The 72,089-nt window shown below is 35.0% G+C and overlaps 2 protein-coding genes across 2 annotated transcripts; one reads left to right on the top strand and one right to left on the bottom strand.

The window, feature by feature from the left end:
* The first annotated feature begins 9,393 nt into the window (after positions 1-9,393).
* Positions 9,394-10,311, top strand: LOC128558274 (uncharacterized). The gene is made up of 2 exons (XM_053547184.1): positions 9,394-9,491; positions 9,972-10,311. Exons 1-2 carry the CDS (start codon positions 9,394-9,396, stop codon positions 10,309-10,311), a joined length of 438 nt encoding a protein of 145 aa, XP_053403159.1.
* Positions 10,312-22,864: 12,553 nt separating this feature from the next.
* LOC128558273 (uncharacterized) lies at positions 22,865-50,819 on the bottom strand. Its single transcript, XM_053547183.1, has 5 exons — positions 50,703-50,819; positions 28,229-28,666; positions 27,103-27,260; positions 26,409-26,546; positions 22,865-25,538 (listed from the first exon to the last, which is right to left on the bottom strand). The coding sequence occupies exons 1-5, from the start codon at positions 50,817-50,819 to the stop codon at positions 24,893-24,895; spliced, it is 1,497 nt and encodes a 498-aa protein (XP_053403158.1). The 3' UTR covers positions 22,865-24,892.
* Positions 50,820-72,089: the final 21,270 nt, after the last annotated feature.

Here is a 72,089-nt window from a genome sequence, read left to right as displayed (position 1 = left end):
GTCTGAATGTCATATTATTAGAAATGGTTTGAAAGTGCCATGAAAACAATACAAATATATACCATTGGGATTGATTATAAGCCAACTCACCTTTTTTCTTGTGTGTATTTATGCTGATGCTGTCAAAAAACTCATTTCTCTTCGTAATGACTGTAGGTAAAATATTTTCGGAGCTACGCGCGACAAAACATTAAAACAAGAGGGCCAAGATGACCCTAGGTCGCTCACCTAAGAAACACACCATAACAGTGTAAAACATGTTTGACTTAGTGATTTCATGGAAACAAATATTCTGACCAATTTTCATTAAGATTGGACCAAAAAATTGGTCTCTTGCTATAAAACAAGCATTTTCTTAGATATGACCTAGTTTTTGACCTCAGATGTCCCATATTCAATTTCGACCTAGATTTCATTAAGGCAATCATCCTGACTAAATTTCATAAAAATCAATTGAAAAAAAAACAGTCTCTATCGCATACACAAGATTTTTCTTTAATTTGACCTAGTGACCTAGTTTTTGACCTCAGTTAACCCATATTCAAACTCGACCTAGATTCCATCAAGGCAATCACTCTGACCAAATTTCATGAAGATCAATTGAAAACTACATCCTCTATTGCATACACAATGTTTTTCTTCGATTTGACCTAGTGACCTAGTTTTTGACCCCAGATGACCCATTTTCGAACTCGGCCTAGATTTTATCAAGCTAATCATTCTGGCTAAATATCATGAAGATCCGTTGAAAAATACAGCCTCTTTTGCATACACAAGGTTTTTCTTTGATTTGACCTAGTGACCTAGTTTTTGACCCCATATGACCCATTTTCGAAATTGGTCTAAATTTTATCAAGGTAATCATTATGACCAAAATTCATGACGATCAATTGAAAAATACAGCCTCTATCGCATACACAAGGTTTTTCCTTGATTTGACCTAGTGACCTAGTTTTTGACCCCAGATGACCCATTTTCAAACTCGGCCTAGATTTTATCAAGGTAATCATTCTGACCAATATTCATGAAGCTCAATTGAAAAATACAGCCTCTATCGCATACACAAGGTTTTTATTTGATTTGACCTAGTGACCTAGTTTTTGACCCGAGATGACCCATTTTCGAACTCGGCCTAGATTTTATCAAGGTTATCATTCTGACCAATATTCATAAGAATAATTGAAAAATACAGCCTCTATCGCATACACAAGGTTTTTCTTTGATTTGACCTAGTGACCTAGTTTTTGACCCGAGATGACCCATTTTCGAACTCGGCCCAGATTTCATCAAGGTTATCATTCTGACCAATATTCATGAAGATTAATTGAAAAATACCGCTTCTATCGCATACACAAGGTTTTTCTTTGATTTGACCTAGTGACCTAGTTTGTGAACCGAGATGACCCATTTTCGAACTTGGCCAAGATTTCATCAAGGCAATCATTCTGACCAATATTCATGAAGGTCAATTGAAAAATACAGCCTCTATCGCATACACAAGGTTTTTCCTTGATTTGACCTAGTGACCTAGTTTTTGACCCGAGATGACCCATTTTCGAACTCGGCCTAGATTTCATCAAGGTTATCATTCTGACCAATATTCATGAAGATTAATTGAAAAATACAGCCTCTATCGCATACAAAAGGTTTTTCTTTGATTTGACCTAGTGACCTAGTTTTTGACCTGAGATGACCCATTTTCGAATTCGGCCTAGATTTCATCAAGGTTATCATTCTGACCAATATTCATGAAGATTAATTGAAAAATACAGCCTCTATCGCATACACAAGCTAAATGTTGACAGACGACAGACGACGGACGACAGACGCCGGACATCGAGCGATCAGAAAAACTCACCTGAGCATTGCTCAGGTGAGCTAAAAATACAGCCTCTATCGCATACACAAGGTTTTTCTTTGATTTGACCTAGTGACCTAGTTTTTGACCCGAGATGACCCATTTTCGAACTCGGCCTAGATTTCATCAAGGCAATCATTCTGACCAATACTCATGAAGATAAATTGAAAAATACAGCCTCTATCGCATACACAAGGTTTTTCTTTGATTTGACCTAGTGACCTAGTTTTTGACCCGAGATGACCCATTTTCGAACTCGGCCTAGATTTCATCAAGGTTATCATTCTGACCAATACTCATGAAGATTAATTGAAAAATACAGCCTCTATCGCATACACAAGCTAAATGTTGACAGACGACAGACGACGGACGACGGACGCCGGACATCGAGCGATCAGAAAAACTCACCTGAACATTGCTCAGGTGAGCTAATGACAATTATTTCCTAGGTCAGGGAGCATAACTCCTACAATACTGAATGAATCCGGACGCGAAACCCCAGGTGCACAACTGCACATGCTGACCAACATTCCTGTAAACTTTGGTGACTCTAGGTCAAATACTTTTGGAGCTACGTGCGACACAACATTAAAATGACCAATTTATAACTAAGTCAGGGGCATAACTCCTACACGACTGAATGAATCCGGACGCGAAACCCCAGGTGCACAACTGCACACGCTGACCTACATTCCTGTAAACTTTCGTGACTCTAGGTCAAATACTTTTGGAGCTACGCGCGACACAACATTAAAATGACCAATTTATTCACTAAGTCAGGGGCCATAACTCCTACACGACTGAATGAATCCGGACGCGAAACCCCAGGTGCACAACTACACATGCTGACAAACATTCTTGTAAAGTTATGTGACTCCACGTCAAATACTTTTGGAGCTAGGCGTGACACAACACTAAAATGACCAATTTTTACAAAGTCCTGAGCACAACTACACATGCTGACTAACATTCCTGTAAAGTTTTGTGACTCTACGTCAAATACTTTTGGAGCTAGGCGCGACACAACATTCTCGGAAGGACGGACAAGGGCAAATCTATATGCCCCCTCCCCCCCCCCCCCCCCCCCAAAGTGGGGGCATAAAAAACACTTCAAGGTATAGCTGGTGTACCGAAGTACGTGAAGAAATTACGCACAGGGGATTTGCTTGTTAAGTTGAAAAAGCAGCACATCCTTACAACATCCTTTTTCAACCGGCCATGTAAGTGTACTGCACACCGAACTCTGTCCTGATCTTGCTGGAGTTTCGGAGTCGGAAATTATGCAAGGCCTTACTGAACAACATGTCACTGCTGCTAGACGCATCAAAATTAAAACGATTAGGAAAAGAAATCAACACAAACATTATCATTCTTACTTTCGGCATACCTTTCCTTCCTTCAGTCAAATAAGTTGTATATCTCATCACAAAATTTACAACATATATTCCTAATCCTCTTTAATGCTACTATTGCTTTAAGTTATGGCACAACGAGAAAAACTGCAAAGGTGATTACACTTGCCCAAAGTGCGGCAAGGACGGCCATTCTCATAAATGACACCCGCAGCCGTCCGTTGCGTTGTGTGAATTGCAGCGAGCCACATTCAGCCAACTCTCGTGATTGCAAGACATGGAAAATCGAAAAGGAGGTTCTCCATGTCAAATTCATACAGGGCGTTGGATTTCCAGAAGCAAGACAAATTACCAATGCCAAATATACATCTCCAACACACGCACAAACTTATTTATCAATAACTAAATCTGTATCTAACAGAACAACACAGTGCATTGATGCTTTCACTCAAACAGATTCAGTGACTGTTCAACAAAATCCAACCCCAACTTAGGTACCGAGTAAACAACCATCAAATGTACAGAAACATCTTAAAGTTAAAGCTCCGGCTGCAATACAAAACATGCCTAATTACAAGCCACTACCACAACGTACTAACAATGGAGCAAGCAATTCATGTAACAATTCAATAAGTAATTCATCATCGGCAAAGGTGAATAAAACACCTAAACAAAAACTGAACTGAATACCGGTGGAGTGGGGAAGGGATCTAATGATCCCATTAACGGCTACAACCGGTTTGAACATCTAGCAATAGATGTAGATATGGAGGAGGAGGAGGATGGACGTTCGTCTAAACCTCCAACCATACCCCCTAAACATTCGACGGATAAAAGGATTACTAAGATCCTTCTCCTGAGAAGGCTGATTAAAATGACAACCATATTTCAAGATTAAACATTTTTATTGCGAATAAAATAATCCAATGGAACTGTCGTGGACTTAAAGCTAATTATAATGAAATTCCCCTTCTTCTGTCAAAATATAATCCCTCTTTGATAAATCTTAGTGAAGTTTTTTGAAAGAAAATGACAACTCATCTTTTAAACATTATTCAATGTATAACTTTATAAATAAAAGTTCAGAAAGGGCTTCTGGCGGAGCATCAATTTAAATACATAATGCATGTCCACATAGACAAATTGTTCCATGAACAGGCGCAATCAAACCGAGCCTGCAACATTTTCGTTTCTGTCGTGTTGAGCGACCTGTGGAGATTCCACTTTTTCTATTGGATACTAGTATTCAGTCAGTTGCATTACATGTTACTATGTATCGACCTATTACATATTGTCAAATTATTGAAACCTTTATTGAGAAAAATTATCTCTGCTTACTAAATGATAATTCCAAAACATACGTTCATCCTGCAACAGGACACTACTCTTCTCTCGATTTATCAATTTGCAAACCAAGCCTTTTTCTTGACTTTGAATGGAGGGCGCTCGATGACTTACATGGAAGTGATCATTTTCCGATTTTCTTATCAAGTATCTTTCAACAAACGTCATCCCTCTTATTTTAAATTTAATAAAGCTGATTGGCAACAATATCAGTCTTTATGTAAGAATTTGACTTTGGAGAATTTCACAATTTTTTATGATCCTGTTGGTCGGTTTTCTGTTATTCTATCAGGTATTGCAGACAAGTCCATTCCGAAAACTTCAAGAAATGGTAAAAATAAGCCATGGTATGATGTCATGTTAGACCGCTGTTCGAAAACGTAGAGCGGCCATTAAAAATCAATATACGTCCGACAAAAGACACTTTACACTCAGTTAAGGTTCTGAGAGCAAAAATAAACAAAGACAAATATCAAACAGGGAATGCCACGTACCAAAAACGCAGCCTCCCAAAAACGAAACCCACAGCACGCAGACGCGCACACCACAAACACACATTCATACACGCGCACACACACAAAGCCAACACACCAGAACAAAACGAACAAACAAAGGAACACAGTGGGGCACCGTGGAACGGTCAGTGGCAAAAACACCACTGGGGAGCTTAAACCGGTTTATGGTGCGCACCCAACCTCACTCTTACCCCCACCATGTTCCAAAGACACGGGACAGTGTAAATAAAAGTAATCCCCTCCAGGTGAATCTCTAACACACGTAATGGAAACAAAAAGGCATGGCATGTAAAACATAAAAATGCTCGTGTATAAATATATAAAAAGCAAACCTTTAAAACCAAATACGCATGTACTCAATACCTTTTCAGAAGACAGAGCAACAAGAGAAACACCCTTAAGGGCCCGACGAAACAGGCCAGAAGACAGATATCAAAACAGTTCAGTCCTGGTAGGATTTAAAAACTGCTTATCATAGAGTCCTCCCCCTCTTCCGTCAAACACAATCAAAAGGGAAGCGTAGTGTCCAACTGTAAACGGGTTGAACATTAAACATGCGGTATGTCTCAAAACAGTTGGGTCATAACCTCTTTTAATAAAACGTTTTATAATTTTACCAAATACATTTGGAAAATTACCATGACCCAAGATCTTACTAAGTTTGAAAACCACTTCCCTATAAAAAACGGGTTTAGAAATACCTTCTCGCAAAAGCTCGCAGAGCTATAAAACAAGCAAAGAAAAGGTCCTGGCATTCATACGTTTCTAAACTTAATTCTTGGTCGTCGGTTAAAAAAGTCTGGGAAATGATTCGTAAAATAAGTGGAAAAGGAAAAACTTCCAAAGTTTCTCATTTAAAAAGATCAGACCAGTCTATTGCATCTACCAAAGAGGACATTGCCAATACTCTTGGTGAAAATTTTCAAAAAAACTCTTCATCAAACAATAATGATCAACGTTTTCAAAACAATAAATCTGCTAAAGAAAGTAAACCTTTAAGGTTTGACTGAACTAATGATGAAGATTATAATAAACCTTTTTCGCTGACAGAATTACTTGACTCTCTAGACAAATGTCATGATACTGCAGCTGGTCCAGATCAAATTCATTATCAACTTTTAAAACACTTACCACAAGAATCATTAGACCTCCTGGAAATTTACAATATTACATGGAAAACAGGTATTTTTCCAGACTCCTGGAGAGAAGCTATAGTTATTCCCATACCAAAACCCGGGATAGATAAAATAGAGAAAAGTGGAAACTTCACAGGTCGCTCAACACGACAAAAACGAAAATGTTGCAGGCTCGGTTTGATTGAGCCTGTTCATGGACGGTAGTGGAAATGCATGCTACACGAACCCCAGTAATTATAGACCGATTGCACTTACTAGTTGTTTATGTAAAACTCTAGAACGTATGATTAATTCTAGACTAGTTTGGTATCTTGAATCTCAAGGCCTAATTACGAACTTTCAAATCGGTTTTCGCAAGCAGCACAGGACAACTGATCATCTTGTCCGACTAGAAAATTTTATTCGTGATGCATTTGTTACAAAAGAGCATCTTGTGTCTGTAGCTTATGCCACTACATGGAAATATGGTATCATGAATGACCTTGACGACATAGGTTTAAAAGGTCGTCTTCCAACATTTATATAACAATTTTTATCTGGTCGTAATTTTAAAGTACGTGTTGGATCAACCCTTTCTGACTCTTTTGAGCAAGAACAGAGCATTCCGCAAGGCTCTATTTTATCCGTTACACTTTTTAGCTTTAACATTAATAATATTGTTAAATGCTTGTTACCAGGTACAGATTGTTGACTGTAAGTCGATGATTTTTTGATATGTTATCGTTCGAAAAATATGTGTACAATTAAACGCCAATTATAGCAGTGTTTGAATAAAGTTCAGACTTGGGCCATGAAAAATGGTTTTACAAATCGAAAACTCAGTGTGTCCACTTTTGTCAATTAGGGAAACAACACTGTGACCCTGAGCTTTTTCTAAATGGAACAAAAATCCCCGTTGTTGACGAAACAAAATTTCTTGGTGTTATCTTTGATAAAAAGCTTTCTTTTATACCACATATAAAATACTTGAAAGCTAAATGTATTTGTATTTATTTATTTGGGTTTTACGGCGCACCAACACAGTATAGGTTATATGGCGCCAAACAGGACTACAAATTTTGGTTCCACATCTCATTTACATCGAAATAAAAACATGAGGTGTGGAATCAAAATTTGCATACCTGTTGGAATCACAGAGTTACTGCAAAACCAAGTGTTAAGACCCTATTAGTCGCCTCTTACGATCATGCAAGGGTAAGGGAGTGGTTCCAATTCTTTTCATATACAGATCGTCCCAGAACCACATGGGGCGCTAAATGCATGAAGTCATTGAATCTTTTAAAGGTAATTTCAAATACTGATTGGGGAGCCGATCGCAAGGTTTTATTAAGACTTTATAGGGCTTTAATCAGATCTAAGCTAGATTACGGTTGTGCTGTTTATGATTCAGCAAGAAAATCTTATTTACATATGTTTGATACCATCCATAATCAAGGTCTTCCTATTGCTCTCGGTGCATTCCAAACATCGCCAGTTGAAAGCTTGTATGCTGAAGCAAACGAGCCCTTTCTTTACACACGCCGAGATAAACTTTCATTGCAATATGCTTTAAGAGTGGCTGCAAACAAATCTAATCCTGCTCATAAAATCATTTTTAAACCCAAGTACTTCGATTCATATGAAAAAAAACTCAAAACAAATCATACCGTTTTGATTTTGCATAAATTCTTCTATGAAAGAAACTGACTTTGAATTCGATGGTATAAAAGCAAATTCAATTCCAGATACACCGCCATGTACCCTATGTACCCTTAATTCCCCTACAGTTCTTTTTGATATGAAAACTGCCTTTAGAAAGTCTGAAACAAACCCTGAAATTTTCAAGTCCAAATATAATGAAATCGAGTCAACTTACCGAGTCTGCAATTTTCAATTTTTGCGTTGTTCTCGGTGCTTCCGAGGGATCTACTTTCCAGATTTTATTTACTTCACAACAGCGGATGTTAAGTGCTGTGTGGCGGCCGTAAAAAGTCGCCCCGACTTCATCTCAGTGTTGTTATATTTTCTGGTCCTTCGGGATCATTGATTTCAGCTCATTTAGTTTTGAAGATTGAATACTGCTTAAGCCGGTGCTAGGGGGCGTGGGCAGTGTTGCTTTTTCCATTACTGCCCATGAACAGACTCAATCAAACCGAGTCTGCAATTTTCACTATTTGCGTTGTTCTCGGTGCTTCCGAGGGATCTACTTTCCAGATTTTATTTACAAGGACTATTTTGCAATTTACACAGATGGTTCAAAAGATGAATCAAAGGTTGGGTGTGCTGCTGTCAGCCACCTTCATCAATCAAAATTACGTTTGCCAAATAATGCAACAATATTTTCAGCCGAGGCAAAAGCCTATCGATTTAGCCCTAAATTTTATATCAAAAAATTATCATAAATTGAAAGTTTACAACAGTTTTTAACATAATATTACTGTATCATGATTGTTTGCCACTTATATTAATGAAACTCTTTATCTGGTTTCATGTCCGTCTGCAAAACAAAGTCGAGTGACCACTTCCGATCAACATTTTTTCAACTATGGAACGCCGTTCCCGTCATAAGTAAAAGGGAAATTTTATCCCCCCCCCCCCCACACCCCCGACGAAATAAGTTTTGTGTAGCTTAACTTGTAGCATCAATAGAATAAAACGTTTTTTTTATATTTTGTTGGAACCATCGGTTAAACGGAGACGTCTTCTGTATGACCGGTCTAATCTTCAAAGAGCCCTTGATTTTGTTTTTTCTTTTGGATTTAACGCCGTTTTTCAACAGTATTTCAGTCATGTAACGGCGGGCAGTTAACCTAACCAGTGTTCCTGGATTCTGTACCAGTACAAACCTGTTCTCCGCAAGTAAATGCCAACTTCCCCACATGAATCAGAGGTGGATGACGAATGATTTCAGACACAATGTCTTTTATCAAATCGTCACGGAGAACATACGCCCCACCCGAGGATCGAACTCACGACCCCGCGATCCGTACACCGACGCTCTCCCTATTGAGCTAAGCGGGCGGGTTCAAAGAGCCCTTGAAGCAACTCAGAAAGGTGTCTCGGCATATAGACCTGCTAAGTTGTATTCTGTACCACCTACTACACTTAGAGACCGCATTAGTGGACGGGTTGATGTAGAATCCAAAGTTGGACACGAAACTGTTTTTACAAGGTTGGAGGAGGAGAAGTTGTATAACCACATTACTTATATGGCTTGGATTGGATTTGGTTACAACAAGACATCTATACAGTACATGGCAACGGATTATGCCGAGTCACTTGGTAAAGGCAGAAAAGTCTCTGAGTGGTAAGTGGTTTTAAGGATTTACAAAACGATGGCCTGATCTCAAGACAGTGAAACCTCAGATATTATCAATTTCAAGAGCAAAATCTGCATCGAGGGAAACACTTGACAAAACTTGATGCAGTGTTGTCCTCACACAATATTAAAGACAAACCTCAGGAAATATTTAACATTGATGAAACTGGTGTAAACACTGACATTCGCCTCCGAAAATTGTATGTAAAAAGGATACTGTTGCTCAGAATGTAACCTTTGTAAGGTCATCAACAGTCACAGTGATAGCAGCTGGGAATGCAGTAGATCAGAGTATCCCACCTTATAACATATTTCCAGGACAGAGGTGGAATAATGATTTCATGAGTGGTTCCTGTCCAGGTTCAACTGGTGAAATGTCGAAGTCCGGATGATCGAACGCTGACAAAACATTTAATTTCATTTGTGACAACCAGTGATACAGATTGTCACACCTTAATTCTATCACAGCTCTCATATTTCTATTATATTGACAGATTGGGACAAACAACTCAACATTATTTTATTTGTGTTGCCACCCCACTCCAGTCATTTCACCCAAACTCTAGACGTTGCAATTTCTGGACCCTTTAAGAAAATGTATTCCCAAGAATGTCAGAAATACATGAAACTAAATCCTGGAATTAACATTACAAAGTACAGTATTGCTGAACTCACATCAAAGCCATATCTAAAAGCATTGACACCAGAGAATCTTATATCTGCTTTCAGACGTACAGGTATATTCCCATTCAACAACTTTGTAATAAGCGATTCACAAGTGGCTCCTTCAACAATTTATACAGATTAGGAGTGCGACTACAGACACGCCCCCTGTTGAATCATCTGAAAAAAATGCAGCTGATTTTTTTTCAAAAATTCAATTTAGGAATCCAGTATATAGTTGGAAGTTTAATTTGTTGATCATCTATACGAACTTTTAAATTAGAAACTTGTGATGTGATCAGTGACAAAATTTTGTTCAACAGAAGAACTCAATGTGTAAGCTTTGGTGCTATTTAGTTCGTTTTGTAAAAAATATTATGATGATAATATTGTTGTCCCCAAATGAAATTCTTTGATATCCTTTTACAGATGTCTTAAAGTAAACTTTGGTGACTTCATTTGTTTGATGAATTTTTTATACGAGAATCGGCAATGTTAAAAATATGTCGCTTCCAAGACGTCAATGCATTCGGATCAGCATTCTCACGACGACACCATTTAACAGAAAAAGTGTCGATGGATTCTGCAATCTGACCACGGCAAGGATCAAAGTCAATAGTTGAAGGAATTCTGTATGAGTCCTTTAAAGAATAAATTACGGATACGCTTGTCTTTAATAATCTCAAAATTACCAGTGATGACATAACCGGCATCTGAATAGCGAAATCTTGAGTTTAGAAGGGGTATTTGTTTGAACATCTAGGTCGGAAACAATTTTATTGTAACTGAATATAACATTTCTTACAGGTGTTTTATATTTATAACAGGTAATAGGAAACTTCCGAGTTTCTGAAGTATTTAGGCACAAACTCAATGACACGTCTATTATGAAATATACTGGGTAATCGATGAAGTCATTACCTTTATTCATGACATAAAGAACAGAAAACGTCAGTCATGATCACATTGAGTGTCAATATGTGGACGGAGAACGTGTTGTGTGTAACTTTGAATAAGATATGATACAGTGTAAAACGGATCTGTTTGGATAACGTAATGGTCCGCTTCCTCGTCTATTAAACATATTCTAATCGACTGTGTGGACTTTGCTACACAACGCAGTACATATTATGACGTTCAATCTTTGAAAGAGTTATTTGAAAACGTTTCAGTCGGAAATATTTTATCGTTTTTAAAGCAGATAGGAATATATAAAAAAAACTAACATTTCATATTTTTATTTATATCTTGCAATATTACTATGTTTGCAGCTGATATTTTAACACATACGTATATACATTTTTACATAACTGATTTTAGATATGCTTTACATTTTTACATGGATGTTTTTAGATATGTTTTACATTATTCATAGTGTTCTTTACATTTTTACATGGATGTTCTTAGGTATGCTTTACATTTTTAAATCAATGTTTATGGTTTACAGTTGGCGTTTGCAATATGACTTCTTCTCGGCGATATATGACCATTTTGTGTCGATTCGCCGTAAAACCCAACTCACTCACTCACTAGTTTTTAAGTGACTAAATAGATTGTCTGTTTGTTTGTTTGGGTTTAACGCCGTTTTTCAACAGTATTTCAATCATATAACGGCGGGCAGTTAACCTAACCAGTGTCCCTGGATTCTGTACCAGTATAAAACCTGTTCTCCGCAAGTAACTGCCAACTTCCCCACATGAATCAGAGGTGGAGGACAAATGATTTCAGACACAATGTCTTTTATCAAATCGTCACGGAGAACATACGCCCCGCCCGGGGATCGAACTCACGACCCCGCGTTCCGTAGACCAACGCTCTAAGGTGTGAGACGAGAAAGCATAGAATGTCTACCAGAGTTTGAAAGAATAATATCGAGGTCTGCAACAGATATATTGACTTTAGATTTGCGCTTAATATTACCATTGCGTCTAATTCCATGAGACCTAGATTTACGTTTCCTAATATTTAAAACAAAAAAGATATTAAATCAGGGTTTTTAGAGATATTACCTTCTTGATAAATACTATCATTTAATCCTGACGGAAACGGCGACTAAATCTTTTATCCATTTGAACTCTGCTAGATGTCTGGCTTTAATTTTAAAACTAGATGTGGAATTTATATCAGATACGATTTGCTCTACAAGCTGAATTGTTACCTGATCAAATGTATGGACAGATTTACGAACGTTGGTATAAAAATGTAGTTAACTTGTTCCGACTACACATTTTGTATGAATGCTCGGAATTTTTAAAGATCGCCAAGTTTGCCCAACATCAGAATTAAGTACCACATTAAAAATTCTGCCTTAAAGGCATTTGAGGAAATTGTAGACTTATGCGATAAATGATTGCAACAACCGCACCTCTTAGAATTGCACTTAATATAACAGTACCCTTTACCTCCCTGCGGAAAATTTGTTTTTTTTTTCATATTTCTCCAATATAGTAGAAATTAAAGGTGATAGAAAAATACGTAGATTAGCTGCAGAATTTAAATTAGTACGTGGAATATAAAATGACTGACAGTGTGCAGAATATGGCTTTCATAGAGAAAGGGTATACTTTTTGTTTTAGGCAGATGTACAGAAGATGCAGTGTAAACGAAAAGGTGAAAGAATTAAGTTCTGAACTATTATATTTACTCATGAAATGTAGTTATATAATACCATTCTGTGAAAAGTGGCGTTCCGGTAGAAAAGTTATCAGATTCAATTCGTCAAGTGAATTGTTAGAGACAGTTAAAAACAACCTGATAAAAAGGCTTGATGTCCAAGAATACAATAGGATGGGATAACTTGCACGGACCCGAATGTCAGTAAACACAGATCCTTCGACACGGTATAAAATACTCTCATCTTTACAGAGGCCGAGAGTTAAGAACGAATAATAATTTCTGAAGGATGAAAATATAACAACATTGATTGAATGTACGTGGGGACTTTTTACGGCCTCAACACGGCACAAACAACAGTTATTATAATCTTCATCATTATTTGAACTAAAATTTAAAGGCTTATTTTCTTTAGTTGATTTAAAATTTTGAAAACGTTGATCATAATAGCTTGATGAGGAGGTTTTTTTTTTTTTTTTTAACAACTGTCACCAAGAGTGTTAGCAATAATCTTCTTTTGTAAATGCAATGGACTGATCCGATTTGGTAAAATGACAAAATTTTGAGTTTGTTTCTTTACCACTAATTTCGTGAATCAAATACCATTTTTTTCCTGATGATCTAGAATTAAGTTTAGAAACGTATGATTGCCAACCAAGACATTTTCTTTGCTCGTTTCTTTTGCGCGATTTTGCTCTCATTTTTTTTTACTGATTGTTGATTTCTTTAGTTGGCCTTATATTGAATTTTTAATGGCAGCTCTACGTTTTCGAACAGCGGTCTTACAATCATTATTATACCACGGTTTATATTTGTTTAGCACTGCTTGAAGTTTTCAGAATTGAATTGTCAGCAATATCGGATAAAATAACAGGAAACCGATCAACAGGATCACAAAAACTTGTGAAAATTCTCCAGAGTCAAATCATTTTGACATGACGTTTGAAATTGCTTCCAGTTAGCTTTGTCAGGGTTTCACTTTGCGGGGATAACTTTTATTTACACTGACCTGTGACTTTGGATTATAGTGGGGGTAAGAGTGAGGTTAGGTACACCGTAGACCGGTTTAAGCTCCCCAGTGGTGGTTTTGCTACTGACCGTTCCAAGGCGGTGCCCCACTGTGTTCCTCTGTTCGTCTTGTTCTAGTGTGTTTGCTTTGTGTGTGTGTGTGTGTGTGTGTGTGTGTTGGTTGTGTGCGCGTCCGCGTGCCGGGTTAACGTTTGGGGAGGTTGCGTTTCTGGGGCGTGGCTTTCCCTTGTGGATATTTATCCTTGATTTTTTTTATCAAATTCAAAATATGAAGGGTGGTCTGAACGCATATGGGAAGCACTTCAAATATGATTTGGAAAATAGTCACTGTCATGCAAGTTATCTAGTACGTTCCATTCAAAATTAAAAAAAAAAAACTATTCGGTTGAAAATTGTCAAATCAAGTGAAGAAAAATTACATGTTGCTGGATGAAGCTAAAATAGGAAAGGTGGAAACTCCACAGGCCGCTCAACACCACAAAAATGAAAATGCTTCAGGCTCGGTTTGATTGAGCCAGTGGAAATGCATGCTATCATCCACGTCCTGTAGCCCCGGGTTGAGCTGAACTCGACATTTACACATGCTACCGTACAAAAACAATTTAGAGTCATCCACAGACGTGCTCATACGGCGGTGCACATGGAACATTAAAAGCGGCGTATGGTCCCCAGTTAAAATAATGGGTATGCCTTAAACAAGAAAACAATGGACAGAACTAAACAAACTGGAATTTAGAGAGGGGATCTGAGGTTAAGAAGCCTGTATATCACAGAAACTGCCGAAAGACAAAATTAAAAAACTTGCACCATATCCAAGGGGTGATTACTGCAGTATACAATACCCAAAGCTATAAAAGCATGATTTTTGATTTATCATTTAATAAACAGAGGGCATTTCTTCCAATAAATGTTGCAATACTTTGCCCCAAAACTCATGATGACCAATTAAATATGGCTGTGGTAATTGTTTTATATGGTCAGGATCTGCAAGATAAAGTTTAAAATTAGGAGGTATATAAAAAAAAATAAAAAAGGTGGAAACTCCACAGGTCGCTCAACACAACAAAAACGAAAATGTTGCAGGCTCGGTTTGATTGAGCCTGTTCATGGACGGTAGTGAAAATGCATGCTACCGTCCACGCCCTCTAGCCCCTGGTTGAGCAGAACTCAACATTTACACATGCCAAAAGTGCAAAAAACAATTTAGAGACATCCGCAGATGTGTTCATACGGCGGTGCACATGGAACCTTCAATGCTACACTAGCGTGTAATTCCATGAAAAGCGGCGTGTGGTCCCCAGTTAATATAATGGGTTTGCCCTAAACGAGAAAACAATGAGCAGAACTAAACAAACCGGAATTTAGAAAGGGGATCTAAGGTTATGGAGCCTGCATATCACAGGAACTACCAAAAGACAAAATTAAAAAGCAGGCACCATATCCAAGGGGTAATTAAACAATACCCAAAGATATGAAAGCGGGAGTATTGGAACCACCCAGGCCGAAATGTTCATGCTGAGAAACTAAACAGTACCAGTAACACGACATAAAAGTCGTGCTGAACGATCTGAGAAGATCGAAATATAACAGCCCTGATTGAATGATCGAGCCGATGAAATGTAACGTTTAATGCAATTTTAGTATTTAAAAGAATTTGTATATGAGGACATGCATTATTAATAATGATAGATGTTCCACCAAAAACTCTTTTCTGTATTCAAGTTAATAAAGTTTTACAATGAGTAACTTTTAACGATATTCTATCGTTTTTTTTTTAAAATAAGTGAGGGATTATATTTTGAAAAGATGAGAATATCACTATAGCTTTAAATCCGCGGCATTTCCACTGGATATCCTTACTTGACATTTAATAATTATTAGAAGTTATAATTAAAAAGTGTATGACTGGAAAGAAAGCAATAGATAAGTGCTGCACTGACTCGGGAGGTTGGACCCTTTTGATCCTCATCTCTAGTACTAGTTAAACTGGACGGAGGAGATAACGGTTCAAATCAAGATGGAACCGGTTATGGGTTTCTATGGGATTATCTGATCCCTTTCCAAACCAATCAGTTTTCAATTTATTTTTGTTTGTTTGGGTGTTTGACTCACCCCATGCAAAATATGATTTGACGTACTTTATGACTTTGACAACGACATAGTTTGATACTTTGGTACATTTTTAGTACATTTTGTACTAGTGGTGGCAGTGTTCGTCTAGCTGCTGAATTCTGAACAGGTTGCTGCTAGGTTTAAGTGCCGTGTGGCGGCTGTAAAAAGTCTCCCCGTACTTGGATTCAGTGTTGTTGTATTTTCTGGTCCTTTAGGACCGTGGAGTCCAGTTGCAATGAAGTATTCAATAATTGTGTGTTAACGTACTATGAAGTTTGCGGAACGTAATAAAATATGACGGTAGAAGAAAAGTACTTTTGATTCTGCGTAACGTTAATTTGCCTACAACACAGATAATTGTGCAGTGTAGAAATGAAAACATATAGATCTATTTAATATGAAGAATAAGCATATGTAAACGTCTACACCAAGTTAGAGGCCAAATGGTGTTTATTGGCACCCACACCCCGAAAAGGGGATGCATACATGTAAACAAGCTTGCATAACCTCCCCTGGGTGGTATAAGGCACCTCAACACCCAGGACCCTCCTGTCTGGCTTACGGGCCGCCACTCACGGTGAACGGGCGGCTCCATTTACGGGGGAGTCGTACCGTTCTGCATTGAGATACAGCCGGCATTTTCTATCTCCTCGCCGACAAGGGGCTAAATTAAGATCAAAAGTAACCAAGACAACACGTTGTTTCTACCATTCCACCAGTTTTTATAGTTTTCTTTCTTATTTGAAATTAAATGAACGCATGTTAAGTGCCCCAATATTTGATTAACTGTTTAGTTTCAGGCATATTTCTTTGAAAATTGTTAAAAAATATTAAGCAAAGCTATATGTTATCTATACACGCTGTTAAATGGACATAAAATACATTTTACTCATAGTTCCTTGTTCCCCGATTAGTTTGGGAAGAAGCTGAGGTTATTATTTAGAGCATTTTAGCTTTTCTTTCAAACAATACATAATTGCTTTGTGGTTTGGTTTTGCATTATGGACACCGAACATGCAAAACGGCCATCTATAGACAAAATTAATTAGCATTGCAGTATCTTATTCTAAAAAGTTCAAAGGTCTAGAATCATGAAGGAAATTAGTGGAAAACAATATATTTCCAATGATTCCAATGATTGGTTCAGTTGAAAGTCATTTGTAAAAGAAAGCTTCATTATTTTAAAATATGCCATCATACATCAATGAAAATCCGTATCTTATATACTCCTAGCGAAATTGATTAACTACTTTTGTTTTGTGTGGTTTATCAATTGCCATTCTTATGATGGAATTATTTCAGCTGTTGTATCTTATTTCTTGATAAACAACGATGAAAACGTAGAAATCACTTACGTCAATCGACCGTTACTGCTATTTTTATATCAACAATTAAAGGGAATTCCTATAGTGTTTATGCGCATCTTTCTGCGCAGCCGAAACTATCTATGGAAAAAGTGAAGTGAAGTCAACATTTGTTGAAACATGTGACAGACAATCTTAAATATGAGGAATCTTGTATAAAATAACATTTTTCAGTAAGTTTTATCAGTGATCAAATGGTAATACTGGTTTATGTTGTATTGACAGGTATCATGCAACTTGCCATTTATGGTTGTGTTTTGACAGCGCATTTTAGTACAAAGACAGTATTGTTCATATAATGTTAGACAATTAACTTTGTATTGATAAGACAATATCTCCTTTCAGATCATTTAGTATTCAATTATAAAAAGGATTAAGCATTTTTTAACTCCTAGCAGATATAATTAATTTGGTCAGAATCAGGCCATTTTTTCGTCCGAACAGGTGTTGTATTCAAGCGGTCTTAACATACAATTTAGCCTGGTGACCCATACATTTTTGGCTATTTTTATGTTCACAATACAATTATCTATACACAAGGAAAACAGTAGAAAAATCTATGAAACAGTTTTTTTTTCAAAAAAAAAAAAAAAAATCTTTACTAGGAGTATTTTGCATTAAAAAAAGTTCACAAAAGTGAATATGAAACAAGATTTTTTCTCATTTGTACCCATCACTGTAATGATATAGTATTAAAAATATGACTATGATATGAAATAAATATGTAATAATATCTGTAAAAAGAATTAACCTTTTTGTGCTGTCTTGATTCATGTTTTGGTTGGTATTTAGAAAAAAGCAGAAAATTATGAAAATGTTGAAAAATCGCTAGCAGTTTCAGCAACAGTGGGTGTGTTCAAAACAATTTTTCACAAAAACAAGCCTGGTGACCCATTGTTTTTATATGTTAATTGCTTTCGGCACAAATTTTCCTATCATATTATGTGAATTTGAAAAAAAAACTATGAAAGGAAAAAGAACTATAGGAACTCTTTAAGGGATAGTTTGTCATTCTACAATTTAATATCTTTAAATTTATTCGCGCCCGGTGTAAATCATATTTCTAAGGTAAACCTACATAAAATTGACATAAAAGAACAAAATATCTTAGGAATCGAACACTGTATCTTTCAGTTTATCATGACCTTGTGTTACGTCATCACGAACAAATCTGTATTTGTATTCATTGCACTTATACTGCATTTTTTCACCAGTTTTTATGTATCATACTATGATCCTGTTTATGATTTTTACGCCAAACTCTTTGTTTAATTTTGACGTTGTCGTCATCGACGTCGTTTGACGTTGACGTCACTTCCTTTGTTATGTTTATTTTGAACCCTGAAGAAGGCTGATGTAGCCGAAACGTTGGTTAAAAATAAAGTGACTTGTTTTTAAAAAGTTTTTGTAGTTTTGACTACTTTTAATACTTATATTCATATGTATAAAATTTGTGACAAGTTGATATATAAATGACATTTTGTACAGGAAAAGCAAGGAGTTTACTTCATTCGCTTGTTCGCTTGTTCGCTTGTTTCTTTTAGTCGAAATGGCAGAACGTATTTTCTAAATTAGAAGCCTTAAATGGACAACAGATACAATGGTATTTCTCTTTAGCCTTAGTCATCACAAATTACAGCGAACTTACGTCATAAGACACATAATTACGGTCACTGGTTAGATATGCTCTAAATTTCATGTTCCATACGTCAGTCATTTGCTACTTCAGCTGTCATGATATATACGAATATTTTTACAAGTTAGCGCCTTTGTACTATAATCATTATATTACGCAACCAGTGTAATGCTTGTGCTTACGGGAGAAAGCAGATAGAATCCGAAGTTCAACAACCTAGTAAAAAATTCTTTTGTAAGTAAGTCCTTTTCTTTACCTTTTCAAAAATACCACAAGAAGTGTGTTGTACATAAACTATATAGATGCACAGTAAGACGATCATACCCATTCTTTAACATGTTTTGAACATGTTAAAAGCACAATAACTTTCAATACACGTTGGTTGCGGAAATAAACTTTTTTTCAGTGACTCTACTTTTTGATATTATGTACAGTTTATTTCCCACCGTCAGTCATTGGTGAAGTAGACGGTTGTTGTTTCAATAATCTCAGTTGCTGTGTCGTTAAGATCGCTTACTTTCCATCGCCATAGGTTAAAGTGGTTCCATTTCAAAGAAACCAAACGGCAAACTAGCTGACTTGTGAAAGACTATCGTTCCTACCAGTTGTACCAATCTGAAACTGATATAATGCCCGCAGGGCACCATGGATCTTCTTTCGGAAAGATCAACTAAATATGCTGAGATTTAACAAATTTAGTGTCATGCCAATATTCATAAAAGCGTTTCTATACCGTGACACAAGTCTTTACAAATAAACAGTCTTTAATGCTATGAAAGCACACAATTTGTCTTAGTTTGAAACTGCAAAAGTTTGATAAGGAAACTAAATTTTAATCAAACCTTGCATTTCTACTCGAATTTTCATTACGAGACAATTGTGTTTGTTTTGTTACTAACAAATCAAATTATGGCTTTTTATATGCCGGTGTCCTTTTAATTTTTGTTGGTACAAGTTCCAGGAAATATTATTCACATGTATTTGTCATTCTCTGTACCAAAGCATGAAATATTATCTTGTAGGTGTTAGAGAGTAAAATGAAATTCACTTTCATTATACTAATTTAGTTTTAAATGATAATTATAGATTTTCACTTTTGCAAAAATTAATATATATTTTTTTTGATGCAAAAATGCCTAACGTGGACAAGATATTTATTGGTTGTGGTCGGTTAAATGACATATTCGCATCAAGTTGTCTAGACGTATTTGTCTAATGAATTGGTTTTGCAACAGTATGGAGTTTTATCTGTCATAAAACTGATTATAGCAGTTATTGTTCACGCCTCCTGTCTACGTCCATTTAGTTTGGCATTTATTACCGCTTTTTAGGGTTGTTATGGAAATTGATGTTTTGTACACTTTGATTGGTTCGCGCACTAACCGGGAATAGGGGACGAAAATATACGATGTCGACAGTTGTAGTGTAACAAACAGACTGCTGCACCGAGGTAGCTCAGAAATTGACGTCCCCTATTTCGGTTAGAACGCGAACCAATTGAAATGTACAAAACATATATGTAAAAATGAAAACATGTAATTATCATTTAAAACTAAACTGTGTTTTAAAACAATGTATACTGAAAAATGACCTTATTTTTCCCCTATATGATACAGAACACCAAAAATTAGAGTTTTCTTAATAAATTCAGCTTTTATATTAACTATATAATCGTATCAAAATGTATCGGTTTAGAGCGACTTACTAATAAACTTTGATAATGTGGCAGTTGACCTCAATACAATCGACACTGTTTATTTTCCAGTACAGGTAAATCCAATACTATTAGGTTATTTAACATTGTTCTGTACAATACGGAGATATACTTGGACGAGTACCCAGCTGAGAAAACCATATTGGGTTAGGCGAGTCCAATATGGTTTTCTCAGCTGGGTACGAGTCCAAATATATCTCGTATTGTACAGTACAATGTTAAATAACCTTTTTATTCTATATCTATTTTATCTTAGTTTAAATAAAAATTGTTTCACTGAATATTGTATTCTTGCCTTTTTTGTATTTTCCCAGCTTGGTATGAGTGCAAATATATATCATACAGAATAATGTTAGGCCCTAAATAACCTTTTTATTCTATATATATACTATTTGACTTTATACGTAATATACGTAATTCACTGAATGTTGTTTTTCTGCGTATCAGTATTAAATAAATTATATGGTGCAACCTCCCTACAACAGCCATTTGGCGATTTGAGTGGTTATAATACTTGGCTGAGATATTATGCCCACAAATATTGTCAGCACATTTGGTGGAGATCGGATGAAAACTGTTCGACTTAAGAGAGCTGACAAGGCTAATTCCCCGTTTTTCAAGTAATTCAAGGACCATAATCCAAGAGTGCCTAGTACAATTTGGCTGGTTATCGAAGATGGCCGAAGTGTTATGCCCACAAACATTGTCAGCAAGTTTGGTTAAGATCCGGTGAAAACTGAATTAGAGAGCGGACATGCTTTGGATGCCGACCATCCACCGATGCCATGGGTGTTCACATAATACGCCGAGATATTACGCCCACAAACATTATCAGCAAGTTTTGTGAAGATCGGATGAAAACTGTTAGATTTAGAGAGTGGACAAGGCTAAATTTACAGTTTTTCGAGTAACTAAAAGGTCATAATCCAAGTGTGCCTAGGACGATTTGGCTGATTATCCAATTTGGCTGAGATATTATGCCCACAAACATTGTCAGCAAGTTTGGTGAAGATCAGATGAAAAATGTTTGGGTTAGAGTGTGAACAAGGCTAAATTCCCTGTTTTTTTATTAACTCAAGGGCCATAATCAAAGAGTGCCTGGGCCAATTTGGCTGGTTTTCGTACTTGGCCATAAATTGTCAGCAAGTTTGGTGAAGATCCGATGAAAACTGTTTTAGAGAGCGGACATGCTTTGGACACTGACCGCCACCACTGGAGTCTGGTGTTCACATAATATGCCCCGCTCCTTCAGAGAAAGGCGTATAAAATGTTGAAATTGTGAATAAAACCGAACAAAACATTTAGACACAAACTTTTATTCTTAACATAATTATATTTGTTATAACATTTTATTATTAAATCTATATTTATAGTCCTATGTAATCACATGATCAATGATATAAAGTTGTACTGCCTCGAAGGTGGAGCAAAAACACATATTGACCGCCAGTTGTGACGTCATCAAGGTTTGACGTCAAAATAACGCGACATCGTACACAATTTACCAAGAAAAATGACCAAAGGCTGCAGATATTTGTAATTTATGTTTATACTCAGAGTTGGCTGGATTCAATAATAAAACAATTGTTGTCTTTTAAGTTCGGCCGATATATCCTTATCCTTATTACATACTCGTTTCTATTTCCCGTTAAGTTACACTGGTACCGGAAACGTCAATATTTTTCCATACACTGATGCCTGAATTTCATATCTATTTAGTTCAGTATAGTCAATCATATTTAGCCTATTGAACATATTTATGATATTTATGTAATACCTGTATGTGTAGATGCGTATGTAATAAAAAGGTTATTATCTTTGCATCGGGAAATACGCACTTGTTCTTCAGCGGAAGAATATTGCGCTCCTAAAGTCGCGCAATATTTCCGATGAAGAACTCGTGCATATTTCCAGATACAAAGCTAATAACCTATAAATATCGACCAAACCTAAAAGGCAACAATTGTTTTATTATTTAACCCAGCCTAATTATAAGTATAAAAATTAAAAACAAATATATGCAGTCTTTGGTAATTTTTCGTAGTAAATTGTGTATGACGTCGCATTGTCTTGACGTCAAAACACTGTTGTTTACGTATGACGTCACATTTATTCGTACCTAAGCGATTTCGCACGTGACCATTTTCAGTGCGGTCAATATGTACTTTAATTAGGCCCCGCTCACCAGTCAATATGATAATTTATCACAGATCATGTGATTGTGTTTAAACCAATAACAATCAACAAAAAAAATCAATTTAATAATAATTGTATATTAACATTATAAATTTCACGTAAACTCAAAGAGCACTAGAAGTGCCAACAATTTTCGCCTAACAACTTACTATTAGTGGGACAATATACAATCTGCAACAAAGACTTCGCCAAAAATTCTAAGTTAAAAAGGGGCATAATTCTGTCAAAATTCAAAGCAGAGTTATGGGAATTGTGTCTCCTGGTGTATACTTTGATTGTAAATAACTATTTTGAGTTTCAAGTCAAAAGCTTTAATAGTAACAGAGATATTTGACTTTATCAATTGTTTTTAAAAAAAATTCTAAGTTAAAAAGGGGCATAATTCTGTCAAAATTCAAATCATAGTTATGGGGATTGTTTCTCCTGGTGTAGACTTTGATAGTAAATAACTATTTTAAGTTTCAAGTCAATAGCTTTGATAGTAACAGAGATATTTGACTTTATCAAAACCTTTAAGCAACGGCGACGCCGGGGCAAGTGCATTTCATTCAACAAGTTTAATAAATTCAATGTGGAAAGTCACAAATGTAATATTCTTTTTATTATATGTTAGCTTTTCCTGCAAAAACATCAAAAATTCTACTTTCTTTTAATATATATGTAAACAAGTAAATTTGACAAACATCTCCTATACTATAAATGACGTTGACGGCAAAGCATTATTACACTAGTGTATTATCACCTTTATGTAATAGCTTTATTACACTCTTGCTACATCAAACATGTGATATATAGAGGATATTACATGAGTGTCTTTTCATATTGAATTTATTAAACGAGTTGAATAAAATGATAAAATGCGAGGCTCTGCCGAGCATTTTATCAATTTTATTAAACGAGTTTAATAAATTCAATTTGGAAAGTCACAAATGTAACATTCTTTTTATCACATGTTAGTCTTTCCTGTCGAAGCATCACAAATTCTACTTTCTTTTACTATATAAACAAGTCAATTTGACCAACGTTTCCAATACTATAAACGACGTCGACGTCAAAGCTTTATTACACTAGTGTATTATCGTTTTTATTTAATAGAGGATATTTGTTTGTTTCAGTGAAATATCAATTTTATTTCACAAGTGAGCATCAAAAACTGATATTTTCCCGAGTGGCGTAGCCACGAGTGAAAATGACTTTTTTTTGGTGCTCACGAGTGAAATAAAATTGATATTTCACTGAAACAAACAAATTTTCTTTTTATTTCATGTGTAAAACTCTATTTTTGTTGCGTAATTTATATTTTTTTTCAAAAATCGCGGGAAAGATCAACAGAAAGCATAACACAAATGACGTCATTTTAACGACGTCCTAGTCATTATGGTCCCCGGTATTCATAACGCCCGGTATACAATTTGACTTCAATTGCGACGGAGGACCGGAACTAGTTCAGCAAAAACAGTGAAAATAAAAATGATAATCTACTGTTTCAAAACTGTGGATTATCACTTTTATTTCACTGAGAAAACTCTATAATTCACTGGAAAACATAAAATAAATGGCTTTATTACACTCCCGCGACGTCAAACATGTGATAAATGACTTTATTTAATGGCTTTATTTCACTCCCGCGACGTCAAACATGTGATAAATATATTTAATGAAGCACAGATACTTCAATTGCCCAAGTACATTTGAAAAGAACAGAGATTAACCCTTTCATGCTAAATTTCTATAATGAATTTGTCCATCTTTGAATTCGGACAGCACCATTAACTGTTAAAAGGGGTGCTTACCAAATAGATACTGACTGAATAGCGAACAGTGCAGATCATGATCAGACTGCACGGATGTGCAGGCTAATTATGATCTACTCTAGTCACAATGATAGAACCAATCGTGTCGAGCATGATAAGGGTTAAACAGCAACACAGGAATTACCTTCAATAACTTCAAGTTAACAAAGATGATTCAAAATAAAAAGTTAAACATTTATTCATTAACTGTCCATGAACAATTGTGAAATACTATATACAAGGACCTACATCAAGTAAGTCTATCAAACCTATGCAGAATTAAAGTTAATGTTGATAGTGAATTGTCCACCACTTACATTTGCCCCAGAAAATATTGGAGTTCCTAACCCCCCTGAAGATCTAAGTACCTGGTTGGATAATAATTGAATGTCCTGATTTGTCACAATTTGCTTGGAAGTAGTTTCAACAGTTTGCAACTTTTCAGACTGCTCAATAGTGTTGAGTATCTCTTCCATTTCTTGAGGAGGAATTTCTGGAAATTCAGTACTCTCTGTGCTAGACGTAACTGCACTGGACGCGGCTGTGCTAGACGCAACTGTTGATGCTGATGTTAAGACTTCTGACATTGTTTTTTGGATTTTTGTAGGTACAGTACTGTAAGAGTTTAGTGACTGTACATTTTTGTGACCAGTTAACTGAATAATGTCTACATTGTCAAAGTTTGCTTCTTTTAGGCGTTTAACTGTTGTCTTCCTTCCCGAGTGGTTAGTCTTGCGTCCTGGCAATTCCCCCAGTTCAGACATAGTTTTCATCATGTTTCCAAGGCTGTGAACTCCCATAGGCTGGTTTTTGAACCAGACCTGTGCAACTGAGCCTGATGGTCCAGGTTTTTCCCAATGCTGGTGTATCTGCAGATAAAATGGGCTATCTGGCTGGCACATTGTCAATGGTCGCCTGTAATAAAACAAAATATTTGTAGCAAAGTACCTGTAGACATGACACAGCTAATTGGCATAGTACAATAAATTTTCCAGTTGCATTCCAAGATCTAAATAATTTTTCCTTGTACTTAATTCATTTCTACATCATCATTTTTACTATTTGGTACTTAGGCCACACCATATTAATTTATTGGTATTTAGACTTTTTTGGAGGAAAATTTGAGGTGGCGAGAGAAAAAAGTATTCTCTTCTTAAATGTCATAGATGAGAGTGGCGCAAAAATAAAATTACTCAAAATAATTCTTTATCATTTATATCTTCATCTTGCAAACTTATGTAGTCTACTATTGTATGTCTTAACTGAGTAAATGAAGACATTTATTACTTTGTCCTGTTAATTTTAATATTTTCTTAAAAAACATGTTGTTAATCAAGCTACATGCAAAAATGTATGAAAAGAAGCAAAGTTCTTTTGTTTATTTGCTCTTTTCTTTTTTATTTGTACAGGAAATTATTGTACATGCTTTTAAGCAGTCAAATAGAATTCTAACACGACCAGCAAATAACCTATATACACACAGGCAAAAATCAATCAAAGGTTATTTTGCAATAACTCATGCGCATGCAATGTTGTGACATCATCATCAATAACACGAAGTGTAGTTCATGTCGTAAAAAGTAGTTACCATTTTTCTTATACTGCTGATACCAGTATGTCAGTGTTAGAATCGAAATGACAAGTTCCAAACATTTTTGTTCTTATGCGAAACAATATATCGCTACGGCCTTTGTGATATGAAAGAAAAAAAAACTTTTTATTTCATCTGTAAACAAAACATTTCAAGAGAATAAATAAATAACTGCATTTTAATTTTATATTTACCTGTGTGTGTACTCTATCAGCAGATTTACAGGGCAGGTCTCTGGCTTGTTGGGTGTAGCATAAACCCTTGGCTTTATTGGCCTGTCTTCCCCTGGATTTTTTCTTGTCTTTGTGTCTCTTTCCTCATACTGCATGTATCTATAACAAATACACGTTTGTTCAATTTACAACTACATTATGTCTATTCTTATATTTTTCTACAAGAAAAATATTCGTATATATTTGGCAATCTTCATATTAAGGTTTATTTAAACTACTTTTCAATAATTTTACACATATATTTAGCCGAACCTAGTTTCCGCAACAGCTAAAATTCTCACTCTACAAAATGGAGCATGTGGGTTCAGTCCTCAGCTTTAGCTCTTGTTTGACTGTTTGATAATAGATGTAAGACAGTATGTCTATAACTGCTATTCATCTCCTAACATTGGTTCGGGCGAGGAAGTTGTCAGTTACGTGCAGAGACTGATGCTAATACTGGTCGAATTTCAGGTAAACTAGTTGGATTAATTGATCGCATGTATATGGTTAAAATACTACTGTAACTCTGACATGAAATACCCAAAACAACAATGCATATACAATATCAACTGGCTCTGTACACTTAAACTTGGAATAGGTTATTATTTTAAATCACAGGATTCAAACAGTATAAATAATTATAATTTCATTTTAACTCAGGTCAATGATTTACCTGGCACCATCAACTTCCTCAAGTATTGTCACATCGCCCCATCTCAATTTATTGTGTTCGTCACGCCCTCTTAACCCAAAAAAGTTATTTCTCCACCAGATTGCACGCAGCAAAGCCATAGGGGAGGATCGGCCCATTATACCACGTTCCCACAGTACCTGAAAAATATATGAATGAATCTTTTTATTTATCCTAAGAAGACGCAAGTTGAAACAGTCAGTAAATATTTTTTAAGTTATACATGCACTGTGTTATTTACTACTGCACTAAGACAGATATACATATACAGTGTACATACTAACATAATGTAAAATCCAAAAACGATATTTCCACTTTGCATTCATACTCATAGACTATCAACTGTTAATTTTGTTTGTTCAGCCCGTTAATATATCTTTTTACCTCAGTCGGTAGAGCTATCATAACAGTGAAAGGTCACAAGTTTTAGTTTTGTTTAAACTAATTTATTTTAGCTTGGTTGCGAAGTAAGCTTCTAGCTGACTGAGTAACTCTAGTCCGCTTTCTGTAAAAACCAGTGCAGGTGTCTGACACAACCCAGTAGGGCTGGAACCGACACTTCACAGATGAGTGGTTGACACCTTATCCTATACACCACCGCTCCTCTTAAAGTGGTCCCCAACCTGTATTCAAAATGGAAGTGACTGGGGGTCCAGTATTACCGATAAGAACACTGAGTACGGTATTTAAAAACGAAGAGCTAGATGACTACATAATAAAAAAATTATTATGTTTGAAAATGGGAGATGATTTAAAAACTTTGTCCTTGTATTTTTCTCATTGTTTTAAATACATGATAAGTGACAGGAAACTACTGAAGAAAATATCAAGTTTATTGTTTTTATTCACCAGTGCCAAGTAAAACAATCAAAGTTTCCGATTAATTATTTATCGATCATACTTTACCAAGGATTAAAGAATTAAATACTTCTGTTTCCTGTGACTTACCACGGTGACACCCATATATTTAAAACATCGAGAAAAATACGAGAACAAATTTTGAAATCATCTCCCCTTTTTATCGATTTTTCCAATCAATAAGATTTTCTTCCAATTATATCTGTACAGTATATATCTAGATCTATATATAATTTCTATTTGGGAATACCTGTTCTTCTTCTTCTGAAACTTGTTCTGCTCTGTTTGGTTTTCTGCCCTTTCCATCTTTTTTCAGCTGTTTTCCTTTAGCCAGTAAAACACTCCTACTCGACTTGAATTCCTCGCCTCTGCATACACTTGTAGAGTAATTTTTATCCGACAAATATCTGTCTATGCTGTTTTTTATTCCACTAAGGCTGTCCGGTTCATAATCTTCTCCATTTTGTTTCTTGACTGTCAGGTAAAAACTTTTTAGGTAGGTATTCAAACAGTCTGGGCTGATATCTTCCAGTTTTTTACATTCACCCGGAACTGCTTCTTTCAGCCACTTTTGAAATACTCCAATATCTGATGCTGTTTTTCTTACAGTATTTATAGGTTTTTGATTTGATATGAACGTATTGATATTGAAATAAAATAGGTATAGAATAATTGCTTTATAATGGATCTGTGACGGATTATCTTTGAACACCCCTGGACTTACTGGACTCAACTGCCACATTATCAAAGCTTATTAGTATCTACACGTGAAAAACATTGCCAGCAACATTTTCATATATTTACATAAAAAGTAATGGTTGATAGATTTATCTGTTTCTAGGGGCCTACTTAGGACAAAGCTAGAACTTAGCAGTAAGGCGATTCACGAGCATCAGTTTAAGTAGATTCATTCAACTCCTCGGCTATTCTTAGGATCTGAGCAGAATAAAAATCAAATAGCTTTTTCTTAAGATTAAATTAACGAAACTTTTTCAAAATGATACAAGTTATATCAAATAAAATAAATGTGTTTTGGAGAGAACTAAGGATGAATCTAACGGATGAATATTTTAATTTTTTTTCACAACTCGCAAAATACTTGCCTTAATTTACATCGAAAAATGGCAGAGGCTCAAGTACACGTAAATATAAACAAAGAAAAGTGATCATAATTTAAACATGCTAGTACGCAGTTTATCTTTTTATCATCATATCTTTGTAGTCGTCGTAACAAAAGAGTTTCTTAGATTTCATATAGTAATCACGTTTAGACAAATCGGGATATTCTGGTCGCATTATCGCCTTTTAAACACACAAAGTTAACACCAGTATTTAAACTTTACTTAAAATAGAAATCACAAGTTACTGATGAAACTGGTCATGCAAGTGTCTGCGTGACTGATTAAATCTTTTGTTGTAAATTGTTTTTGCAGGGGAATACCCATGTTTGTTATCTTAATCAGAAGGAAAAATACAGTATGTTTTTTGCATGGTATAGACAATGGGATTGTTCCTAATTCACATTAAATTGCGTAGTTAGGAGGTTGTTTACAAATACCTTCAAATTGAAGAACCGAATTTGTAGTTTATCACCCTATCACCGTATAGTAATACAGCAACTGATGTAGATTCGAAAAGCGTCAAATTGGTCCTATTTTACATTTCACGAATTTTATCAAAAAGAGACTAAGTTTATTTTAGACCTGATCAGAGAGCGCTTGAACAACATTGAACAGATTATTTGATTTGAAGTTATCAGATTGCTGTGCCGTTTTATCATAAATAAATATCAAGATATATCGATTGTCTTCTTTGTTAAAAAACAGACTTTGTTGTCGATTTGAAGGATATGAATTTATCAATCTGTGCTTGCAGGCTCACATCAGCAGTAGCGAATAAAATAATGTCTGCAAAAAATCAAATACATGGAAATCATGTTTAGATTCTTGTCAGATAAATTGTTAAAATAAAGACATCTTACAGTTACATAATGAACAGAATTAAAGACAGAGAAGATAATAGTTCGCCATGCTTTACTGCCATTGTTAAATTGAAAATTCAGGTTTATTCATATTGAAGTCAATTTAACATAAGTCTTGCATGCCATTGTTGTAGATTGATTATATCATGTTGTACATTTTACAGCTGACACAAGGTAAAGAATCATGAATAACAAGTGTCGATAAATTTTAAGGAGTCTATAGATATGCATCAGAGACTAGAACCTTTCGAACAAATTTTTCAAAATGAGCCATCACCAATACGAAAATTGAACTTGGCTTCACTTAATACAATATAAGATTCACACAATGTTTCTAAGTAGTAAAGAAAATATTTTCCCTTTATCATTAGCTGTGGCAATTCCCATGTAATTGGGCTGTTTATTCGGATCATCATAATATGCAATGGAACAGCAATCTGATTGAACCATACCTCAGGGAAAACATCAGACAGAAATAAAAATATTTAAAAAAAGATGTTGAAATAAAATGCTAAGCATTAATAAAAACCCAATTAATTCAATATTTAGAGCATAACATTATTTTTTTTAATAATGATATGGTCTTGTAAACTTCATCAGTTGAACATGTAACTGTTCGATATGAACATTTTCTGATAACGCCGAGAATTAGATGTGTTAGTTTAATTGCTAGACAAAATTATAAGTATCAATTTCATTAAGAAATGACCTGTTTCAACATTTTATTTTTACATAACTCAAAAAGCTTTCTGCCTTCTGAAATGAGGCAACTAAGACTTTCGCGTCGTAATAAGTTTGTTTTGTTGGGTTTATAGGTCATATGGCGACTTTTAGTAATAAGAACACTTAATTCCTTATTAGCTCACCTGAGCACGAAGTGCTCAAAGGTGAGCTTTTGTGATCGCCCTGTCGTCGTCGTCGTCAACAATTTGACTGTTAACACTCTAGAGGTCACAATTTTAGCCCAAACTTAATGAAACTTGGTCAGAATGTTACCCTCAGTAAAATCTTTATGAGTTTGATATTGGGTCATCTGGGGTCAAAAACTAGGTCAACAGGTCAAATCAAAGGAAAAGCTTAACACTCTAAAGGTCACAATTTTAGCCCAATCTTAATGAAACTTGGTCAGAATGTTACTCTTAATAAAATCTTGGACGAGTTTGATATTAGGTCAACCAGGGTCAAAAAACTAGGTCACCAGGTCAAGTCAAAGGAAAAGCTTGTTAACACTATAGAGGCCATATTTATGATGTAGCTTCATGAAACTTGGTCAGAATGTTAATCTTGATGATCTATAGGTCAAGTTCAAATCTGGATCAGGTGGAGTCAAAAACTAGGTCACTAGGTCAAATCCAAGGAAAAGCTTGTTAACACTATAGAGGCCACATTTATGACTGTATCTTCATGAAACTTGGTGAGAATGTTAATCTTAATGATGTAAAGATCCAGTTTGAATCTGGGTCATGTAGGATCAAAAACTAGGTCACCAGGTCAAATCAAAGGAGAAGCTAGTTTACACTGTAGAGGCCATTTTTATAACATATCATAATGAAACTTGGTCTGTATGTTGATCTTGATTATCTATAGGTCAAGATAAAATCTGGGTCAGGTGGGGTCAAAAACTAGGTCACTAGGTCAAACAAAAAGAAAACCTTGTTAACACTCTAGAGGCCACATTTATGACTGTATCTTCTTGAAACGTAGTCAGAATGTTAATCTTGATGATCTTTAGGTCAAGTTCGAATCTGGGTCATGTAGGGTCAAAAACTAAGTCACCGGGTCAAATCAAAGGAAAAACTATTAACACTTTAGAGGCCACATTTATGACCATATCTTAATGAAACTTGGTCAGAATGTTAATCTTGATGATCTTTAGGTCAATAGGTCAGGTGAGTGATACAAGGCCTTCATGGCCCTCTTGTTGATATACCGATTATTTCGTTCCTTCACATTCAATTTGATAACTGTACAGACATCCCGCTTATGCTTCCAGGCATTTATCACTGAAAACCTGGCTAGGCTTAGGATCTGTTGACAAACTTGACCTATACATTTCAATGAAATATTGTTTCATCCGATGTAATGTTGTCTAACAAATGCCTTTTGGATTGTAGCAATTCCTTTCATCCGATGTAATGTCGAACAGGTGCATTTTGAATTGCAGCTATTCCTTGAATAAGATAAAATAATATCAGAGGAAATCCATTTTAAATTGTAAGCAGAAAGAAGTACAGATCAAATACGCGAAACACCCAAAAGGTAAGTAGTTTGTAAGCTCTGTTGTCTAAATATAAACCTTTTTATACAAAGATACACAGAACTGACAGCAAGTAATTAGATAATCGACAGTAATACACTTTATATGTTTTATATAAGTATAAAACGTACATTGCCTACATACTGATGATTGTACTTCCATACAGTAAATATCAAATTTGGTGCATCCATGGCCGAGTGGTTAAGGTGGCTGACTTCAAATCATTTGCCCCACACCGATGTGGATTCGAGATTCACTCGGGGCGTTGATTTTTTTATGTGAGGAAGCAGTCCAGCTGGCTTACGGAAGGTCGGTGGTGAAACAATGCAAGGAGGGGCAGCTGGGGTCTTTCTTCACCATCAAAGCTGGAAAGTCGCCATATGAGCTATAATTGTGTCGATGCAACGTTAAACTCAACAGAAAATATCAACGTCATTATCATCGGTTCTAAATATCGGTGTATTAAAATATTAATCACCGTTTGGTATTGTATTGGAACGACGGTAAAAACCTTATTTTAAACCAGTTCTGCCATTCAAGTTACCCACAATTGCATCACTGTACCTGCTATTTTTCAGTTAAAACTCTAATGTTACATAGTGTGAGTCTTATTTAATAACTTAATTTATGTTCAAACATTTCTGTTTAACGAAGACAATAGCGCCAGCCACTGTGGATTTTAGCTTTCCAATTGAATTTTAGTATTATAAATCAAAATTGTTTATATCCGTCGATATAAATGTTCGACATTGTAGAATTCCAATTCAGTCAAAAGAAGAATGTTATACTCAGAAATGAAAATAATTGGCAATGGATTCACTGTAAAAACACATGATTCAGTCAACAGGTTTGACAGCGCGATTTCCTGTTTCCCTGGCCCTAATTAGATCAAGGCTCAGCATTTCACGTTTTTCTTTGATTGCTGTAGACAATTGTTCATCACTTTTCAGAAAGAGAATTTTTTATGGAACACATGTTGCTTAATGAAAATTGGCCCAGTGAATAATTAAACTATGCCTTATTTTACTTCGACTAATTCATAGAGACGATGTGCTCGGTCAATTTTCACTAGATTATTTTAGAAATTGCAATTTCGAGAGATTCGGATAGGAGGTGAAGTATGTTTAAAGTATAAGTTATTTTCATATAGTCACCGTACATTCATCAAAGACGTAAACGGCATATAATGCGCCTGCAGGTCAGTGACTTCCTTCCTCGGATAAGCAATTATTTTCATATTTGAGCTGTGTATAATCTTTACATTATCTGTTTACAGAAAATATATTTATTAAAAATAAATTCTTAACAAGTTTGAGTGAACAAGGCCCTATTGGCCCCAATATCATTGAACTTTGACTTATAAACGCTCATTCTCGTTTTAAGTAAACGCACCCTAATATATTTTTAAGACAAATCTGAAATCAGTATGTTTAATCTAATTTACGCAGTCAATTGTTCATATATACCTTTATGTTGAAAGCTTGCAGAAATAATATTACCATAATTCTGCTTACATTCGTGGTACACAGGTCATAAAAGGCTATTGTTGAGGTACTGATGGAGATGTAGGATAAATAGTATGGTATAAGGTAAAACGAAAAATAGCCTTTTGGTGAAGAAGAGGATCTCATATTAATAAAAGTCCTTATAACAAGCTGTCTTTTATCTGGTTCTATACCGGACATATCGGGAGAAGCATGTGCCCCGGACCTCTTTTTGAAAATATTGAAGAACCTGTCAACAACGGCCATTTATGCACGATGTTATTGCAACCAATTGTTATCCCAAATGTCAAATAATTACCCTGAAAACTTACCATCAATAAACCCGACTGCTTACTTCATAGTTACTTTTTTTACGTAGTAAAATGGTTTCTTATCACTCCAAAAGCTTGAAAACTAGAAACTAACCCGTGATGTTCAAAAACAGTAGGGCAAACACTATCAGATTACGCACGCCTATTATTAAATTATTAAAATTTCGAGATTACTGCAAAGAAAAGTTAAAGATATTAAGTAAGTCTTTGATATTAAAAATAACACTGAATGTCATTTGAAATAAAATCTATATGAAGATTCATATGAAGCATATCAAGCAACTAGGCAATATAATACAAACATGCTTTATCTGAGTCGAGTCTGTTCATGAGAAGTAACGAGATGCATCTCTCCCTTAGCACGTTATCATGTATAACGATTTATGAATTTTTATTCAATTTAGAAATTGTATCAAATTTGTACATTCTGGATAGTAAAAGAATTAAACTGATCACAGAATTTATTACCACAAAAAGACATAGCTCAATCGAGGGAATGAAATATTTTAGTTATGATCGCCAATCTTTGAACAAGGCCTACAATTAGGGTAATCCCCTAATGTCCTAAAGTAATACTGTATTTTATAATAGTCTATTCGCAGTTTATGTCTAGAATAGAATATAGAAACAAATGGACTGCTCCAATATCTTTTAACAATTGTGTACCTTAAACTCAATTTGCCGAGCTCTTTGTCTTAAAAATATTTTGCTTGCATCATTTTCATTCCTATATCGCAAAGTCAGACTGACCACGATCATTTACATTCGTCTAATCGTCAAATTAAATTCTTCTTGCACTGGGGCAAACGCTGCCCAAAGGACGCGTTCCATTAATGGTAATTTAGAAACAAAAATATTTGATTTCAGCTTTCGAATTGTCAATTTACCTAATCAGGACGGAGATGTCCTCGTGTAACGTCATAAGGAGCCTTGGCTTGCTCAGAGAAATTCAAGGATAAAAATTTTAGAGGAGGAAAGGTTGTAACAACAGGGTTACCGCTTTTACAAAACACGGACGGCTTTCACCAAATTTTACTTTGAAAGAAATTAACATAAAAATCAAAACACTTCTAAACTTGAACTAGCGTACCACGTATATCATGGGAATGTTGTTTATACATTTCGGAAAATTGTACATAATGTTTATTGAAATAAATTGTCAAAAGATTTAACAGTGCACGGGTGCATATTTGATAATTGATGTCGCTACACTTTCCTATTTGATGGGTCTGTTGGTAATGTTACCTTCCTTCATTTCTAATGAATGTACACACTTTTATACCCTCTTCGTTAATTTGAATTTAAGGTATTAAGCCCCTAATAGTAATGTTTAATAAATAGCATTTGCTTGGTATATTCTTACAGTTGACCGTGCTTCGCTCTTATACATGTATGCAAATTTTTAAAAACTTTTACCGTGCCGTTTTTTATAAATTTTGTCTAATTTATGGTATTTCCTAAAGCTCAAGTAGAGATAAATTTCAAAGTGGTGGCCTTTATCCAAAACGTTTTCAGAGAATTTATTATTCCATTATTTTTTTATGAAAGAAACATCAAACTATTGGTAAACAATCATAAAACTTAAAATAAAAACTGTCAATATCATTTTTTCTAGGGTGCCTCGAGTAACCGGATTTAATCAGACAGAATTCCAACTCCAATATTGAAAAATTATGGTCGAATCCTGCGGGTCTGTTTTGAATTTTGCTCACTTCATTCAAAAATAACCTTGGGGCAGAAGTAAAACCTACCTACATTTCTTCCACAATATGTAATCTAAAGAATGAAGGAAAAATAGAGAACTTTTACCGCATGTAACTCAGTATTTTTAAAGATGTCTAACTCTACCCCTTCTGTTTTAGAGGTAAATTCATTTTTAACAGCAAGAAATCGCATATCAAATGATTTTTTTTCCATTTTTGTACAATAAATCAATAACAAGTCTTGAAAGAAGTAAAAACTTACTAGAAAAAAAGGAAAACAAGGGAAAAAGAAGTTGGTCCCAGTAGGGCTTGAACCTACGCCCCCCTGAAAATTGCTGTCAAAGTAGGTTTATGGTAGGAATTGAATACTCTTCAAGAAGGAGGTACTCTATTATGGGTCTAATACCTTAATTCCAATATTCGTGTTGGATAATTGAAGCAACATGTCTGCTATATCCTCAACTAAACTTCCTATTTTGTGTTTGATCTACCTTGTTTTATGTAGAATAACATTGGTATAAGATTTGAATCAAAAATAGTTATAAAAATCGTAAGTATATGATAAAAATTAAATTTGAGCATTTTCCATTGGGCAGTCGATGAGTGGGATGTTCAAAGAAATAGAATTGTTGCAAGGACTACATTCTGTACAGTTAGAAAATGGAATTACAAGTTAGTCTAATTATTATTATTCAGAGAACATGGTAAAGTTTATAACTAAGCTTTTGATTGACAGTTCTTCATTTCCTCCTTTAATTTGAATGTTTCGAATCTTTCTTACTCATTAGTGAAATTTAATGTATTTGCTTCCAATAAAACTTCTATTCTATACTCAAGAGGACAAATTAATCAAATGTTAGACGTGATTTAAGATTGATTCTAAGTTCTCCATAAACATGTTTAAGCTCTATAGTGGGGGTTTTGTCATCAACCTTTCCAAGAGGGTGCCCCACTGTGTGATTTTCTTGTTCGTTTTGCCCTTATGTGTTTGCTGTGTCTGTATTTGTGTTTGCCTTAGCGTGTTAGTCATTTGCCCGTCGCATGTTGTGGATTGCACTTTGAGGAGTCTTGGTTTCTCCAACGCGGCTTTTCCTGTTAGATATTGATATTTGTTTTCTGTTTGTTTTGTTTAGACTCTAAATTGCTTTTTGTACTTTTAGCATGTGTAGTTGAGTTCTGCTCAACCCGGGGCTAGAGGGCGTGGACGGTAGCATGCATTTCCACTACCGTCCATGAACAGGCTCAATCAAACCGAGCCTGCAACATTTTCGTTTTTGTCGTGTTGTACAATCTGTGGAGTTTCCACTTTTTCTATTGTATTAAAAGTGAAGCCCAGCATAGGCGTGCCATAAATAAAATATGATTTATATATATCATAACTTCTACAAATGTTTATTATTGTAATCCGTATGATGTTTAAAATAATTCCAGTGACAAACCAGTGTATCATAATAAATATTTGAATGACTATTTCATTGTTCATTTTTGTTTGCTCTATCACAACCTAAATGACTCACACAAGTTAAAAGTTTTATCACTTTTTATATTGTCAAAATATTTAAGAATAAAGAAGAAAATGGACATTTGATTTAAGTACTGTAAATATGAACAGAGACATGCTTTTGCCTTGGTCTTATTGCCTGAAGTCATAAATACGAAAACTAGACTAGAAGACTGTCATGGAAGCGGCAGCAGTATCAAAAGGAGGAACGGGAATGGTGCCGTCTTACACTCATCACAATTTTCATTTCAGTGAAAACAAAGTGAATAAATTGCGTCTACAGGTTGACGAAATGTCTTTTAACTGTTCGTGCTGGAATAGGAATGGTTTTTATGGGAAAACCTTTCATACGTCTATTATAATTGTTTCTCAGCACATTGACATTTTGGTTTTAGTAAAACTTGGTCAAACCGAAACGTACCGATAAAAATTTGACCAGACTACGATTTGTATTTTGTCTCAGATATTTAAGATGCAGAGCAGTGACGGGTAAAGTGGTTTTTATTAAGGGAAAACTTAGCGAGTTTATTTCTTGTGTACTGTCTGACTAATTATGACGTATATTTGAAGTAATATTATTAAGAACTTTTGTAAATCGGAAAAGGGTCATATCGTTGGTTTTGCAATTTTTCATCCCCATGCACTATAACATAATAGAAATAGGAATATATCATAATACAAACTGTTAAATGTAAATAAAAAAAGCAAATTTAGTTCAAAGAGGAAACATTAGTTCTTGTACCGCTACAAGAAGTAATTGTTTCCTGTGCCGCATTTCTATTGAAATAAATGCTTATCCTGCGTTTTGAAAGGGTGACTACACATTAGTTAGGCAATATGTTTTGTTGTTTCCAGACAAGATATTAGAGCATTCTAGACGTTGTAATAATGGAAATAGAATCTAAATCTGCATTGATCTGTAAGTTTTGGAACTGTATAACTGAGAGACTGTAGGAGTTTACAAATTGTTAGAAATATCACAAAAAGAACCGTCCGACATTGAAAAAGTGGAAACTACAAACGTCACTCAACACGACACAAAAATGTTAAAGAATCGGTTTGATTGAGTCTGTTCATAGACACTGGTGGAAATGCATGCTACCGTTCATGGCTTCTAGTCCCGGGTTGTGTTAAACTCAACATTTGCACATGTTACAAGTACAAAATATAATTTAGAGACATCAACAGAAGTGTTCATACGGCAATGTATTTAGAACCTTCATTGATATACTAGAGTGCAACTGAATGAAAAACGGCTTGCCCTAAGGCATAACTAAACAAACACTTTAGAGAAGGGATCTCCTAAGCATAGTAATGAGTGTGTGTTCGTAAGATTCTTGATCATGGCACTTTTCCAGTTGTATCAGGTAAAATATTAAACGTTTTATCACAAGAAGTTTTGCATGTTTGTTGATTAGCCCTCTTACATTTGAATGTTATAATTCCCTGTCTGGTCGTTTTTAACGAAATAGTTGAAAGCTGCCATGATAGATATTTCTTAAAGCCCATTGGGAGCAATCTGCTTCGATATTGGTCTGCTGTCGTGCTTCGTCGGGTCCTTTATGGTGTTTCTGCTACTGCCCCGCCTTCTGTAACAGCGTAGAGTACATGCCTGAATGTTTCGTCAACTAAGTCTTTTAAGAATATCCTTTGAAAGCATAGAACGCAACCAAATAAAATAATAGGAGACTCGTTTTTTTTACTTGACATGTAAAGAAATATGCTTTACTGCTCTAGCGCCTATTATTTTTGAATTCTATTATGGTACTTTTGAATGGACTCTATGATCCCAAAGGACTAGACTATTTTATATGATTATTTACACCTGTATTTTTTGTTTTACCTATCGTGCCTTAAGTAACAAATGCGTTTATAAGAGATTCACCTGTCGGGTCGAGGCAGGAGGGGGTGGTGGTGAGACTTTTATGTATACTGTTCTATAACCGGGTATAAAGTGTAGTGGTTTGTGTTGAATTAACCGGTGTATACAACCAGCGGCATTTTTGCAACTGGCAGTTCCAAGGCGCAATATGAATTTTAAGCTAGTCTATATGCTTTACTTATCTATGTTTTTATCATGTTGTAATGTAATTATTTGAAGATCCTGAAACCGTGGAACGATTCTTTACTGTAATGAATGCACAGTATCTGTATAATGTGGGATTGGAGAGGTATACTCTCATTTTCCTGTTCCAGAGATGAATGGACGGATGTCAAAGAAAAAAAAGAAATGAATGCTTTGTTCCAGTTGTACAAACATTATAACCCGCTCCCGATACTTTTCTAAATGTATTTGCGGAAATTCTAAATTCAGCTTAGTATGTTGTAAATGTAGGGGTAGTACTCCTGTGTCCACATAGTTGTGTTATCGCGAGGCTGAGGACATATTAAGTAAATTACACCGAGTGTTGAAGTCAGTTCAGAATAAACATATAGTTTACAAAAGTTACGTGCAAGATACCGGTCAAACAGACGATCATGAACGTTACATTTAATAAAACAGTTTCATTAAACCTCGGCATGCCTTACTGTTGATTTGGTTTAACCTGATTAAGTTAGAATATGTACATTGCACAAAATCTAATTTTTATAGTAAAGACATTGAATTGTACTGATTTTTTTCTAATTTTTATACTCAAATTACTAATTTAAAGCAGACTTTGGTAATTTTATTCAAGAGTATATTTTAAATGTTATTACATTCGGAAGTAATCATGTTTCAAATTCAACTTGATAAGCATAGTCGAACATAATTCATATCAAAAGTTAGTAGCGATGTGAAAATTGTATGCTTTCATAGCTTTTGGTATTGTATAATCATCCCTTGGATATGGTTCCTGCTTTTTAGTTTTGTCTTTTGGCATTTCCTGCGATATACAGGCTCCATAACCTCAGATCCCCTTTCTAAATTCCGGTTTGTTTAGTTCTATCCATTTTCTCGTTTAGGGCAAACCCATTATTTTAACTGGGGACCATACACTGCTTTTCATGGAATTACACGCTAGTGTATCATTGAAGGTTCCATGTGCATCGCCGTATGAATACATCTGCAGATGTTTCTAAATTGATTTTTGTACTTGTAGCATGTAAATGTTGAGTTCTGCTCAACCCGGGGCTAGAGGGCGTGGACGGTAGCATGCATTTTTACTACCGTCCCTGAACTGGTTCAATCAAACCGAGCCTGCAACATTTTCGTTTTTGTCGTGTTGAGCGACTGTGGAGTTTCCACTATTTCTATTTTTGTAAATAGAAGTATTTTATTACAGTCCCTGTATAGAGATTGAAGGAACAATATTTATCTAAAGTAAATTGTTTTTGTGCTGTTTATTCAAGAGCGTCCTTGAACGTGAATATATGTAACTAATTTAACGACAAAAAAAATCAGAAAAATGTTAAGGAAGTCTAGACAAAATAGAGATGTAGATATCGTAGTAAAACAAGAGAGAGAAATACTTAACCCCTGTAATATATCAATTGAAAATGAATCCCATTTCGTGTTAATATGCTTTTAGGAGAACGTGTCTTCTAAGAGATAGCAGTGTATAAATACAACGTGTTTAAAGACAGGAGGTGTTGCATGATATCAGTTTTTAACACTTATCATGCTGGACACGATTGATTCTGCCTTTGCGACCAGTGTAGATCATGATCAGCCTGCACATCCATGCAGTCTGATCAAGATCTGCACTGTTCGCTATTCAGTCAGTATCTTTTTGTAAGCACCCCTTTTAACAGTTAATGGTACTGTCCAAATTGAAAGATGGACAAGTTCGTTATAGAAATTTAGCAGGGTAAGGGTTAAATCGTTTCAATGACAGTTATTCTGGAAAGGACTAGACTGCTCTCTCTCAAACGGGATTTTATATATAAGAGAATTGTATATTGAATTTTTTTCGTATGTAGGTCAATGTTTGGGTCGCTTGAAACCATGGATAACTCAAGCATTTTGCTCATCCCATTGCGACCTCGAGCGAGCGGTGTTTTACTGTATGTAACTAGATATTGGATTACTGTGTATGCTTTTAGTACAAACATCGTAAACTAAGCATTGGAGTAAAGTATATATTCTCTTTAGTATAATTTTTTGGAATAATTACCTGACTGGTTTTATAGTCATTGTCGGATGTTATTTGCATAGATTTCTAATTTGGGCCGATGCTAAATATTAATAAATAAATTGCCATGAATTGTGCTTACCCATCCCTTAGAATTCTACAGATGCTATGACACGAAAAACATTTCCTAATATGTGAATTTACAAATTATCAACTTTATATACCGTCGTTAGAGTTACTGTTTTCCAAGAACATGATTACTACTGTCGACAATTTCAAAAGGGCACGTATACGTTAAACGAACCAATAATTATCTGAATAGTGAATAATAGATAAAACATAGACAGCAGTGTTAGTCTTTTGAAGCTCATTTCTGTAAGTACTTTATTTCTGTAAAAATATAAACTTAACGTGAAATATATGCGAAAATATTGATCTACAATGGCAGATAACGTAATTATTTAGATTAAAACAGCTGTGAGTCTACATTGCAATCATGACTAAGATCATCTCAAATAGCATATTTCTCGTACAAGAGTATTTTGATTATCCCTGGTGACTGTGGTTACTGTAATTGATAACGTGCAATGCCTCTCCCTGTTTACTTAAGTCTTGCTTTGATGAAAATCTATATTCATACATGACAAACGGATAATTAAGCAAGTCACGGTATTACTTTTGTACTTGCAGCACGGGCATTTCTTCCTGAAAAGCACAAATTCTGTTTTGGTAGTAAATGTGAACACAAATTTCTTTTAGCCATCATTTTATACGGTGTGTATGTTAAGCAGTAAAAAATAAGAAAGCTGTTCTAGAAATGACCCTCGCTTTTCAACAAGTACTGTCCAACAATGTCGTTATAACTTAAATGAAGTAAATTCTAGAATATTTGCTAGTGAAAAACAATACATAATTATGCTAAATGCTTTACTGCAAAATTGGTGAATCAAAGTAAATTTGATTATTTTTAAATGACTGAACACGATGAAGTAAGTCGCATTCATGTCTGGAAATATTTTAATTCTAGGTCTTCAAAAATACATCTTCTTACGACAATAAATGAAGTCCTTCTGCGGATGCTGTGTTCACAGATTATTTTACATTTTGGGCAGCTCAAACCCCAGGATATGAGTTGTTCCGGTAGTGAAAAGATGTCTGACCTTAGGCCTAATACAAGTGATTCGTCAAAGGCCTAAATGTAAATTAGATACGTTTCTCTGAGAAATTCAAAATAGTAAGATAATTTAATAGCTTATGGACTAAAGTCAGAAATGAAAGAAAATATTCTATCAATGAATATAATGATTTTTTTCCTTAGAAAGAAAAAAAAACCGGATTGCTTGGAAAAGTCTCAAGCACTAAATTCGACTCTCTCACGCATAAAGCCAAACCCACAGCCCAACAAAAACAACATAACACTTGGAACAGCATAGAATATTAAACAATTAAAAACAGGCACAGAACAATACACGAATCGGTACTAAATAATGGGCCCTTCGTCTTAAAGCGGTCTTTTCGAAAAGCTACTGGATGCTTTAATGATTTTATGAGTACTCAACACCACGCTTTACTCTAGAATACTTTAAACACTAACCACAAGTTTAAGTAAGTTAGTTCCATGAGGACTCCATGTCTACCTATACTAACTGTATTTTTATGAGTTAATCAGACTGGTATTTAGAAGTAAGCATGAGCTCTGCAGGGGATATATTGCACAATGTTAGGAGCGCAATGTTAGTTTAACAAAAGAACGAGTACAAGCTTCTGTATGTAAAATTTGTTGTCATTTATATTAGGTTTCGTTTTTACTTCTTAATGATGCACTTTTAACTAAACGGATATGAATGAAACAATATTGATGAATATGCATCCAATTGTTATATTGTTATCTTTGATAAAACTTAAATGATTTTTTAGCAATAACTCCAATTTTCATCGGAATTCATAACAATTTGTAAGAAACTCTAGACGAATGAACATGCCTCTGAAAAATCTTTGTGCTAGAATGACTCAAACGGTAATTTTGAAGAAAAAAAGCATCATGACGTGTTCTACTCGTTAATTCACGAGACTAGAATTCTTTAGCGTTGATTCTATGTTTGTGTGATTAGAAGTGGTACTTGATCTCCTTATTTTGCCTTTTCATGCAGCTTATGTAAGAAAACAAGATTCGATTGGAATTTGTGATAAGTATCATTTTCCTAGCTTGCATGTTATGTGTGCTCTCAAAACTGGATTGATTCCGTTTACAGTGCATATATGAAACCTTCAAGTATCCACATCGCTTTAGTTCTTGGTACAAAATGCACTAAATTAATGTTCTAAAATACAAACAAGAGGCGTGGTAATTTTAGTAACTATCTTTTTTACATACAGAGTTTCAGATTTGGTGCAATAATAGTTTGATCTCCCAGATAAAGTGTTACGTTTTTACAGATAACTCATTCAATTAAAATCAATCATTCAACCTTTTACGTGGTTGTCTCATGTTTTAATTGCAGTTGGTTGTTCAAAAAAAAAAATAGTGGTTTACATATTCTGCGTTGTTTTACAAATCAGCTCAGCTGTTTATAAAAGTAAGAAATACCATGGCTTGATGCACGTCTTGGTCATAATGGTAGTCTTGAGCGAATGTATGTGCGATTTATAGTTGTACTTTAAACCTCCTAATCATACTTGCATTTTCAGTCACAGTTAGAAGGATACTCTTTCGTTATCTGTGTTTTCAAGAAAATATCTACTGATTGAAATTGCTTTAAATTACTTGCCTAAAATCAATAAGAGGATTGACAAAAACAAGGAAATGGCAAAGATAATAAGGCACTAAACGAAGTTTATTTCCTTTGAGAGACATCATTTGATTTAAGCCTGAAAACAGAAAACATGACGCCATTACGCGGAATCTTAGGAGATAAAATATCACAAACAAGTTTTAATCCCCCAACTCATACGTTTGTTTTGTTTCTAGGCCTTATAAAACATGCATGGTTGGAGCATAACCTGTAAAATAAAATAAAATCAAGGAAAACCCTAGGGAAACTATGACATTTTACTGAAAATTGTTGATTAACAGACGACTTTCTATTAAAAAGTTTAAACTGAGGAAATGTAACTACGTGTGACAGGTTTTGAAAGAGAAAAGTAACTTCTAACTTGCCTAAATTATATACCTATGCCACGAAGTATGCAACAAATAAATTAAGTAGTACATAGAGGATATTTGTTTGCTTTGAGTGAATATGGAATATATCTCATTGAGAAATGAGAAATTTTCAAATACGCCCTCATGAAAATGTGAACATTTTCTTACTTTGGGGTGAGATATATTCTATATTCACGAAAAACAAACAAATGTTCTTTTTATCCTATGCATAATTACGTTGAGATATGCATTTTGCAACAAATTTTAATCTCAGTGCGGGAAACAGACGCGCGTAAACGAACATGACGTCAGACGTGTTGTGACGTTAGAAAGACGCACACGACAAAGTTCCATTTTATTTTATTTCTTGCTGCATAACGTTATGAAACTCTCATTAAGTAAAATAATTTGAATCGAAAAATATACTAAAAAGAACAAAGTGCGACTATAATTTTCATCCTGTTCTAAGCAAATCGGCAACGCTTAATCATTTATAGTGAGTAATATACAGTGAGTGGTATGGATTATACCTTCCTGATAAAAAGAACAGTATTTCACCAGTTAGCATAAAATAAATTGTATAAACAGCATGCAATGACAGTAATACAAGTATGTTACCTTTCAAATATTTTCAAAAAAAAGAAGATGAAGCAACAAAGCAAGAGATTAACAATTTGAGCCGCGGCATGAGAAAACCAACACAGTGCGTTTGCGATCAGTATGGATCCAGACCAGCCTCCGCATCCGCGCAGTCTGGTCAGGATCCATGCTGTTCGCCAAAAGTTTCTCTAATTTCAAATGGCTTTGAAAGCGAACAGCAGAACAGAACAGAACATATTCTTTTTTTCCAGTAACTTAAACAATACAATGTTTCTCGTTACATAGCATCAGTATAGAGTATATTTATATGTCACTAAGGACGGTGAACAAAATCAGATAGTGAAATAAATACATGTGCTTATAGAGTGTGAACTAAAATAATAACCGTAACATGTGATATTTACTTGAAGTATACAATATATGAATGCAAAGCAAATGGAACATTGTTGTCGGAGCTATGGGTACAGTACTAGCATTGATATTCACCTAGATAAGTAACTAGTGAAATAATTAAGACAAAACAATTGTCTGTCATTGTCGGTGCTATGCTGATAAAATTGCCGAGTATAATACTGTGACAGAATACAAATGCAATAGTATTTCGAGTGATAATGATCAACGATAATAATAGGTACTCACATATAAAATAACTAAGAAAGAAAATATAGAAATGCGATAGGCCTTACCGAAACGAAAATGTAATGATTACCAGGCGCGTGCGACAAACGGAAAACAAGCACGGATACATAATACCTAAACATGCCTTGTAGAAAAAAACAAGGCATGAAGAGTTACGAAGAGTGTAGATAACTAAAAAGTGCTAAAATATGCCGCAGTATGACAAAAGAGGGGCACCTTAAGTGGATTTATGCAGCACTGGTGCGATTGCATGACAAAATAACCATAGCTTCGGCTACAGATATAAATAAAACTATATACATCTGATTCAACAGATCATGATGTTTGTAAACATGAAGGTAATGCCAATAGCATATTATATTAAACTCCTTCTGTATAGCTACAGAAAGACCTTTTCGTAATATGAAAGCATTATAAATAAATTTACTAAGCTTCAATAAAACTGAACGTTGAGTATCATGCATTAGTTGAGTAAATTCGTATACACTAGGTCGACGATAATAATATGGCTTGATATACAATTTCCTAATAGTGTCATATACTGGACATTTAATAATAAAATGGTACTCATCTTCTATATCGCCGCTATTACACAATAAACAATATCTTTGGTTATGATCAATCCTGTTAGAACCATAACGGCCAGATTCGATTCTTAATTGATGCGATGAAAGGCGAAGACGAGAAAATGCAATTCTAAGTTTAGGCGATAAGAAATCTAAATAGTTTTCAAATCCAAATATGGTTTTAAACAACTTATATGAACATCAGCATCTGCTATTATTAATACCATTGTAACAGTTTTTCTGCCTAGTTCGCTATAAATACCATAATTACAAGTAGATGTCTTAACATGAAGAAGCAATTTACAAAATTTCATATGAATTCTTTCAATTGGTTTTGATTTACCAAAATCCCATATCTCACTGGCATAACATAATGTTGACGTAACAAATGAGTCAAACAATTGCAAAACAGTACTAGGTTTAAGAGATAATTTACTAATATTGTTTAGTAGAACGTTCATAGCTTTAAGACCCTTTCTAGCAATTGTTTCTTGATTTGATAGAAATGTACCAGTATAATTAAATACTGTTCCTAAGTAGTTATAACTGTCAACGACTTCGAGGGTCTTATTGTCACAATACCAAACTTCATTACCTTTAACTGGCCAACGCTTTCTAAAAACAACTATTTTACTTTTATCTGGGTTAACTTGTAAACCCCAGCACGGATCCTGACCAGACAGCGCGGATACACTGTTGGTTTTCTCGTGGCGCGGCTCATTTAAATTACTTAGAAAAGTTAGAAACAAGGTATAAGGCTTTGTCTTTTGAATAATGTGAGTTTTTCTACTCTAATTCAAAGATTATTGTTTGCCTTTAGCCTGAAATACATATAGACGTAAAACAGTATCCCTGTTGCAGGTCACTGTGACCTATTTAGGGGTCATTATTCTGTGGGTGATGGCCAACCTTTAAATCAAGTTTAGAGAGCATAGGCCTAGGCTTTCTTTGGTTATAGTCTGTAAAGTGTTTCCCTGGTCCAGGTCACTGCGGCCATGACCTAATGACCTCAGAATCAACAAGTCATCTTCAGGTTATGATCAACCTCCGCCAGTCTGAGGACTGTAGGCCCAAGCATTTCGTAGTTACAGAATTTTAGTTTCGTCTTAGAGGATTTCAAAACTTACTTGTGGGCAGTTTGGTCGTTTTAGACTGGCTCACCGCAATTTGCGCTAGAAAATGAAATCTAACGCCGTATAATTAGTAGGTTAGTCTAAATTGTCCTTGTTTGAAAGCTAACACTATGGAGAAGTATTGATACGTAAATGATGCGACTATTTATTTCCCTCGGAGTATTATGTAAGTATTTGGGTAATTAAGCAAAAGTATGGCACACAGAATTGGAACTAAATAGGGAAAATGAAATATAATAACAAACACAAAAGAGATTTACATAAAACGTTATTTTGCCCCACGGCAAACTAATACCCAAAACATGAAAAATGACCTTTAAGCTACTCTTACAATAAAAGAAACATATTTCTCATCGTTGATTACTCTTTATTCTATATTATTATATGATATAGTGTCATTATGCTGGTCTCTTAAGTGATCCGAAACTCAATCGATTATTAGATATTAATTTTCTATCGATTAGATTATTCGCATATTTCGTGTAAAATTATCATACCGGTATGTATTTACTGTATCAAATATGCAGAATAATAAGGTAATCATTGTCAATGTTGTTTCAAAGAAAACGTGAGTTTTGACTTTGGATTATTGCACATGGTCGGCCAGTGTGAGGGTCATCTTGCAACTTCAAATCTTGTATAAGGTTCAGAATTTTTAGGTTTTAAAAGTGGTCGAAGTTCATGTATTATTCATATCGGATGGATTAATTTTGTCTTTGATTCCTGAATAATGAAGTGCCATTCTAACTTGCAGTTTACAAAGGCTTTCTTTTTAGCATGCAATTGATAATGATAACTAAAAGAATGCTTAAGTGAAGTTAACAAACGAGCTTTTGTAGCTTTTTAATTTGTATCATGTTAAGGAGAAATGTCTTTTAGGTATCATTATCAGCCTTTGAGTAGAAACAAAACAACAAGGGCTTTCGATAACAAATTTACATTGTAATCATCATAATCTTGAGGAATCAATATGTTTGCAAGCCTACCCTTGATATACTTTTAGAAATAAATTTTTTTTTAAGGACATTAAATGCTTTATAACTTTTGAATAGGTTTTTGTTCTTTCAATATCTATAATTTATATGAGGCATTGTAGAGTATGGGGCAGGGAATTGGAGAGGGGCGGGTGGGTGTAGACTATATGAGTAAGGGAAGGATGGAGTGGGGATCGATGTAGAATATCTGAGCTTGGGATGGAATAAGGCAATAGCTAAGATGTAAGGAAAGCAACTGCCGACTTGTGCTAGACACCTGAAAGTCCTAGAAAATACAAGATTTGAGTATCATAGAAATAGGCTTGTATTATTTCTTACAGTATCAGTTCAAATCACATTAAAGTTAGAGCTACTGTGTATCAAGTAAATTTTAAATGGATACAAATATGCAAATTTATATGAACAATTTCAAAATTCTTTAAACGTCTTAATTATCAGCTTAACCGGGTGTGTTACAAAAATCGGATTTTCCAATGTCCAATTTCTTGTCCATAAAAAACTGTATACTTGACCCCCCGACACAGTAAAGAGGATATATATCGACCAAAGACAATGAAGTTTCTAGACTGTATGCAAGAGTTAAAATTCTTAGAAAAACAAGCAGTAACACAGGTTAAATACTGGTACCAGGTAATGAAATATGAAAATAAAGAATATGGTAAGATGTTATCTGTAGCACCGCACGAGCGCGAACCCATGACTGACACAATTATTTTTTATGGAGTAAAATATTTATAACTTGAAATTGTCAACAACTAATGTTAAATAAATACGCAAACAATACATTTTCATACTGTAAAAGTCATTGGTAAATTATACAATGGCTTTTAACATAATCTTGGGATGAAATCAAAATTGCAGGTAAGAGAGTTATTTGACTCTTCCTTCTCATTTCATACTATGCACTTGAGCAAAAATAGCATTTTCTGAATTAATGTAGAAGATTGATTTGTCTCCTACGTTCTGTTTCCAAGTGAGCACTGAGGCCAATATAATATAACATTTGGTTAACTTATTTGCTTGCAAAAAATTGAATGGTGCCAGGTATATGATGAAGATACTGAAAAAAATGGCTTACTATGTCTTAATAATGTAGACATTTTACTAAATGACCTGTTACACTTTGCCTTAGCCTTTGACATTTTGACCCCTAAAGCTGTAAGCACCCTGTATTTTATATGCCCATTCGTGCTACCAAGTTTGAAGGTTCTGGGTCAAATATTTTTAAGTTATTAAGCGTAAATTGTTTGCACTACAGAAAACAGGCAAACACATGTACAAGTCAAAATGTCTCCACTTCTTCGAGAAAAGGAGAGGGTGGAATAAAAGTCATCTAAAACATGAGCCTAAACATCCGTTCAAATTTGAAAGATTTGAGAATTGCGTTACTTATTTCATAAGCAACGTCATGCTATCGAGTTTCATCGTACCGTGTTAAGTGGTTCTCAAGATATTGCTCAGAAACCGTTTTCAAGTTTTATGCTCTTGAGACTTTGACGTTAACCCATTGACCCTAAACAATAGGTGTCATCAACTAATTCATAAGCCCAAAAATCTAATCTATAAACCCAATCATGCTACCAAAGTTGAATGTTCTGGGCCAAGTTATTCTCAAGTTATTTAAACAAATGACTTTTAGACCTTGTATAAATGCAATAAAAGTAATGACTTTGATGAAAATCATTATGATCAAGCAAAAATGCACAAAGTTTTACTTGAGAATAATATGATCGATCCGCTATACGAGTCCAACAGTGAACTGAATTGTAATATTACACTGCAGGAAATCGAGTATATAGTACACAAAGCTAGTAGATCTGCGTGTGGAATCGACGAAATTCCTTACGGTGATGTATTAAAAAATCCTGCAATCATAGAAGCAATACATAGTTTGTTTCAGCTGATCTTTGATAGCAGTACATGTATTAGTTCGTCTGTGTGGCTGAAGGCAGTTATATGCCCAATATCGAAGGACCCAAACTCAAGACAAACGTCCCTATGCACTGCAGCGGGATAAGCCTACTGTCTTGTGTCAACAAATAATATACATCTTTCCTTAATAAGCGTCTCACGGGTTACTTGGAAAACAACGACATTCTCGCAGACGCTTCCGCAAGCAACGATCACGTGAAGATCACGTGTTTACTTTGAACAGTATAATACGGAACAATAAATCAGTGTTCACTGCTTAAATTGATCTTAAACGTTGTTTCAGCTATATAGATAGAGATATGTTACTGTACAAGCTGTTGTTAAATAATGAAGACTGCAAACTGTATAATTTAGTTAAGAACATCTACGCAAGTATCCTGTATATGCATTAATAACAAGCTTACAGACTGTTTGAACTGTTTAACTGGCTGTAATTTGTCTCCTACATAATTTTCCATATTAGCTAATGTCCTTGCCCGTGATATGAACGACCTTGACCTTGGTATCTCTGTTGGTGACATTATCAACACAATTCATAACCTAAAAGAGTTTGGCTTTAAGTCCTACGATAAACTGTATACATCATGTGTTGTGCCTATCTTAGACTATTTCTCTTCTGTTTGGGAGTTTAAGAAATTCCAGCACATGATAATGTTCAGAATAGAGCCATGAGATATTTCCTCGGTGATCATCGCTTTACGCCAATTCTCGCGATGGTTTGGGACACTAGGTGGTTACCTTGTGTCTACGGGTATGCTGGAAAGCAGCCTGATCAAAGACTATGTAGTCTTTGTTCGTCAAGTGTAGTAGAAGATGCCTTGTTTTCAGTTATATGCTATGTAATTATGTTTTATTCTAAAAATTAAATAAAATCTTATCTTATTTTAAAATTAGCAGAAACGGTTCACTCTACCTACAGATAGTCATACCAGCCAATGCGATCGACATGTTAAAAAAAGTATGCCCCCACCCCGCTCCTTAAAATTGGGACATAATGATAAGAGTGAATACGGAATGTGGAATGAACTTATAATATGCATTTTGTTTAGAATTTACAAATGTATATGACAGTGTACAAGTCATTCAGCGCATAGCAATTTGAAAATGAAGGTAGATAACATTTCTTCTATGATCAATTTCAAGTTAAGAAAACTAATATACGCCCACAGTATTTAGTATTTCATAAATATGTACTGATAAAACATCGTATATAATCTGTTATTAATAATAAAAACAAAAGACATGCTAAATTGTAATGATAATATCTCTTTTCAAGAACTATTTAATTACTGCAGGTGTGGAGGAAAGCTCCGTTATCTAGAATACTAGAATTACAGTATCATATATTTTATAAATTTCAATATCTTCTTTTGCTATTATTTAAAATTTGACGCCTTTAGCGAAAGAAAATGAATTTGAGGTTTATATTGGGTTTTAACATTTTACATTTTCAATAAACTTACGTTATAAGCTCTATTTAATGTACTGTATACCATAATGGGTTAAACTTTACTGTATTATGATTCTTGAAATCATAAGGCCTTACATAAATTTTCTAACATCCTAAAAATCGCGATATTCTAGTATATAATGATATTCATCACCTTTTCCAGTATTGTATAGGAAACATAAAACAGGTTCTCTCATTAATAAGTAAATATGGTAACGGGCAACTTCTATCAGACACTTATGATTTCTTGTAAGTATTGTACAGTATAAGTTAGGAATCTTTGTAAAATATTTGTTCATTTGTACATCATACTTAATTCTTCTACATGTATATATAAAACTTGTGGAGTTTTCTAGTTTTAGTTATGTTTCTTTTGGAAGCATGAAAAAACCATTTAAGGTTAAAAGTGTCCCAACTTAAACATGTGTTATTAAAACCATTCGTTTCCAGTAAACTTTAGATAAAATCTAACCATTTGGAGCCTTTTTAGGATCCCAAGGAATCTGTATACTTAAGTAGCTAGTTTATTTTCAATGTTATTATTCAGTCTACACCAGTTAGACTTGTTTCTTGCTTCTTCTTTTAGTCTTGTTACACATAGCTAACTGTTTATCATACAAAATGTTGATGCTTTATACTATTTTTTGGAGGGTGTGTGTGTGGGGGGGGGGGGGGGGGGGGGGCACTTACATTTGCCCTTGTCTGTCTGTCCGTCTGTCCGAAATTTCGTCGTGCATATCTTTGAAAATATCTTTAAGACAGAGTCATCAAACCCCACAGGATTGTTATTCATGCACAGTTCAGGCCCTTGATTAATTCAAATTTATGAATGAATGGCATGATAAAGCATATATGATCTCAAAACGTATTTGACTAAGAAGTCATACAAATATAAGTGGATTTTTAAAATGATGTGTAGTTGTGCACCTTTCGTTCTGTTTAGGATTTCACTCAGTCAACCCAGAGTTACTCAGTGGAAAATACTCAGATAGTGATAGTGTTGTATATTTCACCAAGATTCATGAAACCATGTAGGAATATAATTCAGCATGTGAATTTGCGCACCTGAATTTTGTTTTGAATGTCACATAATCAAAAATTGCATAAATGAAATATTATATCCCATGTTTCAAAAAATGCACTTGACATCAAGCAATTAAACATCAGGTAATTGTATACCATGTATAGTTGCACACACAGTATTCTCTATGGAATTTCACTCCTATATACCAGAGTTATAAACTTAGAAAAATATACATAAATTGCATAAACCTTTATGCTGCATGTATCGTAAGATATTTCACCTAAAGTCGTGAAACCATCTACAGTGCACTAGTGTCCTATGGGCACACATCATTAATAAATTACCGATGGTTACCGTAGTTGATTAAACTAACAATTCAAGTATCCTTCGGAGGATAAATATCATGTTCAAATATGTTCAGGTTGGGGAATAGCATAGAATCCCTGCTCCTAAACAAATTTTCATAGGTACCATTTTCTTTTGTTAGTACAAACAGAATGAGAATAAAAATCCTCCCATGAAAAACAAGCTGAAACAGCCGCCTTCAACCGGCTAAGGTCAGCTGAATTGTCTTGTTGTTGTTGTTTTTATTTTCGATATTTTCAGCACTTAGTTGTGTTTTATGCAAGAATAGCGATAACACGTTTGTTTCGTGAAACAACATATGTAGAGCATCAATCCCCCAGGAGCTTGCAGATGTTGTTACACGAAAACACGTGCGTTTAATCTACATTCTTTTTTAATTCTTGAATTGTAATCAATGTGTCTGCACCATTTTACACATTGTCAAATGAATAAGATCATTTTGTTCTAAATCTTGCAAATAAAACTCAAGACCATATAATTTTTAGTAATGTATACGTACTTCATACGTTTTACCTTCAGTGTTAAACATCCGAATATATAGACACATATACATTTTAATCTATAAAAAGCTTGAAAACCACCATTACGAAATCTGATGGTGTTTTCCGAAATGGTATTAAAAAGATAGGCGTTAACATGTAGCATATTGTCCTAACACATGCACTGATGACCAGTTATCATTTATGTACTGCCACATATACATACAACTATTAATGCTTAGAAATTAATGCAGGAGAATAATGAGTTGTTCAGAAATATCTTAGAGATTGAGCTTATTTAATTTAGATTCAGAAAAGAAAATAATTAAAAGTAGGGTTAAACTGTTTGTAAATAACACATATTTATCTGCTCTAACACACCATGTTAGTTCTAACATTTAGACTCCTTGTGGGAAGCATCTCTATCTAAATCATTGATATTTCTCTATGGTAAAAATTAAAATCGTGTGTTTCTTTCAAACTTACCATTTACAAAAGAAATAAATGCTTCTTTGGTGAAGGTTGAGTTTAAGTAATTTATAAATCTGCCGGGCCATACATTTTGAAATAGATCAAAAAGGTAATTGGCCCTAAAGCGCTCTCTCGAGTACAATGCTTCAGGTGTATAACGTATTATTTCAAGTACAGAGTTAGGTTTCTGCTATGTTAGCCTATATCATATACATGTCACACACATTTTTGAACCTAGGGCAATAATTTGAACAATTACGGTAGAGAGTACAACTCTGATATCACATACCAAATACCAAGGTCTGGCTATTTTGGATTCAGAGAAGAAGATTTTAAAAGTTTCTTATATAAAAGCCTATAGAAAGTATATGTCACACACAAGAGCGTAGCCATTTTTTTACCTTAGGGCAAAATTTCAAGTATGGTAGAGAGTCAAACCCTTAGCTTGTATCACATGCCTTATATTAAAGCTCTAGAAGAAAATATTTTTAAAGTCTGATAGTTGAAAACCTATTTTTAACCAAAAAGACACATATATCCAATGAACCGGAACCATTTAAACAATTTTGAAAGTGGGGTACCCAGAGGTCATTTAAAATTTCATCAAAATCCATTTAGTGGTTTTGGAGGAGATATGGTTTAAAGGACCTTTTGATGAAAAGTGACCACGCCCTCTGGCGGCCATGTTTTTTGTTTTTTTTGACAAATCAGAAACATTTGAATAAAATTTGTAGAAGGTCACACAAGGACAATTTGTGTGAAATTTCTTTTAATTCGGGCAAACAGCTTTATAAAAGAAGATTTTCTAACTAAAGTTTCTACTATATACATAATTATACAAAAAAGTGATCGCGCCTCCTGGCAGCCATGTTTTTTGAAGTATCGGAATAATTAGAACAATTTTGGTAGAGGATCACACGAGAACCATTTATGTAAAATCATTTTAAAATCGGGCTAACAGTTTCACACAAGAAGATTTTTAAAATTTCCACTATATACATATATAGGGAAAAGTGACCATGCGCTGGCAGTCATGTTTTTGACGAATTAAGAAAATCTGAGCAAGTTTTGTAGATGATTTTACAAAAACTATGTGTGTAAAATTATTTTAAAATCGGGCCAGCAGTTTCACTCAAGAAGAATTTTAAAGTTTATACTATATACATATAGGGAAAAGTGACCATGCCCTCTGGCGGTCATGTGTTTTGACGAATCAAAATAATTTGAACAGTCTTGGTGAAGGTCACACAAGAACCATTTGTGTAAAGTTATTTTGAAATCGGGCTGCAGTGTCACACAAGGAGATTATTAAAGGTTTTACTATATACATATTGGGAAAAGTGACCACGCCCCCTAGCGGCTATGTGTTTTGACGAATCAAAATAATTTGAACAGTCTTGGTAGAGGTTCATACAAGGACCATTTGTGTAAAATTATTTTGAAATCTGACCAGTAGTTTCACACAGTTTTTTTTAGATTTCCACTATATACATATAGGGAAAAATGACCACGCTACTTGGTAGCCATAATTTTTGTCGAATCAAAATAATTTGAACAATCTTAGTAGAAGGTAACATAACGACCATTAAATTTTGTGCAAAATCAATTATTTTAAAATCGGACCATCGGTTAAGGAAAATATGTCGTTTGAAGATTTGTTTTCTATTTTTAGCCCTGGCGGCCCCAATGTGCAACCAAGCAGAACAGTTTTAACAACTTTGGTAGACGACTACCCATGAAATATCCGTGCCAAGTTTCATCAAAATCCATTCAGTGGTTTTTGATGAGATGTCTTTTAAACAAAATTATTGGCGACGGATGAACGCCGGACACAGCGTGATCAGAATATCTCACCATAAGTATTTTGTGCTCAGGCGAGCTAAAAAGTGGAAACTCCACAGGTCGCTCAACACGACAAAAACGAAAATGTTACAGGCACATTACATGGACAGTGGGTAGTGGAAATGGATGCTGCCGTCCACGCTCTCTATCCCCAGGTTAAGCAGAACCATATTTACATATGCTACAACTATAAAAAAAAAAACAATTAAGCGAAATCCGCAAGTTTATAATAACGGGTTTGGCCAAAACGAGAAAACAGTGGGCACATTTTAACAAACTAGAAATGGTATCTGAGGTTATGTAGCCTGCATATCACAGGAACTGCTAAAAACTAAATTTAAAAGCAGGCCCCATATCCAAGAGGAGATTATGCACTACCCAAAGCTATGAAAGCGGGAATATCGGAACCACCCAGGCCGAAATATTCAAGCTTAGAAACTAAACTGTTACAGTACCAATAACGGGACATAAAACCTTACCTGAAAGGAAATTCTTATATGTTCATCAATATTTAAAATGTTTATCATATAGTATTATAGACTAAATAGATGAAACGTTTTTCTACTTTGTATATTTAAATTACAGAAATCGTAGAATACAAATTCTAAATTTCGCATTAAACTTATATCAAATATTGTATGAAATACGAAATCCGTGTCTATGTGAAGTTGTAAATATGTGACAGATCATCTAATAATATATCTAATAATTAAACTAAAATATTACTTTAATTCTATCTTTAGTACAATTATGAACAATTCAGTGTAACCTGTTTCATAGCAGCTTTGAGAAAATTAAAAAACATGTATATAAAAAGCTTTTTCAGACGCATAGCATGTGTATAAAGACCACGCAAAGAGGTATTTTGCAAATATCTGTCGTTTATACCAATCATTATTCACCACTATCTTTTCAAAACTTCGTTTCAGCCAAGGGAATTACTTTTGTCGATCTCTGGAATGAAAACGTGAATATTTTCTTTCCTAGTTTCTGTAAGACTTTCATAGCATTCACGTATAAGAATACCCTATAATTGCACATGTTTCAATGATATCTTTTTTTTTTTCAGCGAAGTGTCAGGTCTTGACATGTCGATTACCTCCGAGTAATGATGTGTCGACGAAGAAACAGTTTCTGACATCCACCCGCACGTAATATTTCATCTTATCCATATCTTATTCACAACGTTCTCGTCCACAGTTTCTTCTTGAGTTTAACGTCGCACCGACACAATTATAGGTTAATGGCGACATTCCAGCTTTGATGGTGGAGGAAGACCCCCAGATTCCACTGCGTGCATTATTTCATCACGAGCGGGAAACTGGGTAGAACTACCGACCTTCCTCAAGCCAGCTGGATGGCTTCATCAACGCACCGAGTGAGTCGCGAACCCATGCCTATGAGGGGCAAGTGATTTGAAGTCAGCCACATTAATCACTCTGCCACGGAGGCCCCTCTCCACAAATTTAAAAGAGGTCTAATGATATCATAACTGATATTCGTAATGATTTTATCATACTCTGTTTACAATTAACTAATATAACTCCGCGCAGCTGCAATGTACCTAGCCAAAGTTCTTCAGCTCAGCATTATACGAAGTAAATGCAATTACTAAATAAAGCCTTCTGAAGCTGCGATATACATTATGTGACAATATGATATTAGATCTCGTGCGCGTGTTAATAAACAAGAGGGTCATGATGACCCTGGATCGCTCACCAGAGTAATATGTTTCAAATGTCAAACTGATGATTTTTAGAAATTTTTTGGAAAATTTTCCGATGTACAATCAAGTAACCCCTGGGGCGGGGCCAATTTTACCCCGGGGGTCATGATTTGAACAAAGTTTGTAGAAGTCGACTAGGCAATGTTACATATCGAATATCTAAGATCTAGGCCTTCTGGTTTATTTTAAGCAAATTTATGAAGATTTCCCTATGTACAATAAAGTTACCCCTGGGGCTGGGTCAATTTGACTCTGAGGGGGTCAAGATTTGAACAAATTTTGTAGAGGTCCACTAAGCAATGCTACATGTCGAATATCTAAGCTCTAGGCCTTCTGGTTTATTTTTAGAAAATATTGAAGATTTTTCTATGTACAATCAAGTAACCCCATGGGGCGGGGCCAATTTGACCCCGGGGTCATGATTTCAAGAAATTTTGTAGAGGTCTACTAGGCAATACTACCTGTCAAATATCTAAGACCTAGGCCTTCTGGTTTATTTTTAGAAATTTTTTGAAGATTTTCCTATGTAAAATCAAGTGACCCCTGGGGCGGGATCAGTTTTGACCCTGGGGTCATGATTTGAACAAATATTGTAGAGGTCCACTAGGCAATGCTACATGTGAAATATCTAAGCTCTAGGCCTTCTGGTTTATTTTAAGAAAATTTTTGAAGATTTTCATATGTAAAATCAAGCGACCCCAAGGGCGGGGTCAATTTTGACCCCGGGGATCTGATTTGAATAAATTTTGTAGAGGTCCACTAGGCAATGCTACATGTGAAATATCTAAGACCTAATTTTGACCCCGGGGGTCATGATTTGAACAACTTTAGTAGAGGTCTACTAGGCAATGCTACATGTCAAATATCTAAGCTCTAGGGCTTCTGCTTTTTGAGAAGAAGATTTTTTAAGGTTTTCCTATGTAAAATCAAGTGACCCCTGGGACGGGGTCAATTTTGACCCCGGGGATCTGATTTGAATAAATTTTGTAGAGGTCCACTAGGCAATGCTACATGTGAAATATCTAAGACCTATGCCTTCTGCACTTTATTTTTAGAAATTTTTTGAAGATTTCCTTATGTAAAATCAAGTGACCCCTGGGGCGGGGTCAATTTTGACCCCGGGGTCATGATTTGAACAACTTTAGTAGAGGTCCACTAGGCAATGCTACATGTCAAATATCTAAGGTCTAGGGCTTCTGGTTTTCGAGAAGAAGATTTTTTAAGATTTTTCTATGTAAAATCAAGTGACCACTGGGGCGGGGTCAATTTTGACCCCGGGGTCATGATTTGAATAAAATTGGTAGAGGTCCACTAGGCAATGCTTCACACCAAATATCTAAGCTCTAGGGCTTCTGGTTTTTGAGAAGAAGATTTTTAAAGTTTTTCCTTTTGGTTGCCATGGCAACCAGAGTTCTGCATGGAATTCAATTCTTTGAAAAATTTTTAGAGAAGACCATCCAAGGAACATCCCTGTGAAGTTTCATCAAATTTGGCCTGTTGGTTTAGGAGGAGATGTTGTTTAAAGGAAAGTGTGGACGGACGGACGGACGAAGGACGGACGCCGGACGGTGAGCGATCACAATAGCTCACCCTGAGCACTTTGTGCTCTGGTGAGCTAAAAAAGGAGATGGATTAAAGTGGAAAACTTTCACCTAAAAGTAATGTATTTTTTCTTGGGAAAACAGAAAGGTTTGTTCTCTGTGATACAACTGCAGCACACTTTCCAAACGTCCAAATAAATTGTCTACATGTGAAAATGATGTTATTTGTTATAGAGAAAGTGGACTGACAACAATATAAATGCCTTTCCTAAATGATCTATTTAGTTTCCTAAATAGTTGTATACATGTGTTTTTTTTTAACACTTTATCACTAAGTCTTTCATTAGTATCGGACCATGCAACTTCAATGCAAATGCTCTGAACAACAGCAAATTTTGTTAAGGGCGTTGTCTGCAAAAATTCATCCAGCCACTAGGTATTAATAAGAGTGCAGGACATTGACAAGCTCATCTAATCTCCTTTTATATCATTTGCGAATTCTTTTGCACGTGCCATACCTAACAAAATGCGAACAACAGCGGATAAATTCCAGTTTGAGTATTTTATGTCTATCTATTCTGTTAACGTTTAAACTCTGATACCATCAGTTCACAGCTCAGATGAGCACAGTGATTCAGTATTGGTCTTGTCGTTTATGCCGCCTCTGTGCGCCTCGGTAACCTAGAGACAGGATGATTATTTTGAGTACGAGTTGTCGAGCGTTTGATCCTTTGACGGGTCATACCAAAGCTGACGATTATATCGCACAGAAAAGTGTGCCTTTTTACTCAGTTTATGACATCGTTAAACTAAAATTAAAATTTAAGTATTTTTAACAAAGAATACTTCGCGAACTGACGTCATTATGTGTTACAGGTGTTTCATATTTGAACAGTTAATACTGTTATAAACTGGTACCGATGCAATTTGGAGAACCATGTCTTGCTCAGGGAAACGTGAAAGGATTAGAGAAGTATTGAATAAGCTGTAGTTTAACCTTCTGAACTGATAATATATCTTTAATTATTAATACATGGTAGTCCAGGTTATTATTGTTATATACATGAACAAGAACATATCTCAGAACATACGGTCAAACCACCTGTGCTGAAGACCGCCTGTGTACAGATAGTGACACTGTTGCAGTATAGTTTAAGGAAGAGTGATCAGGAAATGTCGTATATTTTTAACCATTGTTAAAATGTTGATCTTTATAGACAGATTTACTGGTTATGAAATATATTCAGAATGTTGGCCAAGTTCATTTTAAAAAACGAGACTGTCCCTAATCCCATCTAAAGTGAGAAAATTACCAAACAAAAGAAGGGTATTTTTCCAAATAAATCGGATGAAAATAAGACAAAACAGAGCGCATTAAGATACATGTACTTTATTTATGTTTTGTTGTCGGCGACGTTCGTAATGCACTAGCCCCTTGCCGGCGAGGGGATAGAAAATGCTGGCTGTATCTCGATGCAGAGGGGTACGACTCCCCCGAAAATGGAGCCACCTGTTTGCCGTGGGTGGCGGCCCGTAAGCCGGAGAGGAGGGTCCTGGATGTTGAGGTGCCCCATGGCATCCCGGGGAGATGATGCGTACTTGTTTGCATGTGCGCATCTTCTTCCCGGGATGTGGGTGCCAATACACATCTTTGGCCTCTAATTCGGTGTAGACGTTCTGGCGGTCGTATTGGCCCGATACGATCAATCGGCTAGTCATGCCAAGCCCTAGGAAATCTCACCTTTACGTTTACATTTTCTATTGCTTATTTCAAACTGCATCTTTATGTGATAATTTTTATATTTTCACAAATACAACTTTGGAACAAAATACATTACACAAAACCTGTCTTTACTCTGCTGTATTGTCACATTTTACTGCGCTCAATAAACTTCATATTACGTTCACACAAATGTATTTAACAATATATTTTCATATGTACTTCAATCTTTGTTTCCTAGAAGGCGGTGGCTTAGGGCCAATCGGTTGGGTAGAGTAACAATCCCTTGAATCCCATGTTTGCTTTTCTGCATTACAACTGGTGATATGAACAAGATTGAAAAATACCTGGCCGAGTATATCACTACAGTATCCCTAACATGTATGAGCTGGATATCCGCTCTGTTTTCATGTTCCCTTGTTGGACTCCGCGGCGGGTGGGGGCTGCGAGTGACGAATTATAAACATTTAATATGGAAAACCAAAATAAAAAACGACCGCATACCGAAACAGATTCTGACGGCACGGAAGGTGAGAATCCTCACCGACCATACACTTCCAACATGGCATTCCCACGATTTCTTTTAATCCAGTCAACAGACGAAACATTCAAAATGTCAAGCCTCTCGCCATTTATAATTGGAAAAACCATCGAAGGTATTGCTGGTGTACCGAAATCAGTCAAAAAACTGCGAACTGGTGATCTGCTTGTTGAAGTTGAGAAAGCCTCACATTCACGAAATTTACTTTCCTTAACTTCATTTTACAACCGGCCATGTAAGTGCATTGCACACCGTACTTTGAACACCTCAAGGGGGGTCATTCGTTGTCCCGACCTTGCAGGGGTTTCGGAGACGGAGATTGTGCAAGGCCTTTCAGATCAACATGTCACTGCTGCTAGACGTATAAAAATCAAGCGATTAGGAAAAGAAATTCACACAAATACTATTATTCTTACATTTGGCACTCCGTTTCTTCCTTCAATCGTAAAAGTTGGATACCTCATTACAAAAGTTACAACATATATTCCTAATCCTCTTCAATGCTATTATTGCTTTAAGTTTGGGCACAATGAGAAAAACTGCAAAGGCGATTACACTTGCCCAAAATGCGGACAGGATGGACATTCTCATGACCACGACACTTGTAGTCGTCCATTGCGTTGTGTGAACTGCAACGAGCCACATTCAGCCAAGTCTCGTGATTGCAAGACATGGAAAATCGAAAAGGAGGTTCTCCATGTCAAATTCACACAGGGCATTGGATTTCCAGAAGCAAGACAAATTGCCAATGCCAAATTTATATCTCCAACACTCGCACAAACGTATTCATCAATAACTAAATCTGTCTCTAGCAAATCAACACAGTGCATTGATGCCTGTACTCAAACAGATTCAGTGACTGCTCAACAAAATCCAACTCAAACTGCTGTACCAAATGAAAAGCCTAAAGTACCAGCAAAACCTTCAGAGGCATCTCAACTTCAAAGGGCAGCTGCTAAACCAACACTGCCACCAGCTATACAAAATGTTCCTAAGTATTCAGGTACGCCGTCGTCACGACAAAACGTTTCATCAAACACTAATCAACGAGGGGTGAGTCAAACACCCAAACAAAAAATTGACTTGAGAACTGATGGGTTTGGAAAGGGATCAAATGATCCCATACAAACCCATAACCGGTTCCCTCATGATATGAACCGGTTAACAGGGGAGGATGACGACGATCCGCCATTATCTGCTCCGCCCAGTTTAACCAGCACAAAGGAGGGGAAAATCAAAAGGTTCCCTCCTGAGTCAATGCAACACTAATACTTTAATTTTCCAGTCGTTTAATTTTTGTTTGCCATTGTAAATGGAAAGTAAAATTATCCAGTGGAATTGCCGTGGACTTAAAGCAAATTATAATGAAATTCTCCTTCTCTTATCAAAATATAATCCTTCACTTATGTGCCTTAGTGAAACATTTTTAAAAGAAACGGACAAAATAGCTCTCAAAAATTATTCAGTGTATAACTTCATAAACACTAACACTGATAGAGCGTCTGGTGGTACATCTATTATTATTAATAATGCATGTCCGCACAGACAAATTGTTCTAAATACAAGTATCCAGTCAGTTGCAATAAACGTAACATTACATCGACCGATTACTATCTGTTCGATTTACATACCTCCCAAATTTAAACTAAATCTTGAAGATCTTGATGATCTTATAAAACAATTACCACAACCATGTTTGCTTATGGGAGATTTTAATGGTCATCATGAATTCTGGGGCTGTTCTGACAGCAACACTAGAGGTCAAATTATTGAAACTTTTATTGAAAGAAATGCCCTCTGTTTATTAAATGATAAATCCAAAACTTATCTTCATCCTGCAACAGGTAACTTTTCTTCGCTTGATTTGACAATTTGTCAACCGAACATCTTTCTTGATTTTGAATGGAAAGTACTGGATGATTTGCATGGTAGTGACCATTTTCCAATTATTATTTCAAATACTTCTAATCTGCCATCAGACCACCCTTCATATTTCAAATTTAATAAAGCTGACTGGAAGCAATTTGAAACGCTATGTAAAAATGATTTGACTTTGGAGAAGTTTACTAATTTTTATGATCCTATTGATCGGTTTTCAGTTCTTCTGTCCGATATTGCTGACAAGTCCATTCCTAAAACTTCAAGAAATGGTAAACATAAAAATAAGCCTTGGTATAATGATGATTGTAAGACTGCTGTTCGAAAACGAAGAGCGGCCATTAAAAAGTTCAATATACGGCCGACGAAAACCTACAATCAGTTAAGATTCTGAGAGCAAAAGCTCGCAGAACTATAAAACAAGCAAAGAAAAAATCATGGCATTCATACGTTTCAAAACTTAATTCTAGGTCATCGGTTAAAAAAGTCTGGGAAATGATTCGCAAAATAAGTGGAAAAGGAAAATCTTCAAATGTTTCCCATCTTACAAAGTCAGACCAGTCTATTGCATCTAGCAAGGAGGACATTGCCAATACACTTGGTAAAACTTTTTCAAAAAACTCTTCATCAAACAATTATGATAAAAGGTTTCAAAACATAAAATCGACTAAAGAAAGTAAACCTTTAAATTTTGATTCAAATAATGATGAAGATTATAATAAACCTTTTTCACTCACAGAATTGCTTGACGCTTTAGATAAATGTCACGATACCGCAGCTGGTCCGGACCAAATTCATTATCAACTTTTAAAACATTTACCACAAGAATCATTAGACCTCCTACTTGAAATTTATAATATTACATGGAAAACTGGCATTTTTCCAGATTCCTGGAGAGAAGCTATAGTTATTCCAATACCAAAACCCGGGAAAGATAGCACTAACCCAGTAATTATAGACCGATTGCACTTACCAGTTGTTTATGTAAAACGCTAGAAACGTATGATCAATTCTAGACTAGTTTGGTATCTTGAATCTCAAGGCCTAATTACAAACTTTCAAAGCGGTTTTCGCAAGCAGCGCAGCACAACTGATCATCTTGTTCGACTGGAACATTTATTCGTGATGCATTTGTTAAAAAAGAGCATTTAGTGTCTGTCTTTTTCGATTTAGAAAAAGCCTATGACACTACATGGAAATATAGTATTATGAATGATCTTAACGACTTAGGTTTAAAGGTCGTCTTCCAACATTTATATCGCAATTTTTATCAGATCGCAATTTTAAAGTACGTGTTGGTTCTACCCTTGTTGACTCTTTTGAGCAAGAACAGGGAGTTCCACAAGGTTCTATTTATCTGTCACACTTTTTAGCATCAAAATTAATAAATTGTGAAATGTTTGTCACCAGGGATAGATTGTTCATTATATGTTGATGACTTTCTAATATGTTATCGTTCAAAAAATATGCGTACGATTGAACGCCAATTACAGCAGTGTTTGAACAAAGTTCAAACTTGGGCCATGGAAAATGGTTTTAAATTTTCCCAATCAAAACTCAGTGTGTCCACTTTTGTCAATTACGGAAACAACATTGTGACCCTGAGCTTTTTCTAAATGATACAAAAATACCCGTTGTTGACGTAGCAAAATTTCTTGGTGTTATTTTTGATAAAAAGCTTTCTTTTATACCACACATAAAATACCTGAAAGCCAAATGTTTGAAATCGTTGAATCTTTTAAAGGTAATTTCAAATACTGATTGGGGAGCAGATCGCAAGGTTTTGTTAAGACTTTATAGAGCTTTGATTAGGTCCAAGCTAGATTACGGTTGTGTTGTATATGGTTCGGCCAGAAAATCGTATTTACAAATGTTGGATACTATCCATAATCAAGGTCTTCGTATTGCTCTTGGCGCATTTAGAACATCGCCTGTTGAAAGCTTGTATGTTGAAGCAAACGAACCCTCCCTTTACAAGAGACGTGAAAAACTGTCATTGCAATATGCTCTGAGGGTAGCTGCCAACAAATCTAATTCTGCTCATAAAATCATATTTAAACCCAAGTACCACGATTCGTATGACAGAAAACCTAAACAAATTAAACCTTTTGGATTTCGCATTAATAATTCTATGACGGAAACTGATTTTGAATTTGATGATGTAAAAGAAAATTTAGTTCTGAATACACCACCATGGACTCTAAATTCTCCAACAGTTATTTTTGATATGAAAACCGTCTTGAAAAAGTCTGAAACAAACCCAGAATGTTCAAGTCTAAATAAAAACGAAATCAAGTCGACTTACAAAGATCATTTTCCAATTTATACAGATGGTTCAAAGATGATTCAAAGGTTGGATGTGCCGCCGTTAGCCATCTACATCAATCAAGATTACGTTTGCCAAATAACGCTACTATTTTTTCAGCAGAAGCAAAAGCTATTGATTTGGCCCTTAATTTTATTTCAGAATATAATGAAGAAAAGTTTATCATCTTTTCCGACTCACTTTCTGTATTACAATCAATACACAACCGTAATACAGAAAATCCTCTCATTCAAAACATTGTTCTCAGGGTTCATGAACTATCTTTTAAAAAATCCATCATATTCTGTTGGATTCCTAGTCATGTTGGTATTTATGGAAATGAAGATGCTGATACTGCAGCAAAGAAATCACTTTCATTAAATCAATCTAAATTGAAATTACCATATACTGATTTTAGGTCAAATATCAACAAATACATTTTAACTAAATGGCAGTCCTCATGGAACAATGCTTCGTTCAATAAACTTCGTGAAATTAAACCTACTTTAGGTGAATGGCACCAAGGAAATAGATCTGTTCGCAGGGAGGAAGTTGTTCTTTCTCGTTGTCGAATAGGTCATACTCGGTTGACTCATTCGTATCTGCTGAACAATGAAGATCAACCTGAATGTATACCATGTCAAACACCGCTTACTATTAAACATATTTTAATAGACTGTATAGACTTCGATTCACAACGCAATTCATACTATAATGTTGAATCGCTAAAAGAGCTGTTCGAGCAAATTTCAGCCGACAAAATTTTACAATTTTTGAAACAAATAGGTATATATCATAAATTATGAACCTTATTTGATTTTTTTATTCACCACTTTTTTGATGTTTGCATTTGAATTTTTACACTATATATGTATATACGCTTTCACTTTAATAGTTTTATATATGCTTTGCAATTAACGTAATCCATTTAACTTTTTCTCGGCGATATATGACCTTTTTGTGTCGATTCGCCGTAAAACCCAACTCATTCATTCATTCATTCGTAATGCACTACACACATGGGCAACTAGTATTGTTCTATTTTATTGAACTGTCAAATGCATATTGCTTGCATGGTCGGTGCACAGAATATTTTGATCTTCGGTACATTGCATACAGTGCACAGAAAGTAACCAGCTATTAATTACATGTATAATATTCGGTCCAACTTCGGTGCTATGTTTTACGGAAAGAAATTTCGGTTAAGTGTCTAAATATCATTATTAGTATTGTAAATGAAACACGTACTCGTCGTTCGTATCGGTGGCTCAGTGGTTACAGCACAATGGCTAGTATGCGCTGGTTCGAGCCCATGAGCGAGAACATATTTATCTTTAACTTTTAATTGTGTATTGATTTATATGTTTTAAATTACACAAAGGGACTCGTGAAAATTGAACTTCACGGGCTTCACGCTTTTGAGGAGATCGGGGCAGATAGGTGGCACAGTGCCTGCAAGCATGTTCACAAGGTTGTGCAACGATACAAAGCCAACGACCACTTCATGGATGATGTCATGGATTCCGTCATCATAGCTTTGGCTTACGATTGAAGCTCGGACTCCAATAACAGAAGTACCGACACCGCGATCGAAACTGAATGATGAATATAACTAATTGTAACTCATATTTGTACTGAAATGAACATATAAAAAATAAGAAACAGAAAAATGAGATAAAAATGATAAAAATGTACATATAAAAAGTGTTTGTTGAACTTTGTGAAATAAAAACACAGAAACTAAACGGTTTCGATCTTACGACCTCTAGGCTTCAAGCTTTTGAAAACGAACATTGAGCTATCGTGACTTGTATACAATTATTATAATATCGAATGCACCGAGCGTGTAATGCATGCACATTTGGCAGGTTAGAAAAAAATAGCACAATATTTTAAATGCTTTAGAATTATGTAAAGCCGTATAGATATATCAATAAGTGTACGGCTGTTTTTCTCGGCAGAACTGTATTTGACTCTGCTCAAGATTGTTTTTTCCCGGCAGAACTTTCTTAGGTTCTTTTTGCACTACAGAAATATAGAGTATCATTTTACTATTACTTTGCAGAATTGTTACCAAAATTTGCATATTTGTTATACACACCTTAATATAACATTGAGCACAATTATTGATAAGTATCCATTTAGCGTTTTGTTTCATGCTTGAAACCATTAAATATATAATATTCAGGCCTGATATTAACAAAACTTTACCATATATGTTTACTGGTGATTTATTTGTAACATTTGTTTTAATTATGTCAACCTCGTAACCAAAAATATCACAATATAATAAACTGCAAAGTGTATATTTGTTAATATCTGCAGCAGTAACAGCACAAAGCGATTCTCCTCAGGGTTGCAAAAAATAAATTGTGGGTTAAATTGGTGTCTAAAAATAAACAATTCTGTCTTTGAAAGATAAGTGTCCTTTTGTTAGCCTAGTTGATCGCATTTGGAAATTTATCCGGATATAGTCCAGAAACCTAGCAATCGTAACTTGCAAGTCGGTAAACAAGAAGACTGTAAATGTCTATTTCCGTAACAGATGAGACAGTATTATAACTGAGCAAGTATGGTCTGAAGTGGCGAAACAGTCCGTCCCTAATTGTATTTGCAGATGTGTTTTTTGACTTATTGAGGCAATTATACTATCTGAACATCTACTTTGCCCTCATTTAACAGACATTCAAACGCAAAACAAAACACGAAACAAAAGGCATGAATCTTAATTGTCTGACCGACGAGGTGTTGCAACAGAAAGAAAAATCGACAAGTACGTTTATGGGGTAAATATGACCAAAATAAGTTTGCAGATTGGCTTGTAGTGTTGTTCATTGAGTCAGTAAATTACCTTTATTATGAATATGATTCTAATTACAAGACTGAACATGCATCTTGCCAGTTTAGATGCTATTCTAAACTAAGGTGTAATTCAAATTGCTTTTGTTATTTCAGTTTCCTGATGGTCACAAATAACGTTTTCCCTTTTACAGAACACAATTTCATATTAGCATCTGATGCTAACAGCATCATCTAACTCAAACTTAATTCAATTAATTTGTTTAAATGCGATAAGTCGGATACATAGCAAAACAAATTTTAAAGATAAATACCCACAGAAAGGTTCTGACATGTAGTAGTCGCGAATGGAATGGGTTATACATGGCCGGACATAAATGAACAATGTGAATTAAAACTGAACTATTTTGATAATAAACAGATGATCTTCACGGTAAACGGATGAAATTACAGGATGTAGACATTACAAACGATCTATCAAACACAGAGCTGTCTACAAAGCATGTGTTGAAACCGCTTATTTATCAAGTGCTTAAATAAAAAAAATTAATTAATTTATTTATTTATTTATTGTGTTTAACGTCGCACCGACACAATTTTAGGTCATATGGCGATATTCCAGCGTTGATGGTGGAGGAAGATCCCAGGTGCTTCTCCGAGTACTATTTCATCACGAGCGGGCACCTGGGTAGAACCACCGACCTTCCGTAAGCCAGCTTGATGGCTTCCTCACATGTATAATTCAACGCCCCGAGTGAGGTTCGAACCCACATTGATGAGGGGCAGGTGATTTGAAGTCAGCGACTTAGATAAAATACATATTTAAGTCCGTTTCGGTATATTTTTCATAGAACATCTGTGGAGGACGCACAATATGGACGCCTTTAAGTACCTCACGTCCTGTGGACAGCCAGAGCGTTTTTTCTGCGTCCAGTCCCTAAGAGTCTAACGTCATCATACAAAACGATTGTAACACGTGCTAGCGTTAGGAGGCAATCCAGACAATATGTTATTTTGATAAAGAATACTTTGTTAAGAAACAACTGCACAGTTGTTTGTGTTGCTAAAAGTGTCGAAGGGTCTATATTACACACTCATCGAAAGACAATGTACAACAGAAATAATTCTGTCAATATGTTATTTGTCAGCGAAAGGATATATAATCCTGAAGATTCCTTTTACCACGTTACAAATAGCAGATGTAATATGTGCGGTGATGATAACTCGCGAGTCCGAGATTTAGATGATTTTACTGAATTTGCTAGATGTATCCCAAAATCAGCATAAGAAAACCATTCTTACAGTTTCAAACTGAAAGAAAAAAAAGCGACTTTTTAAACGGGCGCGTTTTGCAAGATTATGGCAATAACTTGTCCATATTGATCAAGGGTAAACAGTGACTTGTTATCATTAATTATGCAGTTATTGACTTATTTTTCGGTCAATATTTGTTTTTACGGACCGTATGCAGGCTTCATTACACTAGATACTCTTTCTAAATCTGCGGATGTCTCTGGATTGTTTTTGGTACTTGTTACCTGATTTTGCAAATGTTGAGTTCCGCTGATACATGGCGAAGCAAAAGAAAATACCATTGAAAAACCCTCAGACATTTTTGATAAAAATGCTTGCAAAGAATGCAAATTGAGTAGAAAATATGTCACCAGACATAAATGAACAAAGTGTATCGTCAATTTAAAATAGTCATAAGCATATTGTCAGACCTTCCTTATCTTAATATTTTAAAATATTGCAACTACATTAAAACATTATGTATTAAACACTCTTTATATAGTTTTCATCTATCTGAAATAAGACCTGGTCTACATCAAGAACATAAAGTGGACATGTGCTGCATATTGTCGGGACACTCATGTCTGTATTTTTAATGCTTGATATACGGCTCTGTTGTAGATTAATCTATTATTCTGCCAAGCATTTTAAAGGACATTTTCATACAAAGATGACATTATTATTTTTATTATCAAAAATTGTCTTTAATAAGGACACAGCTTTATTTCATGTCAAATATGACTTCCACCTATACAAATACTATGGAAACGACATTTAGGTTTATTACAACAATGATAAACAAATGAAAGAGAACAAATTACTTGAAAAACTTACGACAAGAAACGACGTTTTATTGTTCCCGGCGCTTTTGTTAGTGCATAGCTATTATTCCTTATACTGACTAATTATTTCAGTATGAATGTATGCTATTTTTCATAAATACGCAGTTAACTGTCTCTCAAAATAATGACTATTGCTTACAATATTGTCGAGAGAAACTTTGTGTATGAAAGAGTATAAGAGTATATTGGAAACTTAAGGCAAATTGAAAGGACTGACATAAGTTGTCAATTCAAGAAATTGAGAAGATATATCAATAACCACAGATCCTCTAATTTGAAATCTGGCAATATCTCCGCAGTGTTATAACTGTCACAATCAAAACTTTAATAAACAAGTTTATTTACGTGTTACAGAAGATGGATTTAAGTTTGTCACCCAGTAATATGGAAGAAGAAAAAAACAATTAATTATACAATTTAACATTAACTCGGCAATATAATATTAGCGCAGATATGACGGAACTATTAGATCTACTTGACATAATCCTTTAATAAAAATGTCTTTGTGATTTTTCGAACTGTATTACAAACAAAAACAAAAACAAAAGAAAAAAAAAAAGAAAAAAAGAAAAAAAAAAAAAAAAAAGAAAAAAAAAAAAAAAAAACGAAACAAAAACGCACAAAAAATTAAACATTTCGTTGGTGTGGACATAATACCATTTAAATTGACCATTTTTCAGAAGGCAAATCGTTAATCTGTTATTTGATGACAATAACTACATTGGCATGGAAATACAAAGTCGCTGTTAACAACTATTCACTTACAAAGTTGGCCAATGTATAGTACGAGTCGTCTGATATGGTCTGTTCTTTGGTCAAGGTTGTTGTTTTCCCTCATCTGTTAAATGCATAGACAAAACTTTGTTTAGTTAACAAAAAAAAACAAAAAAAAAAAAGAAAAAAAAGAAAACACAAACAAAAAAAGAAAACACAAACAAAAAACAAACACTTGCTTAAATGTTTCTTTTAAGTACTTGCACATATCTGTATAATATACTATGGTTGTAATCAAACAAGATCGACTATGTCTTGCAGTTGTGAAACACCTGGTCTCTAACTGAACATTTAGGTGAAGTCCTTTGTCAAATTGAGGCAAACCAATCTTCTTGTTGTCATTTCTCAGATAATTCAGCGGATAACAAAAGTCAAACCATGCAGCACCTTATTTACTAAAGTGCCGTTTTATCATAAATAAATATCAAGATACATCGATTGTCTTCTTTGTTAAAAACCACTTTGTTGTCGATTTGAAGAATAAAAATTTATCAATCTGTGCTTGCAGGCTCACATCAGCAGTAGCGAATAAAATAATATCGTCTGCAAAAAATAAAATACATGGAAATCATGTTTAGATTCTTGTCAGATAAATTGTTAAAGTAAAGAGATCTTACAGTTACATAATGAATAGAATTAAAGGCAGAGAAGATACTAGTTCATCATGCTTTACTGTCATTGTTAAATTGAAAATTCAGGTTTATTCATATTAAGTCAATTTAACACGAGCCATGACATTG

Source organism: Mercenaria mercenaria, chromosome 7 (genome assembly GCF_021730395.1).
Source record: "Mercenaria mercenaria strain notata chromosome 7, MADL_Memer_1, whole genome shotgun sequence".
In the NCBI taxonomy this organism is placed as follows: Eukaryota; Metazoa; Mollusca; class Bivalvia; order Venerida; family Veneridae; genus Mercenaria; species Mercenaria mercenaria.
Note: the sequence above shows the minus strand (reverse complement) of the source record. Positions and strands in the feature narration are given on the sequence as shown.

Coding starts and splice junctions, on each gene's coding strand:
- LOC128558274 (XM_053547184.1), top strand. CDS start 9,394: ATGGCTTGGATTGGATTTGGTTACAACAAGACATCTATACAGTACATG. Junction 9,492..9,971: donor GGCAGAAAAGTCTCTGAGTG/GTAAGTGGTTTT, acceptor ATTCTATCACAG/CTCTCATATTTCTATTATAT.
- LOC128558273 (XM_053547183.1), bottom strand. CDS start 50,819: ATGTCACCAACAGAGATACCAAGGTCAAGGTCGTTCATATCACGGGCA. Junction 28,667..50,702: donor TTAAACAGTTCAAACAGTCT/GTAAGCTTGTTA, acceptor AATCCGTCACAG/ATCCATTATAAAGCAATTAT. Junction 26,547..27,102: donor GAGGAAGTTGATGGTGCCAG/GTAAATCATTGA, acceptor TATTTGTTATAG/ATACATGCAGTATGAGGAAA.